Here is a 72,089-nt window from a genome sequence, read left to right as displayed (position 1 = left end):
GAATGTTTGATAGTTCCTCAAAGAATCCTGCTAAGTTAGCATCGCTCGAGAGGGTTCGGGTGTTAAACGTTGCAAGGGTCAGTTTCCACTGGCAGCCTGTCCGGACCCAGAGAATATTACCACCCTCTGCAGCGTTACAAGTCTGACCGCCGCCTTGATCAGATGCTCCGCAGCCGCTGGGGATTGAGGGCCATTGATTAATTGAAGATATCATTAGGGTGGTTGCTGCCGAATGCTGCACCAGGGAGGCCAATTGCTGTTCTGGTGAGCGAGTGTCTTTGTTCAGCTTAGTGGTTGTCTTCCTAATTTGGTTGTACCTGGATTAGTATAGCCCCACTCGATCTCGGCATCTTTCGCCGGTGTCCGGTGTCACTCCAAGCCGGCAAATGTAAAAAAAAAAAAGACGGGGGATTTGTACTCCCGACTACCGCAGCCGAGCATTCGGCATAGCTCAGTAAGATGATCTCGCAGGCTGCTAGGCTACGTTGCCACCGAAAAGTACGGCCCAGAGGGCCCTACATGCCTAAGAGATCCGCTGATTTGTCCGCGCTTGGCTGGTTTTGCTGATCGTCATAGGTTGCACGATATTAGCCCCGAGAACGAACGCGAGCGGAACTGCGAGCGCCGCTCGCGTGACGTCAGGGCACGGTCTCGCGCCTGTCGTCTGCTACAGTTCGGGCGTTGTCCGGGCGCTTTCTGCGGTGTTTTCGTTTGTTCGCCCTCGTTCTCTCTGCTTGTGTACTTATGGCGGTCGTCTCAAATACATTTTTACGACGTCTTCCTTTGCGAACATTTATTCAAAGAGCTAATTTCTTAGACAACAATGCAGCTCTCGAAGGCAACGCTACAGTGCCAGCCGAAGCGACGCAGACCAGCCCAATGCGGGTTTTTCATACGCGGATAAACAATCGCAAAAGCATAGCCTATAGGAATCCAGTTATGGTACCATACCTGCCGCGGTGCAACAAGTATGTCACAAAGCTGGCTATATGTGACTTCTACAGTAGTTACGTTGATTTTATTCCGCTAAAATAGGTTTGCTCATCACGAGTAGTAGTTCATGGTATCATATCGAATTTTTGCATTTCCTCACAGAAACGCTCGGCAGTAGCACGGGGACTTCAATAATATTGGAGCTTAGATTCTACACGCCTCACTTGCTTCTTTAACTGCTTGTCAACACTAGGCGGTTCTTCACGTGTTTATTTTCTTTTAAGCGGCGGAAATTTGAAGTAAAGTTAATGAAGGCTGACAGATATTTACAGAGTACAAATAGGAATGTACCAATATATATTCCCTTTTCCGTGCTACATGTTCAACTCACCTCTTTAGAGCGCGTTTGTTAATGATTAATAATGTATGTTATGTCCCTCTTTTTTTTTGTCTATGTTACCAAGTGTATATCATTTATTTATTTCAATGCCGCAGTGTGTTTTGCATTGTTATTGTGGAAATATTTCACTGTTCTTTCATATATTGTATAGCTGCAATGTTTTATGGCCACTATATAAATGTAATTTATATGGCGCTTGATGTGTTACCCCATGCAGCCATATTGTACCTAAGGGGGTGAGGTTACCTCAAGCCGCGTCTGTGCGGCTTTTTTCCCTCATCCACCTCCACTTACCACTCTTCTGTACATGTGTGTGTGCAAATGGAAATTAATAAATCAAATCAAATCAAACTCACTTGAGAAATTTACTGGTGCTTGCTGCTTGAGGAATATACATGACGAATCTGTTTGGCGAACTGACACAGGCTGCTCGGCCCAATTTTTTTAGTGAAGTATGCCTGCTGGACCGCATAGCTGCAGCCAGAAAGAAGTCGAAGCGTCAATGATTAGTAGTATGGGACATATTGAAGATATCGAAATTCCCCCGGTGGAGGGTCAGAAATCAAGTGAAAGTATATGCAAGGCTTGTGGTGCTTTGTTTATGAATGTTTGCGATTGGATTGGAGCAAACTTAATTTAGCCTGCAAGGTTCTATTTTATGTACCGACGAAGCGAATAGTTAACAGTTTGTATAATTAAATAACGCTGGATCAAGACATGGTGAGACAGAAGGTGCTTGAATTTTCCTTTTGTATACAGGCAATCTAAGCTGCGGTGTAGTAGCTTGAGAATACTTTAGCCATTCCAGTTGGCGCTGTAAAAAAATGCTTTATGGTTTTAATTCGAAGTTGTAGTGAACTGATGTGTTCCGCGAACATAGCGTGCCTCGCCATACGGACAGTCGATTGCTACCGTTACGTGATCAGGGGTGTGCCATATTGTCGATAATGGCTACTGAGGGCCACTATGAAACATTTCATCACTTTCAATTGAGTGGCTTTCGATCTTAACAACGAAACTTTTCTCTCAGGTGATTGCTACTATGGTGTTTGTGAATTAACTATGTAAATACTCTACATGACGCGCCGTCGTGTTAGCAGCCATGAGCAATTCGTTTTTTGGAGGCCTGTTTCAGAGGGGGATGAAAGTAGCAGCAAGCTTTTTCATAAGAAATGCGCGCCTAACTATTTTTTTACGCATTAATGAATGGCCATATTTGAATAGAACAACACACCAGAGTAATAGGAATCATGATGACAGCTTCGCTGGGCAGTGTCTTTCTAACATCGGATAACATGCTGACGCCAATTACCAAATTTTTCTTCCACGTAAAATGCAATGCCTCTCATAGCTAAATACTAAAGGAATGTTCAGTGTTTAGCGAAGCATCATACACAACTTCGCGCGTTGAATTTGCAGATATTCTTTTTTTCGTCAAAATTTACCGATAGACACGCCGCATATATGCATTGCAAAACCTAGTAGACCCCTTTAACGCTACTTAGCTTGCGATGTCCAAGCCGCAAAGTTTCTCGACTCGCACGCTTTTGAAGAAGAAACTGTGGTTAAGGTATGGAAGCTGAAAGAAGCCGACGTATCCTTCAATACGTACGGCTCGAGCCACCAATACCCCAAGCATACACGAAGGGAACGAGCGCGCGCGGCAGCCGAGCGAGCCGGAGCGAGCGGCGTCCTGGCCGTGACGTCACTCGCGAGAGGGCGCCACTCCTAATTCTCGCCGCTAATAGTGTCGATTCTCGGTGGCCATAGCCTCTTGTTTCCCGAATCTCACGACGAATAACTAGATGAAGCAAAAATGAAAAATTGCGCCCTTTGTTCATTATGCTTGCGGCCTTTGAACTCCCATACTACATTTGTCACTAGTTGTAAAGCAATATAAGTGTAGCGAAGGCAACGGTTACCACTTTCGTGCACCCAGCCGGCCATCTCTATTGAATTTCAAACCATGAAAGGCCACACGTTCTCAACTTTTCTTACACATAACCAAAAAATTTTTCCTAATGTTAGCTGAATATTTGAGAGATGCCTAGTTTAGTTTACAGAAGACACGGTACTACGAACAACGTATAACGCATAAACACAAATGACAACATGGGTTCAGCAGATATCTTCAACTCTGATCATTAAGGCACCAAAGTTATAATTTGGCCACACATTACACCTAACATGCCCCCTATTTCCGCCAAATATATATTAGATGTAGCGTAGAATGGTCTCACGTGTTTAGGAAACATAGCTGACTCCGGCGCTGAGACACTTTCTGGCACACCTTTAGGAATTTTTTTCAAAGACAGTTTTTCGTCCACAAGCATTTAGAAGCGTATACAGTTTCTCCATAGCGTTCTCCACTATTTTCTCTTGATAACACTCGGTGTAATTTGTTATTGCAGTAGAGCGGGGTGGGTATTGCGCTGCTCATTAAACACAATCATAACACTGCGGAGCACTTGAATAACTGATTTATTGCAAAAGCTGCTATTACCCTCCAGTCATTAATGTTTGCCTGCAAGTACACATACCGTGTCCCCTTGTAACCAAGTACGAAGAACGGGATTTGTCCGTTCACAGAGAACAACGGTGAAACTAACGACATAACTTGTACATCGCTAAAGATAGGCGGAGAAAGAAGGGTTGAGTTACTTGCAACATGTCCAATTAGCCTGTGGTCGTTTAAGTTTGGACCATACATCGAACTTACTATACTCTTAAACAAATATACCTCCTTTGAATCGTATGTTGCCACACAATAATAATCGTCATCGGTCTTGCTTGCGTTTCCTCTCATGAAAACGTTGCGCTGGCTGCTTTCCTGTCGAGAATGCTCTGTCATGCTCATGACGCGTATGCCGTTCGTGACTTCGAAGTACCATGCTCGAAGCGTTAAAAGAAATGCGGACAAGACAGGTGACGGTTATTTTTGTGTGGCAAGATACGACGCAAAGGGTGTAATGTTGTCTAGGAGTGTATACCCTACAATTATATAAATATTCAACCCAGTGTCAGTATGTTTACGATTGCAAGAAACACATCTTGGATAGAAGCTGTGCGACATTGCGTATAACTTGAATGGTCATTTCTGTACAAAGGCTGTAAATAATCTACGTAGATGAAACATTGCTCGTACATCCTACACAATACGCATATGTACATGAATGAAACTAAACCTGCTTGCTTTGCATAGGTCTCCGAGGCGACAGGGAAAGCCAAGTACGCGCTCTGTAGAACGTATCGAATTAGGGAGTGAACAAGTGCAAGAAGTATTTAGTAAATATTGTTAAAACACATAGCTAACCTACACAGTAAAAATGTTTAATGTGCCTAAGTGATAGCATGGCGTTATTGTCTTGTTCAAAATAAGAAATAGCAGCTCTTCCTCGCCCCGCCACCACCCCCTCCCTCCAATGCATGGAGGACACATAGTAGGAGTTTCATAGAAAGCCGCCAAACATGCTAGTCAGAGATGTCAAGCTATATTCAATAATTTTCTAACAGCCAATGCAACTATTCGATTACCGAGCGCGAATGTCTTGCTCTTGTCTGGGCTGTTTCAAAGTTCCGTCCATATTTATATGGCAAGCCCTTCTCAGTAATCCCAGGCCATCATGCTCTCTGTTGGATTTCGTCGCTCAAGTATCCTACTGGCCGGCTCGATCGTTGGGCCCTCCGACTACAAGAGTATGCCCACACGGTGACTTACAAGTCGGGACGCCAACACCAGGACGCCGATTGCCTCTCTCGCTACCCAATTGAAGACGCGCCTTCTACGTCTGACACTGACGCCGAGGCCTGTGTTCTCTGTGTTTTTCCACTACTCCATGTCGCCGACGAGCAGCGCCGCGACCCGTCCTTGCGTTTCATCATTGACCGCCTGGAATTGACACTTGCCGGCACCTTGGCTTATTAACACTTCAAGATGACGTACTCTACCGCCACATTCTTCACCCCGACGGCCCTGCATTACTCCTTGTGATCCCTAAACACCTTCGATCGGCTGTTCTGTACGAACTTCACGACCTCCCCACTGCCGGTCACCTGGGTGTGTCACGTACCTACGACCGGATCCGTCGACGCTTGTTTTAGCCAGGGCTAGCTAGCTCTGTTCGAAGATACGTAGCTGTGTGTGAGAAATGCCAGCGACGCAAAACACCATCGACGCTCCCTGCTGCGTACCTTCAACCACTCGACATTCTATGAAGAACCATTCTTTCGGGTTGGTTTGGATTTACTTGGCCCTTTTCCTCTTTCTACTTCTTGGCACAGCTGGATCGCTGTGGCCACGAATTAGGCCACGCTCTATAAGTCATCACCCGAGCGCTTCCGACAAGCTGCACCACAGATGTCGCCGAATTTCTTCTACGCGACGTAATTTTATTACACGGAGCTCCACGACAACTTCTCACAAACCGTGGCCGGACATTCTTATCATCCAGACAATCCAGGTACTTGCTGGAGAATAAAATATGATTTGATTTGATTTGAATTGATTTGAAAAGTTAGCGTGGACATCCTGCAGTCATGTGCCACGGGGCACAAGCTATCCACGTCATACCATCCGCAAACAAATGGCCTCACGGAGCGTCTCAATCGCATTCTCACAGACGTTCGCGAAATATGTCTCCTCAGACCACCCTGACTGGGACCTCGCTCTACCCTTTGTCACATTTGCTTACAATTCCTCGCGCCAGGACGCTGCCGGTTATTCCCCATTTTCCCTACTGTTCGGCCGACAACCAGCACTGCCCCTCGACACCACCCTCCCTGTTCATGCGGCACGGACCAGTGAATATGCACTTGATGTTATCGCCCGCTGTGCCCACGCAAGGCAAATTGCCCGGAAGCGCCTTCTGAAATCCCAAGAGAGTCAAAGGCGTTTGAACGACCGGCGACGCCGAGACGTATACTTCCCGCCTGGTTCTTTGGTGCTTCTATGGTCTCCGTCGCGTCAGGTCGGCTTGTCAGAAAAACTGTTGTCTCGTTACACAGGCCCATACCGAGTGCGTCGTGCCGTGACTCCTGACACATACAAGATCGCCCCCTTACGCGCCATCTGCTTCTCAGTCCAGTGACATCGTGCACGTCACACGACTGAAGCAGTATAAGTCTCCCAGTGATGACATTTAGACGCTCCGGGACATCGCTTCTGTCGCGGGGGGATTATGCTACACGCGAGTGGCATTTGATTGTTTGAACGAGGAGCGTGGGTGCCATCACTCGCGAAACGAGAAGAAAGAACGAGCTGGGCTCGCGCGGCGAATCTAACCGCTCAGCGCTGCAACCGCTTTTGTAATTGTAACGTGTAAATAGTTGCTCGTCTTACTGACTCGTCCTTCGTGTAACAATATATCCTCTTGTCTCCAAATCTAACCTTCAGGAGTTATCTATATTTCTGAGAAAATTGTGGAGCAGGCGTTGAAGGTGTTCGAGAACTTCGCTTTAAAACTAGTTCGACTCTTGGTACAACCTGAAAGATGATGAATGTCATTTCTTTTATCTTCCTGTAGTATCCTACGCTGCGTCCATCGGAGAACATGTGGCTACATATCAACGGTGGCGGACATGGCGGCACACCTTATCAGCGCACACGGTTGCCCGTATTTTTATCTCGCAGGTAAGTCAGTATACCAAGAAAGGAAGTGCGAAGTGTATTCCAATGTAATAATCATAGGTCATTACTTGCACTGAATGTCGCCGTAACATCGACATGAAAACTTGCCTTTGTAGTGTGCAGATAGCCGTAACAGCCGTATGGAACTACCGTGCACAGGGGCCAGTCAGAATACGGAAGCATGATACATTCATTTTATCCTTTACTCAGAAAGTAAAATATAAATTATGGGGTTTTACGTGCCAAAACCACTTTCTGATTATGAGGCACGCCGTAGCGGGGGACTCCGGAAATTTCGACCCCCTGGGGTTCTTTAAGGTGCACCTAAATCTAAGCACACAGGTGTTTTCGCGTTTCGCCCCCATCGAAATGCGGCCGCCGTGGCCGGCATTCGATCCCGCGACCTCGTGCTCAGCAGCCCATCACCATAGCCAGTGAGCAACCACGGCGTGTACTCGGAAAGTATTTAGTGACATTGTCACGGTTGTCGTGATGGTGAATAATACAGCTGCAATACTCTGTATGACAAAACTAAATTCTTATTGGGCGCACTTGTGCCCACAAAAGCAAGTTACACTCAAAGCACAGTAATAGCAGCGAACACAGTCGGCAGTCATCGAATACTGATCTGCCGGTCAAGTACGTCTGCTTCTATACACGAGTCATCGAAAGTTGCAGAGTCATCGGCGGTGCCCGCGTGTCTTCCAGAAAGTCCTGCACAAGTCGCGTCGCACATGTAATCACATTACACAAGCTTTGGTGACCACAGAACCATCGATAACATTCTAGAAACTTCCCATACATGCGGGCGTGTCCCGCGCTGAGAGATAACATTTGTATGGCAGTGAAAAGCGCCCACTCGTAAGAAATAAACAAGTCCACGTGTCAATATACTGCAGCAGTGACGTCGAAAGAAAAATTTACAGTGATATGTCCGTTTACAGTGATATGTCCGAGCTTGTAGCACTTATAGCAGCGGATTACTCTAAAAGATACGAATTTGATTCGAATTTGTTTCGAATTCGAAAGATTTGTTTGATTTCTCCATGCTCTTTTCTGAGGGCTTTTCCTCCACGTCTACAGGCTCCGGTCTTCTAGTCTGTGAACCCTTTTTGAATGGAAATTGTTCCCCTGGTCCATTTCGGCCGCCCCAATTTTCGTCCTCGGCGTTCAGCTTTCTACGCGGTGCGTACTCTTCGGCTAATTCAGCCGCCCTTTCCACAGTGTTTGCATTTCCTCTGTCTTGCTCCCACAGCTTCACAGATTGTGGGATGCCTCTGTAAAACTACTCTAGACACATGCATTCCATTATCATGTCTCTGCTCTCGTACGCTTCCGCGCTTTTAATTCACTCCACTAGGTTGCCTTTTAAGCTCTATGCAAACTCCGGATATCCCTCGCTATCCTTCTTGCCTGTGTTTCTAAACCTCTGCCGAAAGGCTTCGGCAGAAAGGCGGTACTTTTTCAAAAGACTAGCCTTAACTTCCGCACAATCATATTCATCATGCGCACTGAGTCTGGCGATTACCTCCGCAGCCTCACACGGCAACATAGACAGTAACCGCGGTGGCCATGAACTCGGGCCGAAGTTCATCTTTTTGCAAGTCCTTTCAAAATTTCCTAGGAACAAGTTTATGTCATTCCCGACCTCAAATGGCTTTAACAGCCTGTCCATGCGGTATAATTCTGGCTCACTTGCTCGTCCTAGAGCCCCTTCACTTCCTTGAGACAATTCCAAACCTTTGCTTTCAAGTTCAAGTTGCATTTTTCTTAACTCGCGATCTTTCTCGCATTCCTCTTTCTCTCTCTGTCCCGTTCTTATCTCTCTTTGTCCCGTTTCTCTCTTTCCTTAAGAAGTTACAACCGCATTTACATGTCCTCCTCACTGGTCTTTTCGGAAATCAGCAGCAATAATTCCGGTTTTAGCGTTTCCTTGCGTACCTCTAGGCACAGTTCCTCACCAACAATCAGCAATTCGTCTCTCAGCAGTGTCCTTAACTCCATGATTGCTGCTTTACTGCCTTGGCCCTGCTCGCTAAACCTACCTTGGAAAACACAACCTAGCTAACAATCAACAATCTAGCTTCCCTTCTGTTTTAAACAGAACAACCACAAAATGAAGCCTAGAGATTCAAAGCAAGAACCAAGCACTCACCGCAGACACAGCACCGCGTCGCAAAGTCCGTCTCACCGCTGTCAGCCAGTTGTGATGGTTGGAGCCGGGCATGAAATAGATGGTAGCTGGCCCACGCCATCGTCCAACTAATCTACGCTGAGGACGTTGTTGAAGGGAAGGACTGCTCCACCGCGAGAACGAGGAGTAGGGGATTTCTTTGCAGTATCTACATGAGAACGTTACAGTTCATCAGTCTAACATGACTGAAAGAGGAATGCACCCTGAGGAGCCGCCAACGGCTCCTTAAATACACGCTGTCATCCCTAGATCCCTAAGTGAGGGAAAATGGCAGTTCACTGCCAATTCGGAGTGTCCAACGACATCGTAGCCGAGCCGCCTTTGAGGGAAAGGGCCGACGCACTCACTTCCGCACAGGTTGCACTGACCACATCGAGAAGAGTGGGTTCTCGCAGACACGGTGCTGGACCCCCTAGCAGGCGCCTCTTTATCCCACAGTCGACCCCACAGACAATGGCCGCCGTGTCTGTCCATTGACCGACGACTTCTAAGCTGCGTGAGACGGCACCGCCAAGCATCTCCTTCCAGGAATTCCCCCTCTCCAACCAAACCTTGACGGTGACGGCATACACACTAACAATACTTCCTCCGCCGACTGCGGCTACAAATAGCCATCTGGGTGCCGTCCCCATGTTGACGTGGCGCATTTTTGTCGTCACAAAGCAGGTTGTCGCCGCAGACCTGCCAGCGTCGAAGTGCTGTTTATTCGAGCATTGTAGTCCTAACAAAGTGAGTCATAGCAGCGGGCCAGGCAGATTTCGTCCTTTCAAGGCGAGTCGTTGGAGCAGCCATGGTGGCGCCTTTCCGTCGTGGTTACCCGAAGATCGGCAGCCTCCGCCGGCCATCCGTAACAAGCTACGACAAAGTTTGAAGGTGAAGCCTTCGAGGTCTACGCGACGTGGCGGCTCAATGAAGTCGTTCTAAGGAGCAGATCAGCCGCCCAAACGTCATTACTTAGGGTCACAAATAGAGCAAAGAGGCTCGGTTTTGCGCAAGAACATAACGGGTGGACTCTGTCACAATAGGAAAACCTTGTAATCAGGGATGAATCCACGTTTACGACCACTGGCGACCAGCGTGACACGGTAATATATTTTCCAGAACGAATTATTACTATCCATACAATTAAGAGACTATCTTATATTCCCTCATCTTCTAAAATTTTTCAATACTTACAAGCATTTCTCTCGCAAACCACACTTAATTCAAGGGAATTTTCCATGTTTCAATAATTTCTCTTCTCGTATTCGAATGCTGATTACCATGTTATCGGCTGTTAACGAAACTTATTCTCAAGTCTCTAAACTTATTGAGGCAGTTTTTCGCGTGCGTACCATGGCCACGCACGTTTATATCTCCTTCCGTTTCTCTACCGCTGCTGCGCTTTAGAACCACGGCGCTGCACTGATGATTCAGTAATTTCCCTTTCCTTCTTTTTAAACCCGTTCTCTTAACTACTACACGCAGAAACAAAGCAACAGCGGTCGCATTCGATCCTATAAATGAGATTATATATATATATATATATATATATATATATATATATATATATATATATAGAGAGAGAGAGAGAGAGAGAGAGAGAGAATTATCAGTCATAGCACTCGTAGTACAGCCCTCTGGGCCATTCGAAAGTACTCTTATTAGGGTTATTATAATTACACAAAGGTATTTCGCTCTCGTGAGCAGCAGTACTTGGGATAGTTACTCGGGCTAGCTTCCCACGCTAAGCGTGCCGCGCGCGCACCTGCTTAAGCTTTTCCTAGTCTCTAGAGCCGCTCGAGTTACCTTTCATCGACGTGCGGCTATTTTTTCCAAGAAAGTATGCCTTCCAACCACTTGTTTAACAGATTAAAGAAGAAAATGAAAGAGATTCCCCTTCAGTTATCATCAATTGTTTCCTCCCTGCTGTCACTTGTTTTCCTTCTAAGTAGTTACTCATAGCAGGTTTCTTTCCCGTTGCCGCCGCCTATGAGATTATGTCAGCCTCTCTGAGTTCCCGCTGGACGTATTTTGTTTTCACGTTGCTCACCATACTGGTCGCATACTTGCTACTAAGCTTCCTGGTCCTTCTCTTCCTCTGTGAATCAGTGTTTTTCCGGTACAAATATGTGAACGATCTCACGGCCCACTCAGGTTTTTCTACCTTCCAACCAAACCAAAATCGACCTTCGCGGACAATATCAGTCTCTTTCCACGTAAGTATGAAGCTTTGGACAGGAGCTATGGCGCTTTAATGTAACCTCGGGCCTGACGTACCAACCAAGTGAGCTATCTCTCCGGGCAAAATCTAAGGATCACGAGTTCAAATCCCCTGTTCTCTTCCTTTCTTTATTTTCCTTCTTTTCCTCCCTTTTTTATATTTCTTTTCTTTTATATTATCACTATACGAGGGAATTGCATATCTTCGCCAAGACCGTCCGCATGGGGACCCTCTTAACAAAAAAAAAAACATTCTCCTCTATTATGTATGGCCACTCATGTGCAGGTCATAAACTACCAGGTTTCTCCAGTTAAGCGCACCTGTGCGGTTTTACCGAGCTCAGATTGGTCCACCTTGACTGATCGAAGAAGGCACCACTATGGGTTGAATGGGGCGTACAACTCCTGCGGTGGCGAAGGGGTAGAGTATCCACCTCGCGTGCAAGAGGACCATGGTTCGAATCCCGGTGCCGCGGAATTTTCCACCGGAAAAAAAAAAAACGCGCGATGAGAAAATTCCATAAACAGGACTGGAGTGCGGCCTGATCCCGGTGACCAAAACCGGTAACGCACTCTCTTACCGGCGCAGGATTGGCCACCCTGGTGCAGTATTTGGCCACAACCTCCTATATGAATACAAGAATCAAACCCCTGCCCTGAGTCCCCAGCAACCACGAAGCGTCACCATGATCTGTGACGCAGCAGAGGGTGCTAAGAATCCCTGGCTCCGCACAGGCCGCCATTTTGAACCTGAACCTGGCAACGTTTAACGTTAGAACGTTTTCTAGTGAGGCGAGTCTAGCAGCGTTATTGGAGGAATTAGAGGGTAGTAAATGGGATATAATTGGGCTCAGTGAGGTTAGGGGGACAAAAGAAGCGTATACAGTGCTAAAAAGCGGGCCCGTCCTGTGCTACCGGGGCTTAGCGGAGACACGAGAACTAGGAGTCGGATTCCTGTTTAATAAGGATATAGCTGGTAACATACAGAAACTCTATAGCATTAACGAGAGGGTGGCAGGTCTTGTTGTAAAACTTAATAACAGGTACAAATTGAAGGTCGTACAGGTCTATGCCCCTACATCCAATCATGATGACCAGGAAGTCGAAAGCTTTTATGAAGACGTGAAATCGGCGATGGGTAAAGTCAATACAAAATACACCATACTGATGGGTGACCTCAATGCCAGGGTAGGCAAGAAGCAGGCTGGAGACAGGTCAGTGGGGGAATATGGCATACGCTCTAGGAATAGCAGGGGAGAGTTATTAGTAGAATTTGTAGAACAGAAGAATATGCATATAATGAATACTTTCTTCCGCAAGCGGGTTAGGCGAAAGTGGACGTGGAGGAGCCCTAAAGGCGAGACTAGAAATGAAATAGAGCTCATACTCTGCGCTAACCCTAGCATCATAACAATATATATATGTGGACGTGCTCGGCAAGGTGCGCTGCAGTGACCATAAGATGGTAAGAACTCGAATTAGCCTAGACTTGAGGAGGGAACGGAAGAAACTGGTACATAAGAGGCCAATCAATGAGTTAGCGGTAAGAGGGAAACTAGAGGAATTCCGGATCAAATTACAGAACAGGTATTCGGCTTTAACTCAGGAAGAGGACCTTAGTGTTGAAGCAATAAACGACAATCTTATGGGCATCATTAAGGAGTGTGCAATAGAAGTTGGTGGTGGCTCCGTTAGACAGGATACCAGTAAGCTATCGCAGGAGACGAAAGATCTGATCAAGAAACGCCAATGTTTGAAAGCTTCTAACCCTACAGCTAGAATAGAACTGGCAAAATTTTCTGAGTTAATCAACAAGCGTAAGACAGCTGACATAAGGAACTATAATATTGCTACGGCATGAGCCGGGCGAGCAGAAGAGGAACTTCACCATCAATTTCGTCCCTTAAATAAAGCCGGATTAACATTAACCGTAAAAGTTTTGTAGTGGAGGTGCTGGGTACTTCGACCAAGACGACGGAGCTGCTGCAGCAAGTACCACGCCGGAGCCGACGCCTCGCACGACTGCCCCCAACACCACTTGAGATCCCGATGTCCCACAGCGGTGACCAACAGCCTTCTCTGGCAGCTCCAGTGCGAACAACCGGCGCCTGGATGCATCAGATGGAGCCCCGCCCTTTCTCAGGAAAATTCGGCGAGGACGTAGAGGAATGGCTCACCCACTACAAGCGTGTGAGCAAGTACAACGGCTGGAACTCCACGGCCCAGCTCGACAATGTGGTTCTGTTCCTCACAGACACTGCGCTAGTGCGGTTCGAGAACCATGAAGATTTCTGCACAACGTGGGACAGCTTCGTTACTCAGCTCACAGAGTGCTTCGGCGATTCCACCATGAAAAGGAAGCGGGCGGAGCAGACATTGCTTCAGCGTGCTCAAGTCCCAAGTGAGGCCTGTACTACGTACTTAGAGGCAATCCTGAAGCTTTGCAGAACGGTCAATCCTCGAATGTCCGAAGAGGACAAGGTTGGACACCTTCTCAAAGGCATAGCCGAGGATGTCTACAATTATTTAATCGGAAAGGAGAGTCTCGCCTCGGTCGCCGCCCTCATCAAGCATTGCCGCACATTTGAGGCCTTGAAGCTGCGCCGTATCACGCCAAAATTCGGCAGGTTAGCAAATGCCACAACGGTGGCAAGCGTTGAAGACAATGACAACTACAGTTTTCAATTTGACCTTGCGGCAACTATAAGGCAAATTGTCCGCGAAGAACTTGAAAGACACACCAATGGGGCGGATGTCGAACAGCTTGGCTGCGCTCCCAGCCAGCCTCAAAACATGCATCTGCTGTTTCCGCAATGTTTGCCATGCCAGGCGTTGTAGTGTGTCGAGTCGATCAGCTGCGACAGCACCGACGTACCTTTCCCGACAACATGACGCACGATCAACGAACTCGTCGAGCTACCACCACGAATCGGTGTTCGGAAGATCGCGTTTATTATTCGCAGCGTCCCAGGTTTGACCCCGAGGTTTACAACGTCGGTCCCGCATCGCCTGTGTGTTACAGCTGTGGCGCCTCAGGACACATTGCTCGTTTTTGTCGCCGGCCCCGACAGACAACAAGATATGGCCCACCGCCAACTTGGCCTAATTTTTAACGTGACGGTTATGACGACCGTTGGCCGACAGACCCTGATACTGCAAACACCACAGGCGCGCCACCCCGGAATACCTTCCGTCAATATAGTAGGAGTGGCTCGCCAGCTTCAGACCGCAGCCTGACGCCCCCAACCAGTCGCCAACGTCGTTCACCGTCCCCATCGCGACGTGCTGCGTCACCACCGCAGTCAGGAAACTAGCCGGCGCGGCCGATGGAGGTAAGGTCGCCGGACAGTCTGTGTCACTGCGAAATACTCCTCTGCCTATTGTGATGGTAAAGAACAAAGTGCATGTGTTGATTGATAGTATACCTGCAACAACATTAGTGGATACTGGCGATACCGTTTCCGTTATGAGTGTGACTTTCAAAGAGAGGCTGGGTCGGAAAGTTATGTTCCCGTGGAATGGTGATGTGACGTTTCGTGGTGTCAGTGGAGAGTGCCTAGTTCCCCTTGGTATTTGTGTTGCAAGTGTTTTGTTCGGAGAAGATCTTAAAACAGAATTTCTCGTACTACCGCGGTGCACTCATGATGTGATTCTCGGTATTGACTTTCTTCAGGATTGTGGTGCATCCGTTAACTGTGGCACAGGCGAAATTACTTTGAATAGCGCGCTTCTCGCCACCCTTGCCGACACATCCTTACCAGTGAAAAACTATTGTCTTGTTTCCAACGATTTGCTGCTACCGCCTTGGTCTCTGTCACGTATCCCTGTCAACTTCGCTGCTGCCGACCTTTCATCGTTTGACGCGCAAGTCCAGCCACTTACGTCGAGCTGCGCAAAGAAAGATGTACTTGTACCACGCTCTGTCGTGAGAGTAGTGAATGGTGCCTCAAATTTGTGGGCTTTCAATTGTTCTTGCGTCCCTGCTGTTCTTCCGCGTGATATGAAGCTCGCTGAATTTGACGAGATTACTTACAGCTCCATTACAGTTCTAAGCGAGGAGGAGCAGTCTCATACTAGCCATCCTCAACAAAGCACTTCTGAAGAGCAGATCTGAAGAGCAGATCCTATGGATGATCAACAAGGCGTTGCCCTCACACGAGCGCCACGCTCTCGCACAAGTTTTGTGGGCACATCTTTCTGTATTCGATTTCACACAAGGCGACAAGCAGGCTTCACTCCCGCGTTCTCGTGCTCGCCACAGAATTGACACCGGATCTGCGCAACCCATTCGGCAAAAGCCTTACCGCGTTTCTTCAACAGAGAGGACAGTTATTGCTGAAGAGGTGAAAGACATGCTGCGGAAAAAATGTTGCTCGAGAGTCCTCTAGTCCGTGGGCAGCACCAGTAATCTTAGTAAAGAAGAAGGATGGATCGTGGCGGTTTTGCGTTGATTACAGGAAACTTAATGCAGTCACCAAAAAGGATGTGTATCGACTTCCTAGAATTGATGATGTCATTGATTGTTTACATTCCGCTGTCTACTTTTCATCACTGGATTTGCGATCAGGGTATTGGCAGATACCCATGCACACACACGATAAGGATAAAACGGCCTTCGTGACACCAGATGGTCTTTATGAATTTAACGTTATGCCGTTCGGCCTTTGTAACGCGCCAGGAACTATCGAACGATTTATGGATACTATCCTCCGAGGGCGTAAATGGATAATTTGTTTGTGCTACCTAGATGATGTGGTGACTTTTGGCAGCACATTGAGTGAGCATAACAGCCGTCTCAGTCTTGTTCTGGATTATGTCAAACAAGCCGGCTTGATCCTAAATTCCAGGGAATGTTTCGGGCAAACCGAGACGTTAGTACTTGGGCATCTGGTCGACAAAAACGGTGTGAGGCCAGATCCACGGAAGATTGAGGCAGTCAGCGCCTTCGAAGCACCGAAGTCAGTGCGGGAGTTGAGGACTTTCTTGGGCCTGTGCTCGTAATTTCGTCGCTTCGTCCCAAGATTCGCCGACGTGGTGTACTCCCTAACATGTCTTCTCCAAAAAGCCGTCCCTTTCAACTGGACATCGGCTTGCGGCGACGCGTTCCGCCAGCTAAAATTTCTACTAACGTCAGGGCCCATATTGCGTCACTTCGATGCATCCGCACCTACAGAAGTGCACGCTGATGCCAGTGGCATCGGCATCGGTGCCGTACTAGTGCAACTTCATCACGGAGCTGAACGCGTTGTGGCTTATGCTAGTCGCTCTTTGACTAAGGCGGAACGCAATTACACTGTGACCGAGCAAGAATGCTTGGCAGCTGTTTTCGCTGTCCACAAATTTCGGCGTATATCTACGGACGCCCGTTCACTATCGTTACTGACCACCACGCGTTGTGCTGGTTGGTGAATCTCCGTGACCCGAGTGGACGACTGGCACGTTGGGCTCTTCGACTGCAGGAGTACGACTTCGTTATTTCCTACAAGTCCGGGCGTCGCCACGCAGATGCGGTCTGTCTCTCCCGCCTTCCTCTGACGACGACGGAGTGTGGCGAAGACAATTTTGATTACTGTTTTGCTCCCATTTCTTCTACATTCCCAGACTCGACGACTTTCAAAGCCGAGCAGGAAAATTATATTAGTTTGGAACCTCTATTTGTAGCCGCATCGCGTCCTGGAGCCACCGGTCGACTTTGTGTCCGCGACGGTCTGCTTTACAAGGCCAATTATTCAGCTAAAGGTGCACGCTTCCTTCTGGCGGTGCCGCAGAGTCTGCGAACGGACATACTGAGAGCCATGCACGACAATGTGACCTCTGACCATCTAGGTTTCATCGGAACTTTGAACCGGACACAGGAGCGTTGTTACTGGCCCAAAATGCGGGACACAGTCAAGCACTACGTCGCCAGTTGCGAACAATGGCAACGCTACAAGCGCCCTACGACCAGTCCGCCAGGTCTTCTCCAACCTCTGCCGCCGCCTCGCCTGCCATTTGAACAAGCGGGTATCGATCGTCTAGGCCCATTTCCCCGACCATCGAACGACAACCGATGGGTTGACCATCTGACCCGTTACGCGGAAACGGCGGCCGCACCATCGGTCAGATGGTCGACCCATCTGACCAGTTACGTGGAAACGGCAGCCGTACCATCTTCAACAGCTGCGTCCATTGCGACGTTTTTGCTTCGATTCATTATTCTTCGACATGCCCCCCCCCCCCCCCCCCCCCCCGTGTCATCATTAGCGATCGCGGTCGTCAGTTCGTTGCGGATGCCGTAGAAGAGCTGCTTTGTCTCTGCAGTTCGCAGTTCCGTCATTCAACGCCTTATCACCCTCAGACAAATGGGTTTGTAGAACGCACGAAGAGAACTCTAACTAACATGCTAGCCATGTACGTATCTTCCGATCACAAGGACTGGGATGACGTACTCCCCTTCATCACCTATGCTTATAATACTGCAAAGCATCAGACGACCGATTACAGTCCTTTGTATCTCCTTTACGCACGTTCACCGTTAAGCTGCATTGACACTATACTACCGTTTGACTTTCACAGCGAGTACTCTGTTGCCAAGACGCTTTGTCTTGCCGAAGTAGTCCGGCGTATCGCTCGTCTTCGTACTGTGGCATCGCAACACCGATCGAAATAGCGCTATGACAGCCGACACCAGTCTGTCTCGTACGTTAAAGGAGACTTTGTGTGGTTGTGGACTCCGGAACGTAAACGTGGCCTATGCGAAAAGTTTTTACCCCAGTACACGGGCCCATTCGTCATTGTAGATCGCTTGAGTGACTTGACGTACGTGGTGGTACGCTTGACGTCCGCTGGTCGTCGGTCTAGCCGGACCCAGTTAGTACATGTTGCCCGTCTTAAGCAGTTTTACCCTACGCTTTCTGAGTGATTTGGACTTGCCCAGCGGGCTTCGTCTGGCAACCGGGGATTGCTACGGCATGAGCCGGGCGAGCAGAAGAGGAAGAAGACGTTAGCTGGTGCAGCCTCGGGACGCCATCTTGACTTCACCATCAATCTCGTCCCTAAATAAAGCCGGATTAACATTAACTGTAACAATATGGATAGAATTGAACATGCTCTCAGGAACGGAGGAAGCCTAAAAGCAGTGAAGAAGAAACTAGGAATAAGCAAGAATCAGATGTATGCGTTAGGAGACAAAGCCGGCAATATCATTACTAATACAGATGAGATAGTTCAAGTGGCTGAGGAGTTCTATAAAGATTTATACAGTGCCAGTGGCACCCACGACGATAATGGAAGAGAGAATAGTCTAGAGGAATTTGAAATCCCACAAGTAACGCCGGAAGAAGTGAAGAACGCCTTGGGAGCTATGCAAAGAGGGAAAGCAGCTGGGGAGGATCAGGTAGCAGCAGATTTGTTGAAGGATGGTGGCAACATTGTTCTAGAAAGACTGGCCATCCTATATACACAATGCCTCATGACCTCGAGCGTACCGGAATTTTGGAAGAACGCTAACATAATTCTAATCCATAAGAAAGGGGACGCCAAAGACTTGAAAAATTATAGACCGATCAGCTTACTGTCCGTTGCCTACAAAGTATTTACTAAGGTAATCGCAAATAGAATCAGGAACACCTTAGACTTCTGTCAACCAAAGGACCAGGCAGGATTCCGTAAAGGCTACTCAACAATAGACCATATTCACACTGTAAATCAGGTGATAGAGAAATGTGCGGAATATAACCAACCCTTATATATAGCTTTCATTGATTACGAAAAAGCCTTTGACTCAGTCGAAACCTCAGCAGTCATGGAGGCATTACGGAATCAGGGTGTAGATGAGCCATATGTAAAAATACTGAAAGACATCTATAGCGGCTCCACAGCCACCGTAGTCCTCCTTAAAGAAAGCAACAAAATTCCAATAAAGAAAGGCCCCAGACAGGGAGATACGATCTCTCCAATGCTATTCACAGCGTGTTTACAGGAGGTATTCAGAGACCTGGAGTGGGAAGAATTGGGGATAAAAGTTGATGGAGAATACCTTAGCAACGTGCGATTCGCTGATGATATTGCCTTGCTTAGTAACTCAGGAGACCAATTGCAATGCATGCTCACTGACCTGGAGAGGCAAAGCAGAAGGGTGGGTCTGAAAATTAATCTGCAGAAAACTAAAGTACTGTTTAACAGTCTCGGAAGAGAACAGCAGTTTACGATAGGTAGCGAAACACTGGAAGTGGTAAGGGAATACATCTACTTAGGGCAGGTAGTGACCACGGATCCGGATCATGAGACTGAAATAATCAGAAGAATAAGAATGGGCTGCGGTGTGTTTGGTAGGCATTCTCAAATCATGAACAGCAGGTTGCCATTATCCCTCAAGAGAAAAGTGTATAACAGCTGTGTCTTACCAGTACTCACGTACGGGGCAGAAACCTGGAGGCTTACGAAAAGTGTTCTGCTTAAATTGAGGACGACGCAACGAGCTATGGAAAGAAGAATGATGGGTGTAACGTTAAGGGGTAAGAAAAGCGCAGATTGGGTGAGGAAACAAACGCGGGTAATGACATCTTAGATGAAATCAAGAAAAAGAAATGGGCATGGGCAGGGCACGTAATGAGGAGGGAAGATAACCGATGGTCATTAAGGGTTACGGACTGAATTCGAAGGGCAGGGAAGCGTATCAGGGGCGGCAGAAAGTTAGGTGGGCGGATGACATTAAGAAGTTTGCAGGGACAACATGGCCACAATTGGTACATGACCGGGGTAGTTGAAGTATGGGAGAGGCCTTTGCCCCGCAGTGGGCGTAACCAGGCTGATGATGATGATGATGATGATGATACAATTAATATGGTAGTTTTAATATTTATGTTTGTTTACCTCGCATTAACATCCTGCCTAATTTTACTTCGGCGAGACGAATAATTCATGGCTAAGATATTTCTCCACTTAAGAAGTAAAAAGTGCAACTATATGAGACTTGCATATTAGCTTAACAAAGTGGGCCAATGCACCGCGAATAAATGACTTATTGCGGTCAGTATTTCAAGTTTACCGTCGACCCTGAGGCAGTGCATGCACCTGTGATTCGAGCCAGTGCTCGCAATCCATTCTGTTAACATGAACTTAAGTGAGGTTGGCGCACATTCTTAGACAAGTTAATTACCTATCATAAAATATCGGTAATCAATATAGGCTTTCTTTTCTTGTCCCAGCCGCGGTATATATGCCGCGGTACCTGCAACGGGTCGCAGCTAGTGGGCGCACTAGTGTGAGCGTGTGGGCTTGCATGAGCAAAGATGGGCTCGGCCCCCTGATACGCTTACAAGGCAAGTTCACCGTTGAAAGGTACGGGACAATCATAGACGATGTACTGTTTGCCTACGTTCTGGACGGCCCTTTCCCGGAAGGTGACTATATATTTCAACATGATAGCTCGCCGATCCATACTGCACGTCCTGGGCAAGAACTGCTCGATGAGGGCGGCGTCACTGTCCATGGAGTGGCCACCCCGATCCCCGCACCGCAACATCATTGAAAATGTCTGGGGCTCATTGAAAGTATTGGTGGCGCGCCATCCTCTGCATGGTTTGTCCGAGGATATGCTCTAGTCCGCCATTACCAGCGAGTGGGACGTGCTCTGAATGGTGACATCGCTTACCGAGTCAATGTGCACCTCACTACACTCCAGAATGAGCGCTGTCATCGCTGCCGCTGGGACGTGACGAGATACTAAGGGATGTTCGGAGCATGACGCGTGCATTTCCCCACCGGCTGGCAGGGCCTGTCTTGAGCAATGAACTATGGTCGATAAGAAACACTTTCAGCTAACTGTCTTAAAGCATTCTTTTATCCTTATCCGTTTGTGTCATCATGTTTGACCCGCGTAGTTATTATTGTTGAGTGGATTATTTTCCTTTTTCGTCAAAGAAATATTGAGCACGTTGCGCGCACAGTTTGGTGTCCCTTTGTTGTCACTGCGTATCACGGCAGCACACACATACGTGCACGCACTCAGTACCCCGGCCTTTCGAAATAAGAAAAGGAGCGTGCTGTCAGAAGAAATTAGTAGAACCCCAATGTGGCCAATGAAAGCTATGAGTCTGGCGTCGCGCAACGCTTAGTAAGGAATGTCGGCTCATTTCCCGCAGTAACAAAGAAATCCGCGCATTGCCCTTGACAGTAGCACGCTTCCCGACAATGCGGCTGGCGCGCGCCGCCGTAGCAGACGACGCGGCCCAAGAATGCGGACGTTGGGCTTCTGCGCCTGCGCGAGCTGCTGCCGACGCCCTACTCCAGCGCTCGCCGCACCGCGGTGCAATGCGCACCGAGTTTAGCCCTAAATGCGCAGCAGCCTGTACTTACGTTTGGGCATGCTAGTAGGATAGTAAGATATGGTAGAATGATAGTGAATCTTGTCGCTGAATGCAAATTAACCCTAAATGCCGCATGCTCGAATCCACAGTACTCACGGCACGTGGAAAAGAAAACACTCAAGATAATGTTAGCCTCTCTAAGGAAAATTTGCTATTGTAGAGTGTTTTTGAGGTAAACATTGAAGACAAGAGAGTTTGAACAAGAAAATCAAAGCTGATCGAGCGCTTCTGCCATAGCTTTGAATGAGTTGCTGCCCTTTCTTGAAATCGATGGGCCTATTGGATGAGCGAGGTGGGCACCTTACACTGTGCAATGCGACTAACAAAGCTCGTCCCATACATGAATATTTATTTAGATCTCCAAAACCTGCAAGAAGCAGGGTCGTTATGTTGAAGAAAAAGTACAAATTCCGACGAACACCATACAAAGAAGGTTGAGCATGGTGCATTCAAGGTGTACACGAGCACAAGGGATAAAAGAAAAGGAGCACAGTCCGGAGCAATAATTGCAGACAGCCCATGTTCCGGATTGTTTACCAAGCTGGAAACTACGCTCGTACAATCGCGGACAGATTAAAATGGACCACGGCGAAGGCGGCCGGAGCGGCTGCGGGGCCGGTGCAGCCATGTGCAGCACAGCTATCGCGCTTCGCGCGCTCACGACGACAGTACCCCGAGTGACGTCAAACTTCTCCTCCGCACCCTCACTCTCACGTTGTTGCTTGTCAAGCTTGGTAAATTTCTAGTGCCGCGTTCTGCTGCTCTGCTGATGACGGTCGGTACTAAGGGGCGCGTGAATTGCCAATAGTTCAGCACTTTGCGCTGTCGCGCAGTGGCGGATGGCTGCGGGCCACCAAACCGCCGCACTGTGAAGGAACCAAAACTCGACGTTTTCTTTTTCTTTTGTAGGCGGTTTGCAGTCACGGACACAATAAAATGAACCACGGCTTCGGGTAAAAAACGCGGACCAGTGCCAACTCACACAGGTTGCTCGGGCCAAATATTTGAGTGAAATATGCCTTTTGTACCATTTCGCTGCAGCCAGCAACAAACCGAAGCCTCATTCATTAGTAGTGTGGCAGATATTGAAGATATCATTGTTCGCCACTGGAGGCCAAAGTCAAGTGAATTCGTGTAAGGCTTGTGGTGTCTTCTTTCTGAGGCGGGTATGCGAAGTTTTATTGTACGTACGTACGTACGTACGTACGAAGGGAATAGTTTTCAGTTTGTATAATTAAACAACGCAGGATCGAAACATGGCGAGGCAGAATAATGTGTTTGAATTTTCCATTTCAAGGGAGCCTAAGCTGCGCTGTAGTTCCTCGAGTATGCTATAGGCATTGTAATTGGCGCTGTAAAGAGCTACTTCATGGTTTCAATTGGAAGTTTAAGTAAACGGCTCGGTTTTGCGAACAATGCGTGCCTCGCCACAATGACAGTCGGTTGCTTCCGTTGCGGGTGGGGTGTGCCAGGTCGTCAATAAAAGCTAGCGAAGGCCACTATTATACATTTCATCGCTTACGGTTGATTGGTTCGCGATCATGACCACGAATTTTTCTTTCATGTGATTGCTGTTACGATATTCGTAAACTCTCTCTCTCTCTCTCTCTCTCTCTATATATATATATATATATATATATATATATATATATATACAATACATGATGCGCCGTTAACAGCCAATGCGTTTCTAGGTGCCTGTTTCAGAGAACGGTGAAAGTAGGACCAAACCTTTTTGACAAAAAAATGCGCGCCTAACTCTTCCTTTTAGGCCTTAATACAGTAGCCACATTTGACTAAAACTCTCCAGAGTAATAAGAATCATGATGAACGCTTCCTTCTAACACGATTTTATAATATTGACACCAAATATCCAGGTTTCCTTTCATGTAAAATGCGATGTCTCTCACAGCTAAGTACTGAGAGAATATTAAGTGTTTAGAGGAGCATAATACATAACTCCGAGTGTTGAGCTTGCAGACATTCTTTTTAATCAACATTTATGGACAGACACGGCGCATATATGCATCGTAGGGACAATCGACCCCCTTCAGCGCTACATAGCTTGCGATATCCAAGTCGCAAATTGTCTTGATTGACGCGGTTTTCAAGAAGAAACTGTGGTTCAGGATGGCAGCTGAAATAATCCGAAATATCCCTCTGTAAGCACGGCTCGAGCCGCAAAAACCCCCAAGCATGCACGAAGGGAACGAGTGCGCGCGGCAGCCGAGCGAGCCGGAGCGAGCGGCGTCCTGGCCGTGACGTCACTCGCGGGAGGACGCCACTCCAAATTCTCACCGCTAATAGCGGTGTCATCTCGCGTTGCTCCCTACGATTAAATAGCGCTAAGCCGTTGCTAGAGGCTTGGAGAGGCTGCTAGCTAAAAGGGATGCGCATGCAAGAACAGACGTCTCGACACCAGGCGCCGTTTTCACCAGTCGGCACTGGTCCGCGTTTTTTACCCGAAGCCATACTTCGTTTCATTGTCCGCGACTGCAAATCACCGACAAAATTGTCAGTCGCTTAGCTCGGCTATGCCAGGATATACGTAGCGAAAGCTAAGGCATATCATGGTTAGCCGTGGTTAATCTTGATTGCAAGTCTAGGTTAGTCTGGTGTCTAGCTATGTTGCGGCGTTTAGCCAGTCATTCGGCGCGCTGTTCGTCTGTTTCATGGGCGACTAGTTTCCTCTTCATCTCGTTCCGACGTCGATTCCAGGCCTCCCCCTGCCTATCAGAATTGTCGCCGTCCATACTGCCGCCTCAAATATGGTTGCGGCGCACGCGAACTCTCCTTTGCAATACTCCTACATGTTATCAGGCATGCGACGCAGCTGGCGAAGCGAGCGGAGGCGAGGGCAACGACGAGGAACGCGTGTGACGTCATACCAAACGGCGGCTACGGTAAGGCGCGGCGCTGCGCAGTGGCAGAGCATCTGTGGCTCGGTGCTACTAGTGGCGCATGCGCAGTAGTGACTAGGGAGTGAGAGAGAGAGTAATATCCGCGGCGTGGCGCGCGTTGTGACCTTATGTGCCTCCTCGGAGCACCGCCACGGCGAAATCGCAAGTTCGCGGCCAGGAAACCCTTCGCTTTAAAAAAAAATATGGGTTCTGGTTCCTTCACAGAGCGGCGGTTTGATGGCCGGCGGCCATCCGCTACTGCGCAACAGCTCAAAGTGCTGAACTATTGGCGATTCACGCGCCCCTTCGTTCCGACCGTCAGCAGCAGAGCAGCTGAACGCGGCACTACAAATTTATCAAGCATGACAAGCTCCAGCGCGAGAGCGAGGGTGCGGAGGAGAAGTTTGGCGCAACTCGGGGTACTCTCGTCGTGAACGCGCGAAGCGGGATAGCAACGCCGGCCTCGCAGCAGCTCCGGCTGCCTTTGCAGTGGTCCATATTAATCTGTCCGCTACTGTACATCGGGGAAATGCTGGATGTTAGGATAACTCCCGTGCCAAGGCTTAAAATAATCACGTATGTGTTAAGAAAACGGTTAAGTATGGTTCATGCTTTCTTGAACAACTCAGAGTATGCTTGCTATCAGCCTAGGTAATTAACCATTATTAATAGAGGAACCTTGGCGCGCTCGTTTAAACACATATTCTTATATTGAGAAGTTGTAGAGGCTCTTGACGAATACCCGTGTAGTTTGTTTTCCTGTGGATAGCTGCAAGACTGTCTTGTCTCGATGTTAAAAAGCGCGCAAGATATATAAAAGGTTTATAAAAAGCATAAATAAGTGACTAAGCAATTGCGCGGAGCGACACTCGTGCTCCCAGACGAGCTATAAAGCAGCGATAGGTGTAGCAACTAGGCCATGACGTGTTCTGTGATTCCAGTTCTCCCCAAATGCTCTCTCTTAGAAATTCTTTTTATATTTCTCTGATCAACCTTTGCAGGTGAACCACAGACAATATTTTTTGACGACGTTTGCAGCCGTGGTTGCTCAACCTGTACGGCCTTGCTGGTCAGAAAAAATCAGGTGTTCCTGCTCGAGATAACAAAAGAGGGCAACTACAATAGTGAAGTCAGTCTGAAGTTGACCACACTAAGCTCCATTTCCACCCCTTTGACATACACAATACAAATGTCCAACGGGAGCTCCAGTAACGTGTGGAAGTCAACAGTACTGATGGCTGGCCAAAACAATGTAGAGGATCTCAAAATCACCGAAGATTTCTTAAGAAGGATGTGCGATAATGGCGTTTTGAGGGTGGATGTGCAGATATCAGAGGACTGACCTAGACGGCACACATTCACCCAGATGCCCCTTAACGCAAAATGTGTAAGAAAAAAGCATGCTAAATCATCGCCAATCTGTCCTTCATTGGAAATTTATTCTGATCACGCCTTAGTGTTGTTCTAGTAATATTTACTTCAAACGGAGACATCGACGAGTGTCTCGAAGAGCCGGGCCGTTGTGAACATCGCTGCCAAAACTTGGACGGCTCCTTCCGATGCACCTGGTCCAGCTGGCCTGCAGCTAGCCGAAGACAGCAGGACGTGCAAGCTCGCCCGTAAGTCTTCGGGAACTTCTTTGTGGGGATGCGTGACTCTCACGCCTCCCCTGAGATCTACTTTTCCCGCATAGCTCGTCTCCTGCAGGGCGGCTTCGCCCGCCGCGTGGCCTGGCGCCACGCGGCTGTCGGAGTGGTTGAAGCGCAGTGCGAGAGATGGCGCTAGTGTTGCGCTGCGGCGGGGTTACTTAGGCGCGGGAAAGAAAGGCTCTTGGTCTTGAGCGGCGGACTGGCGAACGCGCCGGACGTACCGTGCGCGCGCCAATCCATGCTTCTGCGAGACCGTCTCGCGTGACCGCCTTGGAACGCGCCACCGTTCACGTGACCGTACACGCGAACGACCAGGCGTTGGGATCCAGCATGGGGCGAACATATTCGCTCGCTATGCGGTCGCGGTGAGTCGCGGACTTCTAGATTTGTCGCGCGCCCATCGGCATGTTTTGGGTATAGCAACTCGGCTAGCAGGCATTGATCTTTGAAAGGTGCAATAAATGCCCGTGTCAATAAATGCCCTTGTCGTTCCTTTGTCCCAAGAGTACGGAGGAGAACCCCATTTCTCCCACAACGTATAACTTCTCGCATTTAAGTGATAGAGCATTATTACTTAAAATGACTATTCGATTACGTTTTTAGAGATTAATTTATTGCTTCGTCCCGCGTTCTCGTTTCCAGAATGTGCGGAGGGACTATTCGGCGAGAAATGTGAGCACTCATGTCGTGTCTGCAAACACGGCACGTGCGATTCTGTGGCCAAGATGTGTCGCTGTCAGCCGGGATACGTCGGAGAATTTTGCGACGCAAAGTGTCCCCAGGTAAAGTGTCGTTAAGCTCGTTTTTGGCGCCAGTTGTCGCCGACGCTAAAAACGCACTACTGATAGTTGGAGATTGTTATGTGGATTACCATGCACGTTTGCTCCGATGTACATTCGCTACCTCATCAAGAACCGCAGCAACGCCCGCGAGTCCTTATGCGGCCTTCATTTCTTTCTTTTTTTTTATCATCCATGCCCCTTCTCCCTGTGTGGGGTAGCAAACCGGGCGTGTCTCTTGTTCACCTCCTTGCCATTCCATTCCTTCATTTCTCTCTCATTGCTGCCTGTGCCCCTCCTTTTTTTTTTTCAAACCAGGAAAAGTAATTGATAATCTCGAAGGCAAATCCGGGCGTCTCTGAATGTCGGTAGCGAAAATACCTACGCAAATTGGATAACCGTATAACTGCACCTCCGTATACTTGCATACCTAAACATAATTACTTGAAAAGATAAGCGTACTTCGTTACGCTTCGTTTATTGTAAAAAAACTGCGAAACGCATCGCGTAATAAACATGGATCAGCCTTTTTGCTGTAAATAAGATATGCGGACCAAAATAAGAACTGGCTTTAGCGTAGTTATATTGAGAGGCCTGATATTATATATATATATATATATATATTGAGAGCGGCATGAAAATTTTTGCGCATAAAGGCTGATCCGGTTCGTCCCTCCGCAGTTTGAATTCTCTAAGCTTTGACTGATGGAAGCGGAGAGAGAGAGAGAGAGAAACAACTTTATTGAGCCGAGCTCGACATCTTCTTAGACGCCGTCGATGGAAGTGGTTCTCTCTTCACGGGACCCATATGTTTCCCTAGCCGCCTGGCCACTGGTGATCAGGACGAGCTGGTCTTCCAGGGCGGTGCTGGTTAGCAACGTCTCCCATCGCTCGGTAAGGGAGGATGAGGGATGGGGTAAGGTAGCGGGGCAGTTAAGAGGGGGGGGGGGGATCGCCTTGATGAAATCGCATACTCCAATGACGTGTTGGAGCGTGCCTAACTGAGTTTTGCACAAGTTACAATCCTTCTCGTACCTTTCCGGGTACATCTTGTTTTAAAGGTAAGGGTGCGGGAAGGATCCTGCCTGTATTTGCCTGTAGATCGCTTGCTGTTCTCTGCTAAGCGATTTGTGAGGATCGGGGTAACGGCGCCTCTCCGTCTTATAATGGTTCGTAATGTCTCTGTAACTAAATATGGACTGTGGCTCACCTTCCTCAACCCGGTGTTCCATCTCTCGGGCGAACTGCTGGGCAAGTTCGTTGCCCTCCAGCCCAGAGTGAGCCGGTGTCCATATTAACTCAACTTTCCTTTCAGGTACGTCGCGTTTACTTTGGAGAATATCTAGTGCTGCAAGAGACACCCACCCCTTCTTGTAGTTGTTATACGCCTTTTGCGAGTCGGTGACAATTCTTCCCACCTTAGGCTGCGCGAGTGCTAGCGCTATCGCGGCCTCTTCTGCCACCTCTGGAAAAGACGTCTTGATGGAGGCGCAGGTTACGAGCACATCCCGCGTCGTAACTGCCAGCGTTGCTTTTGATGAAAACTTGGGTAACGAAGCGTCTGTGAAGAGAGTGACCCCCTCTTCCTCTTCTACTATTTGACCCAAAGTCTCCGTCAAGGCCGCTATACGAGCCGCTCTGCGGCCGTCGTTACGACCCGACCTCATGTTTCTAGGCAGCGGCTTACTGTGGATTTTATGCGCCCACAACCTGGGTAATGGCCCCGTTTCCTTCCGCTCTGCCTCTTGCCAGCCCAACTTGGCAAGAACTGACGTCCCGCCGACGTCTGACTGAGCCGAACTCTTTGATTAGACAGATGAGCTTCTATTAACTCTTCGACGACGTTGTGCTTGGCCATGCAAAGAAGCTTGTCGGTCGAAGAATGCTTCGGAATGCCCAGTGCCATCTTGGTTGCCTTTCGTACAATGACGTTCAACTGGTCCCTGTCTTTTTTCAGTAACTTGAGGTACGGCGCCCCGTAAACGATGCGCGACGTCAAGAAGGCCTGGACAAGCGTTAGTACATCGTCCTCCTTCAATCCCCTTTGTCTGTTTGTGACTCTTCTGATCATGTTCGAAATTTGTTCCGTTGAAACTTTGATTTTGTCGATCGACGCCCCCGCCTTGCCATTGTTCTGAAAGATGACACCCAGGATACGTGCTTGCGTGGTTGGTGTTATGGTCGTCCCGTCGATGGTGATGCGTACGTTCTCTTGGTCTCCTTCTTGGCTTGATGACGAGTAACTCGGACTTCTGTGGCGAGCAACTGAGGCCGCACGATTTAGCGAACTCGTGCACGGTCTTTGCCACTCTCTGAAGGGTCTCCTCCACCCAACTCTCCGACCCTGCCCTCGACGTCCACACAGTGATATCTTCTGCATAGAGAGCGTGATCTATGCCCTCTATGTCTTGAAGCAAAGCCGGGAGAGGGAGGAGTGCCAGGTTGAAGAGAAGCGGCGAAAGAACCGATCCTTGCGGGGTGCCTCTGTCTCCCAGGACTATCGGTAGCATACGGCGCTGGTGTACAAAAGTCCCAATCGAGACACCGACAGGCATTTCCCACTGAACTTCGTTTAGGGATGCGAGCGATTCATTCAAAAGAAAAGCAGCGAGGCCGGCCTGAATTACAGTGTACTATCCCGCTACTAAGCGTTGGGGTCGAGGGAGAGAAAGGAAAAGTGAACAAGATGATGATAATGCAGAGGGAAAGAAATGTATAACCGGAAAGGCTTATTACAATGGCATGTACAGTTCTATATTCTTCAAAAAAGCCACAATAGCCTTCATGGCCTGGTACGCGGATTCGCTCCATTTATGTGATCGCATGACTTCTCTTCTTTGGTCTTGAGTCGCAAACCAGGCCGTCCGGTATTGCAGGGTATGTTCGGTGATGACCGCACTCCTCTGCAACGCCTCCGCCGTGTGTAATCACAAGACAGGCCGATGCAGCTGCACACCGAACGCAAGCGGCAAGCATTTTTAATTTTAATTATGGGGTTTGACGTGCCAAAACCACTTTCTGATTATGAGGCACGCCGTAGTGGAGGACTCCGGAAATTTCGACCACCTGGGGTTCTTTAACGTGCACCTAAATCTAAGTACACGGGTGTTTTCGCATTTCGCCCCCATCGAAATGCGGCCGCCGTGGCCGGGATTCGATCCCGCGACCTCGTGCTCAGCAGCCTAACACCATAGCCACTGAGCAACCACGGCGGGTAGCGGCAAGCATCGTTGTAACGACGTGTGCCCTTTCGGTGAGCCCATGACCTGCTTTCTCTTAACTCCTCGTTTTCTCTCTTTCACTCGTGTTAGTCTTTTTTCCACGTTGGTGAAATGTTCGTGCCTATACTACACCGAACGATCTTGAGTCTCGCTTACCAGTGTCGGCGTAAGAGGTCAGAGAAATCTCAAACGGTAATGTCGCGCAAAATGACTTGCAAGCAAGTGCGTCACGAGTAAAACTTGATAACATGTTCTTAAAACGGGTGAAAATAGAGGACCGGCAGCTGTCTTACTTCAGCAACCATAAATGTACGCGATCGCAAACCAGTTGGACCGAATTGCCAGAACGCTGGGTGAATTTTAATTTTAGCGCGCGTAATAACAAACAAACAAAAATTATGTTTGGTGATATACACATCCTATAAAATTAAAACCTTCACTTACAACTTGACCCTACACTAAATTACAATTGAACCCCGTACAGGGTTTCATGCTCAAACACTTATGTATGTATGTATGTATGTATGTATGTATGTATGCACGTCATTAACGTACAAGTGCGTGTATGTATGTATATATATATATATATATATATATATATATATATATGTGTGTGTGTGTGTGTGTGTGTGTGTGTGTGTGTGTGTGTGTGTGTGTGTGTGTGTGTTTGTCTCGGCGCCAGCCATAAATTCTTGGAGCCCCTATGAGAGATCGCACCAGGCTACAGGCCGTACTGTAATATCCAAGCTAAAATAAGAGACAGATGGAAAAATTAAATGCGAGTTTGGCGCCTCTTTCTGTCTCCTCTTATTTCTTACGACAATTTGACCCTTACGCCACAAGCCTTTCTTAAGCTTTGCGCCAGCTGGTCCAACACAGTACTCTGATGGTCAGAGTATTCGAGCCTCCGGGCAGCGGTGTAGCATGCCATGCACAACTTCTGATTCTAGCTCATTTCGCGCAGCTTGCGTGAGCTGCCGGTGAATCCAAAAACAGGGATGCACTTTGAAAACAGGTGTTTGAATTGGGATAAACTGAGGAGAACTGAAGCAGTAGGGAGAAAATCACGTGTAATTGTCAAAAATAGTAGCCGAATTTTTTCATGAAAACAAGACAGAGTTCTTATCACAACACTCTGCAGCAACGCCGACGAGAAATTAAACGCGGGCACTTGTTGATGGGGATGAACGCTTTATTAGGCACACTTTACTACACAGCATCATGTGACTTTCTTCGGAACAACGCGAATTCGAATGAGTACGAAGGGACGACGTTAGGACAGACCGAAAAATTAGCAAATTAAAAATATTCCTTTTTTTTTTTCGTTTCAGTTGTCCATAGCTATTGCAAAAGCAAAGGTCCCGCGAGAGTTACAGCGCAGACATCTTTCTTCATTGCTCAAAAGCGACCATTGGCTCAAATGTTGCTGTTCATGCGAGAGAATTAAAAGTGTTTCCCAACCAAAATATTTTTGACCAATGATCAGTAAACCGGAGTATATTGTTCCCAATCCGAAGCTTCGCCTTTACCATCACCGAACCCAGCAGACAAGCTTAATTCTGCAAGGGGACTGGGCTCGTAGGGGCTATACCGAGGGGTGACCACACATTCCATCTTGTTGGCCGGGTTTGGCGGAACTACCACAACAGGAAATTGCTGGCTTCGGCTGCATCACGCGTCTCCATCGTTTGCAGTTTACCAGAACAGCGCCGATATGCCGCAGACAACTTTAGTGACATAGGGGACAACCGCACTGAAATGACCTCGGTCCAAGTATAGATTATCAAAGATCCTGGAGGTTGCAGGCTTGGAAAGGTCTACTGTGAGGCAAGGTCTACAGGAAGTAAAACATTACGCGCTAATTAAATATGCTGCGTACATTTACTTCATCATCATCATCATCAGCCTAGTTACGCCCACTGCAGGGCAAAGGCCTCTCCCATACTTCTCCAACTACCCCGGTCATGTACTAATTGTGGCCATGTTGTCCCTGCAAACGTCTTAATGTCATCTGCCCACCTAACTTTCTGCCGCCCCCTGCTACGCTTCCCTTCTCTTGGAATCCAGTCCGTAGCTCTTAGTGACCATCGGTTATCTTCCCTCCTCATTACATGTCCGGCCCATGCCCATTTCTTTTTCTTGATTTCAACTAAGATGTCGTTTACCCGCGTTTGTTGCCTCACCCAATCTGCTCTTTTCTTATCCCTTAACGTTACACCCATCATTCTTCTTTCCATAGCTCGTTGCGTCGTTCTCAATTTCAGCAGAACCCTTTTCGTAAGCCTCCAGGTTTCTGCCCCATATGTGAGTACTGGTAACACACAGCTGTTGTACACTTTCCTTTTGAGGGATAGTGGCAACCTACTGTTCATGATTTGAGAATGCCTGCCAAACGCACCCCAACCCATTCTTATTCTTCTGGTTATTTCAGTCTCATGATCCGGATCCGTGGTCACTACCTGCCCTAAGTAGATGTATTCCCTTACCACTTCCAGTGTTTCGCTACCTATCGTAAACTGCTGTTCTCTTCCGAGACTGTTAAACAGTACTTTAGTTTTCTGCAGATTAATTTTCAGACCCACCCTTCTGCTTTGCCTCTCCAGGTCAGTGAGCATGCATTGCAATTGGTCTCCTGAGTTACTAAGCAAGGCAATATCATCAGCGAATCGCAAGTTGCTAAGGTATTCTCCATCAACTTTTATCCCCAATTCTTCCCACTCCAGGCCTCTGAATACCTCCTGTAAACATGCTGTGAATAGCATTGGAGATATCGTATCTCCCTGTCTGACGCCTTTCTTTATAGGGATTTTGTTGCTTTCTTTGTGGAGGACTATGGTGGCTGTGGAGCCGCTATAGATATCTTCCAGTATTTTTACATATGGCTCATCTACACCCTGATTCCGTAATGCCTCCATGACTGCTGAGGTTTCGACTGAATCAAACGCTTTCTCGTAATCAATGAAAGCTATATATAAGGGTTGGTTATATTCTGCATATTTCTCTATCACTTGATTGATAGTGTGAATATGGTCTATTGTTGAGTAGCCTTTACGGAATCCTGCCTGGTCCTTTGGTTGACAGAAGTCTAAGGTGTTCCTGATTCTATTTGCGATTACCTTAGTAAATACTTTGTAGGCAACGGACAGTAAGCTGATCGGTCTATAATTTTTCAAGTCTTTGGCGTCCCCTTTCTTATGGATTAGGATTATGTTAGCGTTCTTCCAAGATTCCGGTACGCTCGAGGTTATGAGGCATTGCGTATACAGGGTGGCCAGTTTCTCTAGAACAATCTGACCACCATCCTTCAACAAATCTGCTGTTACCTGATCCTCCCCAGCTGCCTTCCCCCTTTGCATAGCTCCTAAGGCTTTCTTTACTTCTTCTGGCGTTACCTGTGGGATTTCGAATTCCTCTAGGCTATTCTCTCTTCCACTATCGTCGTGGGTGCTACTGGTACTGTATAAATCTCTATAGAACTCCTCAGCCACTTGAACTATCTCGTCCATATTAGTAACGATATTGCCGGCTTTGTCTCTTAACGCACACATCTGATTCTTGCCTATTCCTAGTTTCTTCTTCACTGTTTTTAGGCTTCCTCCGTTCCTGAGAGCCTGTTCAATTCTATCCATATTATAGTTCCTGATGTCCGCTGTCTTACGCTTGTTGATTAACTTAGAAAGTTCTGCCAGTTCTATTCTAGCTGTAGGATTAGAGGCTTTCATACATTGGCGTTTCTTGATCAGATCTTTCGTCTCCTGCGATAGCTTACTGGTTTCCTGTCTAACGGCGTTACCACCGACTTCTATTGCGCACTCCTTGATGATGCCCATGAGATTGTCGTTCATTGCTTCAACACTAAGGTCCTCTTCCTGAGTTAAAGCCGAATACCTGTTCTGTAGTTTGATCCGGAATTCCTCTAGTTTCCCTCTTACCGCTAACTCATTGATTGGCTTCTTGTGTACCAGTTTCTTTCGTTCCCTCCTCAAGTCTAGGCTAATTCGAGTTCTTACCATCCTGTGGTCACTGCAGCGTACCTTGCCGAGCACGTCTACATCTTGAATGATGCCAGGGTTCGCGCAGAGTATGAAGTCGATTTCATTTCTAGTCTCACCATTCGGGCTCCTCCACGTCCACTTTCGGCTAACCCGCTTGCGGAAAAAGGTATTCATTATACGCATATTTTCTGTTCTGCAAACTCTACTAATAATTCTCCTCTGCTATTCCTAGAGCCTATGCCATATTCCCCCACTGACTTGTCTCCAGCCTGCTTCTTGCCTACCCTGGCATTGAAGTCGCCCATCAGTATAGTGTATTTTGTTTTGACTTTACCCATCGCCGATTCTACGTCTTCATAAAAGCTTTCGACTTCCTGGTCATCATGACTAGATGTAGGAGCGTAGACCTGCACAACCTTCATTTTGTACCTCTTATTAAGTTTCACAACAAGACATGCCACCATCTCGTTAATGCTATAGAATTCCTGTATGTTACCAGCTATTTCCTTATTAATCAGGAATCCGACTCCTAGTTCTCGTCTCTCCGCTAAGCCCCGGTAACACAGTACATGCCCGCTTTTTAGCACTGTATATGCTTCTTTTGTCCTCCTAACCTCACTGAGCCCTATTATATCCCATTTACTACCCTCTAATTCCTCCAATAACACTGCTAGACTCGCCTCACTAGATAGCGTTCTAACGTTAAACGTTGCCAGGTTCAGATTCCAATGGCGGCCTGTCCGGAGCCAGGTATTCTTAGCACCCTCTGCAGCGTCACAGATCTGACCGCCGCCGTGGTCAGTTGCTTCGCGGCTGCTGGGAACTGAGGGCCGGCGTTCGATTGTTGTATTCATATAGGAGGTTGTGGCCAAGTACTGCACCAGGGTGGCCAATCCTGCTCTGGTGAGAGAGTGCGTTACCGGTTCTGGTCACCGGGATCAGGCCGCACTCCAGGCCTGTTTGTGCAATTTTCTCAACACACGGTTTTTTTTTTTTGTATTTTCCGGTGGAGAATAGCGCGGCACCGGGATTTGAATCACGGTCCTCTTGCACTGGAGACGGATACTCTACCGTCCCCGTAGGAGTTAAATTAAAAATTAATTTATGGGGTTTTACGTGACAAAACCACTTTCTGATTATGCTACGTGACAAAACCACTTTCTGATTATGCACGCCGTAGTGGAGGACTCCGAAAATTTCGACCACCTGGGGTTCTTTAACGTGCACCTAATTCTAAGTACACGGGTGTTTTCGCATTTCGCCCCCATCGAAATGCGGCCGCCGTGGTCGGGGTCCGATCCCGCGACCTCGTGCTCAGCAGTCTAACACCATAACCACTGAGCAACCACGGCGGGTCCCGCAGGAGTTGTACGCCTCATTTAACCTACAGTGGTGCCCTACTTGGTCAGTCAAGGTGGACCAATCTGAGCTCCGTTATACCGCATGGATGGCACTCGGCTAGAGAACCTGGTATTTATGATTTGCACATGTGAGTGTGAGGCCATACATATTTGAGGATATATATCTTTTTTTTTTAGGAGGGTTCCCGTACAGTGATAAAATAAAGGAAAAGACATTAAAAGAAAGAAAAAAAAAGAAAGAAAAAGGGGCGGAAAAAAAAAAAGGAACATAACAGGTGATTTGAACTCGTGACCCTTCGATGTTGCCCGGAACGATAGCTCAGCCGGTTGGTTCGTCAGGCCCCAGGCTACTTTCAAGCGCCACAGCTCCTCCTCCGAGCCTCACACTTACGTGGAAAGAGACTCATGTTGTCCGCGATAGTCGGTTTTATATATATATATATTGTAACCAACAGTTACAACAGCCGTTTCTCCGAAAACTGATTTATGCTGGGCGAACCTGTGCCCGTCAACAAAAATCGACTGAGCACTCAACAACAACAAAAGCGTCCCTCGAGCTTCGCTCCTTCGAACGTCGTCCTCCTCTTTGTCGCCTCCTGTCGCGTGCCAATCGTCCGATTCTCGCGCACGAGCCACCGGCCTGTCAGCACCGGCCGAGCGTTGCCTTGCGGTGCTTTGCTTGACGCTCGCGGTGTGGCGGCTACGCAGTTGGGATATGTCGGTCGTCTTTTTTCTTCTTGCAATGCTGGCGGCATTAGCCCCCTCCGAAGAAGCATCGTCCCGATGCGAAGGAAAGGCCTAGAGAGGCCAACTGCTTTAGAAGGACAGTGGTCAGAGGATGGCCGGTGCTAGGCTTGATCGTATGTGCAACTTCTGTTAATCAATGTCTTTCATAGTATGGCTTCATTCGTACTACGTGTACGACCTCTGGGCGAGTCCTGCGTCGTGTGGAGCAGACTTGGCCTTCAGGAGTTACCTCGTAGTTTAAGGGACTTAACCGGCGAAGTACTTTGTAGGGGCCAAAGTAACGGCGCAGTAACTTCTCCGAAAGACCGGGCGTACGTATAGGCGTCCATACCCACACCTTGTCTCCGGGGTTGTACTGTACCTCTCTTCGCCCTAGGTTGTACCGGTTTGCGTCCACGTATTGCTGTCGTATGATACGGTGCCTTGCCAACTGCCGGGCTTCTTCTGCCCTTTCTATGTACTCGCTAACGTCAGGGTCGTCTTCGGTGCTGTTGTCTACAGGTAACATCGCGTCTAGTGTCGTTGTTACTGTCCGACCGTAAACAAGTTCAAATGGCGTGAAATGTGTCGTTTCTTGTACTGCAGTATTATACGCAAAGGTGGCATATGGTAGAATACTGTCCCATGTCCGATGCTCGACGTCCACATACATTGAGATCATGTCAGCGAGCGTTCTATTGAGCCGTTCAGTCAGGCCGTTTGTTTGTGGACGGTACGCTGTGGTTTTTCTGTGAGCAGTATGTGCTAGTTTCATAACAGACTGCATCAAACGGGCCACAAAAGCTGTTCCTTTGTCAGTTATGAGTACCTTAGGTGCGCCATGTCGTAATACTATGTGTGTGACAAAAAACTGAGCCACTTCAATGGCGGTTCCTTTTGTAAGAGAAGAGGTCTCAGCATACCGGGTTAGATAATCGGTTGCTACCACAATCCACCGCTTTCCTGAGGTTGAAACGGGAAATGGTCCAAGTAAATCCACTCCTATTTGTTCAAATGGCGCTGTTGGTGGCTGTATCGGTTGCAGAAAACCTGCTGGTTTGAGTGGCGGTGTTTTGCGTCTTTGACAATCTCGGCACGATTTGACATAGTGCTGCACTGAATTCATTAACTTCGGCCAGTAATATTTCTGGCGGATTCTCGCCAGAGTCCTACTAACGCCTAAGTGGCCAGCTGCAGGGTCATCATGGCAAGCTTCTAAGATTTCAGCTCGCAGAGATGATGGTACGAGAAGTAGAAACGTCTCACCACTGTGCTCGAAGTTTCGTTTGTAGAGGACGTTGTTCCGGAGGACATACGAACACAATCCGCGAACGAAAACTCGAGGCACTTTCACTTGTCGACCCTCCAGGTACTCGATGAGCAGGAGTAATTCCGGATCAGTACGCTGATGATGAGCCATTTCCGTCGTGTTCACAGCCCCAAGGAATGGGAAATCTTGCTCGTATTCAGGTGACGTAGCTTCGATTGGTGCGCGTGATAAGCAGTCAGCATCATTGTGCTTGAGACCGGACTTGTAAACGACCGTGATGTCATACTCCTGTAGACGCAAACTCCATCTAGTGAGTCTTCCAGAAGGGTCCTTGAGGTTCGCCAGCCAGCACAATGAGTGATGGTCGCTTATGGCTCGAAACGGTCTGCCATATAAGTATGGCCGGAACTTACTGATGGCCCATATAACCGCCAGGCATTCCTTTTCTGTAGCTGAGTAATTTGTCTCGGCTTTCGATAAGGTACGGCTTGCGTATGCAATGACTTTTTCTTCTCCATTCTGCCACTGAATAAGTATGGCACCGAGACCGACGTTACTCGCGTCGGTGTGGATGTCCGTTTCGGCATTTTCATCAAAATGGGCGAGTATAGGAGGACTCTGCAAACGCCGTCGTAGTTCAGAGAAGGCGTCCTCTTGTTCTTTCTCCCACACAAAAGGGACATCTTCTTTTGTCAGTCGCGTGAGTGGTTCGGCAATCTTAGAAAAATTTTCTACGAAACGCCTGTAGTAGGCACACAGTCCCAGGAAACGTCTAATAGCTTTTTTGTCTCTTGGCTTCGGAAACATTTCTACTGCAGTGATCTTCTCAGGATCGGGGCGGACGCCTTCAGCACTGACAATGTGTCCGAGAAAGCGGAGCTCGCGAAAGCCGAAGTGGCATTTTTCGGGTTTTATGGTCAATCCCGCCGTGCGAATAGCATCCAGAACTGCTCTCAGTCGCTGCACGTGCTGCTCGAATGTAGTGGAGAAGACCACCACATCATCAAGGTAGACGAGGCACGACTGCCATTTCAGTCCGGAGAGAACAGTGTCCATCATCCGCTGGAATGTGGCTGGCGCAGAACACAGACCAAATGGAAGCACCTTAAACTCGTATAAACCATCCGGTGTCACAAATGCCGTTTTTTCGCGATCTCGCTCGTCCACTTCTATCTGCCAGTATCCGCTTTTGAGATCCAGAGAAGAGAAGAAGTAAGCATTGCGTAGTTTGTCCAAGGTGTCGTCGATGCGGGGGAGTGGATAAACATCCCGCTTCGTGACGAGGTTGAGTTTCCTGTAGTCAACACAAAATCGTAGGGTGTTATCCTTCTTTTTGACTAGGACTACCGGAGATGCCCACGGACTATTGGATGGCTGTATTACATCGTCCTTGAGCATTTCCTGTACTTGACTTCTTATCGCTTCTCTTTCCTTTGGAGCTACTCGGTACGGGTGTTGGCGAACTGGTCTTGCAGGTTCTTCGACCACAATGCGGTGTTTTGCGACGGGAGTACGACGGACTTTCGATGAAGTCGAAAAGCATTCTGCAAACTCTGTGACCAAGTTCACAATCTCATCTCTTTGTAGTGATGACAGCTCTCGGTCAATGTCGATAGAGGTAAGGACACTGTCTAAGGTGGCAGAAGCTGGTGATGCTGCATCGAGGGTTGACACATCCGCAAATTGTGTATAGTCATGAAGAGACGCTATGGCTGTCCCCTTCGCCACTTGTTGTGCCTCATTGCCAAAGTTAGTCAAAAGGACGTCCGCATACCCGTTACGCAGGTGAACTAGGCCTCTTGCCACGCATATTTGCTTTTCTAGTAGCAGCCCGATATTTCCGTCTGCAAGTCCCTCGTAGTCACGAAACATGTCGCTCCTTACAACGACAGTCATACTGCACCGTGCCGACACCGTCACGTCTTCATCCACAATACGCAGAGAGGAGATATGTGGCTGTTCTGTATCAGAAATGGTAACAGCATTTTCTGTGGAAAACAACACGCGTGATTCTTGCAAGTCGATAATTGCGCCATTCGTTCGCAAAAAGTCCATGCCCAGTATCAGATCACGGGAACACTCAGGGATAACAATAAAGCTGCAGACGTATGTGAAGCCTCTAATTCCGATTCTTGCTGTGCACATTCCTACGGGGTCGACTAAGTGTCCCCCCGCTGTACGTATTGGAGATCCGGTCCAATGGGTCAATACCTTTTTCAATTTTCTGGCGAGTACACTGCTAATAACTGAATAGTCCGCACCAGTGTCTACCAACGCAGTCACTTCGAAGTCGTCGATGATGACGCGCAACTCGGAAGTAACGGTGTCATCACTGCACTTGTCCGTCGTTTCGTCATTGCCGTCGTCTTGTCGGATTGGCGATGGAGGGCCTTCGGTGTTCCGGGCGTCAGCGGCCTTGCCTCCACAGGTCGCTGGCTCTAGTTTTCCCGTCGCGGACTTTGGGAGCGACGCCTCGGTGAAATGGAAGCGGGACGCGGACTTGGCGACCTATAACGCATAGGCGCTGCTGATCGAGGTTCATGTTGCTGGGGGTTCCGAACAGTTTGGCGCGTAGATAAATATGCCTCAATCTCATAAGGACGCTCACCGTTTCGAGGGCAAGGCGCATTCACAGAGAAGCCACGCAGTCCTACTCGGCGATACTGGCATTCCCGGTATAGGTGACCAGCCTCTCCACAGTGGTAGCAGAGGGGACGCCGGTCTGCAGTGCGCCATACATCGCTTTTACGTGGGCTTCCTTCTGGCATGGGCTGCACATTGCGAGGAAGTACCTGGGGTATTGTGGCCGTTCGTCCAAAGTCGGCGCGTCCTAGGTCCTGACGTAAAGCTTGGGCGTACGATATCCGCGGCTGACGCTCTGGCTGTGCGTGGGGCCGTACCTGAGGCTCTGGCTCAGAAATTACTTGCCGGACTTCTTCGCGTATGACATCAGCAAGTGAGGACACCGTAGGAGGGCTGTGGGCCAGCTGCAGTTTCTGCAGCTCTTCCCTTACGACGGACCTCACCATTTCGCGTAGGATATCCACGTTGTTGGGGAGGGCTCCTGACCCAACGTCAAATGATGCGACGCATACATCTCTGTTGTACTGCCGCGCACGCTGCTGCAGCGTCTTCTCCATCGTCGTCGCCTCTGATCGAAATTCGGCTACAGAGCGGGGCGGATTACGAACCAGGCCGGCAAAGAGTTCCTGTTTCACACCGCGCATTAGGTGCCGCAATTTCTTGTCCTCAGCCATGTTTGGGTCGGCTCGGCGGAAGAGGTGGGTCATGTCTTCAATGTACATGGTCACACTTTCATTATTCCGCTGGTTCCTCGCCTGAAGAGCGGCTTCTGCCCTCTCTCTGCGGTCCGTGCTCGGGTACGTAGCTAGCAGCTCTCGTCGGAAGTCGTTCCACGATGATAACGACGCTTCGTGGTTTTGAAACCACGTGCGTGCAGATTCCTCCAGCGCGAAGTACACATACCGGAGTTTCTTTGTCTCGTCCCAACCGTTACACCTGGCGACACGCTCGAAGTTTTCGAGCCAGTCCTCGGCATCCTCGAATGTGTCTCCGTGGAAGGATTCTGGCGTCCGGGGTGAGTCAACGACGACGTGAGAAGGGGTTAGTTGAGTAGCCATCGCACTGGTACCTCGGCTGGCTGCCGCCGCTGCCCTTGGTGAATCGGCGAGAGGACCAAACTCGGGGGCCTCACCTCGTATGCGGCGACTCGTGCGTTGGTGGACAGGCGTTAATTCTGTTGGCTCCAAACTTCGGGGATCCGGGCTACCTTCCCTGGCGTGTGTGGGGCTTGGAATCATACCCAGCACCTCCACCAGATATGTAACCAACAGTTACAACAGCCGTTTCTCCGAAAACTGATTTATGCTGGGCGAACCTGTGCCCGTCAACAAAAATCGACTGAGCACTCAACAACAACAAAAGCGTCCCTCGAGCTTCGCTCCTTCGAACGTCGTCCTCCTCTTTGTCGCCTCCTGTCGCGTGCCAATCGTCCGATTCTCGCGCACGAGCCACCGGCCTGTCAGCACCGGCCGAGCGTTGCCTTGCGGTGCTTTGCTTGACGCTCGCGGTGTGGCGGCTACGCAGTTGGGATATGTCGGTCGTCTTTTTTCTTCTTGCAATGCTGGCGGCAATATATATATATATATATATATATATATTCATCTCATCTATGGGATCGCATTCGCGCGCTGTTTCTTTGTCTCTGCGTGTAGTACAGTTAAGAGAGCCAGTTTAAGGGCGGAGAAGAAGAAAGAAGAGAAAAGCAAAAACTGCAGCGCCGTGGTTTTAAAGCGCACCCGTGGTAGAGAAACGGAATGCGATATAAGCGTGCGTAGCCATGATACGCACACGACAAACTGCCTTAAAATATTTAGACTTGAGGGAAAGCTTCGGTAACAAACGATAGCACAGCAATCAGCACTCGAATATAATTATAACCCTAATACTAATTGTAAATATTCATCTCATCTATGGGATCTAATGCGCGCGCTGTTGCTTTGTCTCTGCGTGTAGTAGTTGAGAGAGCCAGTTTAAGGGCGGAGTAGTTGGAAGGCATACTTTCTAGGAAAAATGGCCGCTCAAGGAGAAGAGCGAACTCGAGCGGCTTTAGAGGCTAGGAAAACTGCCTTAAAATATTTAGACTTGAGGGAAAGCTTCGTTAACAAACTATAACACGGCAATCAGCACTCGAATACGACGAGAAAAATTACTGAGACGTGGAAAATTCCCTTGAAAAAAAATCTGGTTTGCTAGACAAATGCTTGTATGTATTGAATCTCTTAAAAGATGAGGGGTGAAATATGCGCTCACCGAGAGGGCATCTTCAGCACGAGACATCCACAAGGCACCTTACAGAGATGTGGAGAGCTTCGCGGCCGGAACGAAGCCTCCCTTCTCCGCCGGCCAAGAGGGGGAAACGCGCTTTCCGATCGCTCAAGGTTGCGCGGACAAAGCATAACTCTAGCGTCTAGGAAAAGCTTAACCAGGTGCGATGGCGGCACGCATAGCGTGGGAAGCTAGCCGCCAGAATAACTATATTTACTTATTTGTGCGCAACTCCGGCCACGCCGGAGTTGCACACACCCACCGTGGTTGCTCAGTGCCTATGGTGTTGGGCTGCTGAGCACGAGGTCGCGGGATCGAATCCCGGCCACGGCGGCCGCATTTCGATGGGGGCGAAATGCGAGAACACCCGTGTACTTAGATTTAGGTGCACGTTAAAGAACCCCAGGTGGTCAAAATTTCCGAAGTCCCACACTACGGCGTGCCTCATAATCAGAAAGTGGTTTTCGCACGTAAAACCCCATAATAATAATAATAAAAAAAGAGTAGCGCACGAGCTGAAGCTTGCTCTTGAGGTGGCAGCCGTCAGCTGCAGCGCGAGCTGGGCCCAGACAATAGTCGCACCCCCGACAACCCAATCCGGCAGCGCATCAGACGTTGGGGCTATTAGTCCGCAGAACGGGCTAGAGGGGCGCTGCGAGCGGCGCTCGCGTGACGTCAGGGCACGGACTCGCGCTCCATGGACTCGCGCCTGTCGTCTGCTGCAGTTCGGGTGGTGGGCGGGCGCCTTCTGCAGTGTTTCCGTTTGTTCGCTCCCGTTCTCTATGCTTATATACTTATGGCGGGCCTCTCCAATATATCTTTTACGAAGTCTTCTTTCGCGAAAATTTAATCAAGGAGCTTATTTCCTAGACGACAACATATTTCTCAAATGCAACGCTATAGTGCCACTCACGCGCCGTGATTGCCCTGTGGCTATGGTGTTGGGCTGCTGAGCATCAGATCGAGGGATCGAATACCGGCCACGGTGGCCGTATTGCGATGGAGGTGAAATGCGAAAACCCCCGTGTACTTAGATATAGGTGCACGCTAAAGGACCCCAGGTGGTCGAAATTTCCGGAGTCCTCCACTACGGCATGCCTCATAATCAGAAAGTGGTTTTGGCACATAAAATGCCATAATTTTTTACAGTGCCACTCGAGAGAGCTCAGATCAGCCCATTACGGGTTTCTCATGCGCGGATCTACACTTCACAGCGGTAGCTCACGTGAATAATAAATGCATAGACGCAAAAGCGCATCACATAAGAATCCAGTTATGATTCCATATTCACCATGGTGCAACATGCTTGTCACAATCAAACGCTCGCTATATATGACTTGTACAACATTTATCTTTATTTTAAACCACTAAAACATGTTTGCTGACGACGAGTAGTTCATGGTACAATATCTAATTGTTCTATTTCTTCGCAGAAACGCTCGGCAGTATACTACGATGACTTAAAACTGCAGTTTAGATTCTGCCAGCACCACTTGCGTTTTTAACTGCTTCTCAAAAGGCCGTACTGCACTGGTTAAACTTAAGTGCGGGTAATTTAAAGCAAAGCTGATTGAGGCTTACAGCTCTTTGCAGCGCACGCAAAGGAATGTGCCAATATTTATTGCCTTTCCATGCTACACGTTCAGCTCACTTGAGCAATTTACTGGTGCTTGTTGCTTGAGAAACAGACATGATGAACCTCTTTGGCGAACTCACACAGGTTGCTCGGGCCAAATATTTGAGTGAAATATGCCTTTTGTACCATTTCGCTGCAGCCAGCAACAAACCGAAGCCTCATTCATTAGTAGTGTGGCAGATATTGAAGATATCATTGTTCGCCACTGGAGGCCAAAGTCAAGTGAATTCGGGTAAGGCTTGTGGTGTCTTCTTTCTGAGGCGGGTATGCGAAGTTTTATTGTACGTACGTACGTACGTACGTACGAAGGGAATAGTTTTCAGTTTGTATAATTAAACAACGCAGGATCGAAACATGGCGAGGCAGAATAATGTGTTTGAATTTTCCATTTCAAGGGAGCCTAAGCTGCGCTGTAGTTCCTCGAGTATGCTATAGGCATTGTAATTGGCGCTGTAAAGAGCTACTTCATGGTTTCAATAGGAAGTTGAAGTAAACGGCTCGGTTTCACGAACAATGCGTGCCTCGCCACAATGACAGTCGGTTGCTTCCGTTGCGGGTGGGGTGTGCCAGGTCGTCAATAAAAGCTAGCGAAGGCCACTATTATACATTTCATCGCTTACGGTTGATTGGTTCTCGATCATAACCACGAATTTTTCTTTCATGTGATTGCTGTTACGATATTCGTTAACTCTCTCTCTCTCTCTATATATATATATATATATATATATATATATATATATATATATATACAATACATGATGCGCCGTTAACAGCCAATGCGTTTCTAGGTGCCTGTTTCAGAGAACGGTGAAAGTAGGACCAAACCTTTTTGACAAAAAAATGCGCGCCTAACTCTTCCTTTTAGGCCTTAATACAGTAGCCACATTTGACTAAAACTCTCCAGAGTAATAAGAATCATGATGAACGCTTCCTTCTAACACGATTTTATAATATTGACACCAAATATCCAGGTTTCCTTTCATGTAAAATGCGATGTCTCTCACAGCTAAGTACTGAGAGAATATTAAGTGTTTAGAGGAGCATAATACATAACTCCGAGTGTTGAGCTTGCAGACATTCTTTTTAATCAACATTTATGGACAGACACGGCGCATATATGCATCGTAGGGACAATCGACCCCCTTCAGCGCTACATAGCTTGCGATATCCAAGTCGCAAATTGTCTTGATTGACGCGGTTTTCAAGAAGAAACTGCGGTTCAGGATGGCAGCTGAAATAATCCGAAATATCCCTCTGTAAGCACGGCTCGAGCCGCAAAAAACCCCAAGAATGCACGAAGGGAACGAGTGCGCGCGGCAGCCGAGCGAGCCGGAGCGAGCGGCGTCCTGGCCGTGACGTCACTCGCGGGAGGACGCCACTCCAAATTCTCACCGCTAATAGCGGTGTCATCTCGCGTTGCTCCCTACGATTAAATAGCGCTAAGCCGTTGCTAGAGGCTTGGAGAGGCTGCTAGCTAAAAGGGATGCGCATGCAAGAACAGACGTCTCGACACCAGGCGCCGTTTTCACCAGTCGGCACTGGTCCGCGTTTTTTACCCGAAGCCATGCTTCGTTTCATTGTCCGCGACTGCAAATCACCGACAAAATTGTCAGTCGCTTAGCTCGGCTATGCCAGGATATACGTAGCGAAAGCTAAGGCATATCATGGTTAGCCGTGGTTAATCTTGATTGCAAGTCTAGGTTAGTCTGGTGTCTAGCTATGTTGCGGCGTTTAGCCAGTCATTCGGCGCGCTGTTCGTCTGTTTCCTGGGCGACTAGTTTCCTCTTCATCTCGTTCCGACGTCGATTCCAGGCATCCTCCTGCCTATCAGAATTGTCGCCGTCCATACTGCCGCCTCAAATATGGTTGCGGCGCACGCGAACTCTCCTTTGCAATACTCCTACATGTTATCAGGCATGCGACGCAGCTGGCGAAGCGAGCGGAGGCGAGGGCAACGACGAGGAACGCGTGTGACGTCATACCAAACGGCGGCTACGGTAAGGCGCGGCGCTGCGCAGCGGCAGAGCATCTGTGGCTCGGTGCTACTAGTGGCGCATGCGCAGTAGTGACCAGGGAGTGAGAGAGAAAGTAATATCCGCGGCGAGGCGCGCGTTGTGACCTTATGTGTCTCCTCGGAGCACCGCCACGGCGAAATCGCAAGTTCGCGGCCAGGAAACCTTTCTCTTAAAAAAAAAAAAATAGGTTCTGGTTCCTTAACAGCGCGGCGGTTTGATGGCCTGCGACCATCCGCTACTGCGCAGCAGCTCAAAGTGCTGAACTATTGGCGATTCACGCGCCCCTTCGTCCCGACCGTCAGCAGCAGAGCAGCTGGACGCGGCACTACAAATTTATCAAGCATGACAAGCTCCAGCGCGAGAGCGAGGGTGCGGAGGAGAAGTTTGGCGCAACTCGGGGTACTCTCGTCGTGAACGCGCGAAGCGGGATAGCAACGCCGGCCTCGCAGCAGCTCCGGCTGCCTTTGCAGTGGTCCATATTAATCTGTCCGCTACCGTACATCGGGGAAATGCTGGATGTTTAGGGTAACTCCCGTGCCAAGGCTTAAAATAATCACGTATGCGTTAAGAAAACGGTTAAGTATGGTTCATGCTTTCTTGAACAACTCAGAGTATGCTTGCTATCAGCCTAGGTAATTAACCATTATTAATAGAGGAACCTTGGCGCGCTCCTTTAAACACATATTCTTATATTGAGAAGTTGTAGAGGCTCTTGACGAATACCCGTGTAGTTTGTTTTCCTGTGGATAGCTGCAAGACTGTCTTTTCTCGATGTTAAAAAGCGCGCAAGATATATAAAAGGTTTATAAAAAGCATAATTAAGTGACTAAGCAATTGCGCGGAGCGACACTCGTGCTCCCAAACAAGCTATAAAGCAGCGATAGGTGTAGCAACTAGGCCATGACGTGTTCCGTGATTCGAGTTCTCCCCAAATGCTCTCTCTTAGAAATTCTTTTTATATTTCTCTGATCAACCTTTGCAGGTGAACCACAGGCGATATTTTTTGATGACGTTTGCAGCCGTGGTTGCTCAACCTGTACGGCCTTGCTCGTCAGAAAAAATCAGGTGTTCCTGCTCGAGATCACAAAAGAGGGCAACTACAATAGTGAAGTGAGTCTGAAGTTGACCACACTCAGCTCCCTTTCCACCCCTTTGACATACACCATACAAATGTCCAATGGGAGCTCCAGTAACGTGTGGAAATCAACAGTGCTGATGGCTGGCCAAAATAATGTAGAGGATCTCAAGATCACCGAAGATCTCTTAAGAAGGATGTGCGATAATGGAATTTTGAGGGTGGATGTGCAGATATCAGAAGACTGACCTAGACGGCGCACATTCACCCAGATGCCCCTTAAGAGCAAAATGTGTAAGAAAAAAGCATCCTAAATCATCGCCAAGCTGTCCGTCATTGGAAATTTATTCTGTGCCATCAAGTGTTCACGTCAAGTGTTCAAGTGGGCACGTCGGCTGGCCTCCTGTCAACATGCAGTTCCTTCTTGGCTGGACAGCGACGGTCGGCGCATTACAAGATGGAGCACAACCGTTTATCATCGCTACCACCCCTGCCCAAGATTACGCAAATGACTGGCAGCACTACGACACCTGGGCGTCATCGCGCCGTGGGCTATCGACGTCACATATTTATTTCTCATTTATTAAGTATTTATTTGCAAATTATTTTATTAAGTAAAATAGATTGTGAACGATCTTCACAAGCCTCTATTGAATATGTGCCACGTGCAATTTCATAAAGACGCAAGACACCTTGTGAAATGTAGAAAAATTAACGTTTATTTTATTCTTTGTAAATGCTCGTCGCGGGCTTTTGTGAATTCATCCAGCGTTGTGGCACCAGGTAAGCAGCAGTAGTTTCCGCAGGAAGCTCCACCAGACGACGTGAGCTGAAAAAATTACAAGCGTTATTTTGGTATTAACATCTAAGAATAATGCCTGTAGAGGCGAAGCGTGCGAAAGTGGTGAGTGGGCGGCATTACAAACAAAAGCAGTTCGTATTTACACACACGGCGTAGGAAATAACCGACTCGTCCCAAGCAATACCGTACATACCACAAACACATTCTAATTCCAAGCATTCCCCTCTTCCCAATACTTATTTCCTGCACTTTAATAGCACGAATGCGTGGGCAACGGCGCGTTTAGCGAACTTGGCTACAGCCTACGCGGTAGTACGCTACGAATACACAGAGGTGGCCACACCACAGGCTCTCAACCAGAGCATGCTGGACGCTCGCAGAATTCCTTCTACTCGCACTCAAGAGAACATGCGTGGGTGCCGTTCAGAAGACATTTATTCGAGTTACTAGTTCCTGGCGTTTGATCTCCTTGGCTTATCACTTGTACGTTCTGCAGGCGCAAGCAACGCACTCCCGTGTTATCACTCTTGACGATTGCTCGTCGCGTTTTCGACAAGCGTGGGTACCGAAAGAAGGCTTAAATTGTTGCGGGGACATAAAAATTGCGACAAATTTGTCGCAGTAAAGCCTGTTTCACATGATGCGATTTTCGTCGCACCGGAAGTGCGATTTCCGTCGTTTGCGATGAAAATCGCAGTCGCAGTGCCGACCCCCCGATTTTCGGCTGCGACCAACCGGTTGGTCGCACAGTCGCACCGATCGCTACGATTTTCCGTCAACGGAGCTATTTCGCCGGTTTGTTTTGGAAAATGGCGTCTCGCACGACAAGTGCAATGCGCGGAGACGTGGATTGTCAAATTCGGTACGTACGCGAAGGGAGAATAAAAAACTTGTACCGCATATTCGATTCTCCCATTTATGTACATCTTTCGACACGGTACGCAGCAAATACGCAGCATTTTCACGTTTGCTTCGTACGCCTTTGTGAGTTGTCAGTGCTAGGAGGTGTTCGATCCCCAGCAGACGACGAGGTCGTCATAATTTTCTTTCGTTGAGTAGCATGCAAAAATCGCGCTTACGGAGCAGCTTGAATTATTTCAACCTCGGCAAGGGCAAATGACAAGACAGCAAAGTACCCGAAGTTTCAACGTTGCGCTGAACGCGGTACCTTTCAGTTGCATTTTCTTGTCGGTTTTCAAGCATGAATTTCCCGATGCATCTTGAAAGCTTATCTTGCCTCTTAATAAATTTGACAGAGCAAAAGTGTAAGCTGTCGTAATGAATTTGCCACGATAGCATTAAATCCGTGGCTTGAATAAAATATTACATGCGCGTTAAGTTGCACCTCTTCTCTGGAGAATTTTTTTTCCTTGCACAGAAACCAATAAACATTGACTATGTTGCGGACTTTGTATCCTTACTGCATCTGTATAAACACTTGCTCTGCAACGTAATTAACTGTACAGCTAGTAGATTAAGTAAATTGTTTGCTATAGTGGCACAGTGACAACGTACCCTCCGGCACAATCATGTAGAACTCGTGCAACAATGCGAAAACCAGGCAAACGGCCTGTTCTTGTGGGGATAAAACAGTATAAAACGACACGCTGAAGAAAAGTAAATCAAAACTGTGCAGTGAAGTCAGCCAGTAGAAGCAGTTCTTGCACGTTCACAGCTGATTAAGTGTGCAGAAACATTCATGCCTTACGTGTTTCTAGTAAGTTTCTAATAAGTTTGTGATCACATATATTAGTGTGTAAACCCATGTAACGATATCCGCTGCGATTACTATATAAGTAATGAAATACCATGCTACTTGCAAGAACATATATCACCCGAGGATTTTAGAACAAATTTCTGCATTTCAACTATACACAACATGTGGTTTATTCAATAAAAGACCACAAACTGGGCTTGTTTGCAGTGACAAACTTATTCCAAACTTTACTTACATACAGGCAAGAAAAAAAATTATAGACAGACATATCGTTCTTCAATTTGTTCACCTGCCACTGTGGCTATAGCATTCTGCTGCTAACATATGGCGAGGGGTTGATTTGCCAGCCATGGAAGTCGCATTTTGATGGGAGTCATAGGTGAAAAAAAAAAGCTCTTGCACTTAAGATTTAGTTCATCACCTTTCACTGAACCCTTACACTTCAAAATACTATTGCATAGGGGGGCATGCTTATGCAGCAATAGAAAGCAAAGGGCAGAATTGTAAAACAACCATCTTTCGTGATAATTCGAGTGTGTAAATATTCATTGGATCAATATGTATTGTTCAACAGCACTGCACAAATAAGCATGATCAGGTATAGCAAGTAGGAAGCTGGTTCTACAGATGTATAAATGTCAAGGCATGAATGGTCATGCTACGTCGCACACATAGCACAAAGAAAACCTTTTTCAAGAGTTGTCCCTTCTGGCAGATATGAGTGGGCCATAAGCAGCAGAAACTTTATTGCAGGACATTGTGTAATACCGCTTATGAAGGAATGAAGAGAGTGAAGAGGCTTTTAATAGCAGTACCTCATGCTACTCTAATAAGAAGAACGATGAGCAAAAACATTTCTGGTAGAGCACTTAAACAGTAAATTTCTGAAAGACAGAAAATTCCAGGTGAGAGTTGGAGGTACATTTGGCCCACACACAACAACAACGCAGGCATACTACAAGAAACACTATAGCCTATGGTGTATTAGTCTGTGGGAAAGCTATCTTATACAGAAATCAAGAATGATGCAACAAGCCCTCAACAACACTGCAGACTTTCTTGGCCAGTCTGGCGTCTCGCTTTCTGATAAGTCAGCTCATATCGACGGCGGAAAAAAAGACTAGAATCAAGAACTGCCCCAGATTACACATTGGGATCCACATAGCTGGGCAAATATGCCTGCAAGTCAACATCTACAAATCCTCAGCTAGTGTAAGCCCATGACGGCAGAGCCAGCACGTGGGTGAAACAATTATGCAATGCCTGGACGCAACTTCCACACCTGGTGAAAAGAATAATCTCGAAATAATGGGGTGTACGAGTGGATACTACGGAAAATCACAGATGCTGTGCTTGTGTCCAAGGTATAGTACGGTATGAATTACCAGCAGCACACAAAAAAGACAACTGATCGAATACAGGCATCAGGTAGTAATAATAGGTCTTTCCAACTTTACCATGCTTGAAGACCTCTATGAGAAAGAGCTAACGAACAAGCACCTAGACAGAGTAGAGTTGCAGCCTGCAGCAAAATTCTTTGTCTCAAGAGCTCAGAACCTCGTCCCAACATACTATGCCAACTAGCATATGAGATGCAAAGATGACTACCCCTCCCTTCAGAAACACAACCTCGTGAGTACCTGAACTTGAAACACAACAGGCCCATATAGTGAAATATGGGGGCAAAAAAATAGGCCAGGAGACTATATGCAACTGCCAAACACACAGAGGAGGTTGCTAATCATGAAGATGCAAGCAAACATAAGGCACATATAGTACACTGATCTGGCAATAGCAGTGTAACAGTAGTATGATACTACATAAAACTAAACCCCATATAAGTGAGTACCACTCCAGGTCATCCTACACCTATAAAAACTGAAATGAAAGCATTCAAAGCAGCACTTGTAGTGCAGATTACACCCTGTACAACACCCTACATGGATTCACCAGAAACTGTCTGGGCCTGCACATCATACAAGATTGTCAGGAAAATCAGGAGATTGACACGCGACTTGCAAACACATGGCCAGAAATTAAATTACAGGATACATAGCCATGCAGATATTCCAGGACACAAGCGGGCTTATAAGCCCGACATAATAACTGAAAACTAGATGAGTTTGTGTGTATTCATTATTAACTAAAGCGCAACAGATTTCCCCAGAAAAAGAAATACATCTTTGAAGGATAGATAAAAATTGGTGCTTGATGCAGCCAAACATAAATAAAAATGCTGCAGAAAGAAAATAGAGAAAAATTCCAAGTGCAGGAAAAAATCATTACAATTGCCAATCCTGCATGCCAGCACCTTTCAAGAGACACTGTTGTTATTCCAATAGACAGACTCACAGCTTGCTGATGCAAGCACATTCTTCCAGTTCCATGCCATTGGGAAAAAAATGAGTTTCCTGGAAGGTAGCCACATGCACACTTGGTGATCACAATGTTTTTTTTTCCCTGGACTTGTATATCTATATGTATTTTCTCCCTTTCCTGCTTTTATGTTTGGTTTCATCAAGCGCTAGTCTTTATCAGGTTTTATTGCTGTACTACTTTGTGGTAACCTTTATAGATCACTCCATTTTCACAATAAACCTTTTAATTAGAAGTTAACGTACCCTGTTCTTACTGCTCCACACTGTACAGTCTTGCTACATTGGCCAAATAAAAGGTATTATAAGGTATCATGACGGCCATTAAAGTGACTTGTTGCAGTCTAAAAAAATATGAATAGCCTGGCTGCAAATGGCACCAGAGAACACATAGGACGAACAAGAAAACCAAGATGATCTAACAACCAAAAGTTTAATGTACACGCCGAGTAAATGCTCGCTGACAAGCAATAGACTGAACATACACGAAAAGGAGAAGCAAAAATTCATGTGCGTTTCCTGACAGGAAATGCATCCATTTCTAACGGAGGCCGTGCTGACAAGATTAACCCAGCATTTTTAGATCTACAGCTTCCGTAATTTCTCTAGGCAGCCGATCTGCACAGAATGCTAGCTTCTTCGTCTACAATGCACGCTCAGATGTGGAGAGTGCATTGTAAAGGAAGAAGCTAGCATTCTGTGGAGATCGGCTGCCCAGAGAAATCATGGAAGCTGTAGATGCAAAGACACTGGGAGAATCTTGTGTCAGCATGGCCGCTGTTACACTTTCAGAGATGGATGAGTTTCCTGTTGGGATCAGTATGGACACACATCAGATCTTGCTTCTGCTTTTTGTGTAAATTCGATTTATTGCTTGTCAACCAGCATTTACTCGGCATGTTCAATAAACTTTCATTTGTTTATACACCTCATGATTGTCTTGGTCTCTAGCAGAAAGGTGTTCATTCTTTTTACTGTGAAGCTGTATATGCCTAGGTGAAACACTCGTGGTCCGATCCCAAAAACCCTACTGTAGGGGTATGAGCCGTTGTTTAAGGGGGTGTGAGCCATTGCATTCGCCTTGCATGATGGACAGAGAAATTTCATGTTGGGTAGACATAGAAATGCTTATGCATTTCAAACATACATTTATCTGCGTATTATTGCAGGGAAGGGACACAGAGGGGGATGGGGTTAAGACAAGATCATGATGTCATTATTATCTCGCAGCAAAGGTGTGGTGGGTCATTGGCTAGACCGATAGTGACGTCATTTCTCTCTAGCAGCAGAGCGCGCGTGCAGCAGTCTCTCTCCGACTTCCCAATAGGTTCGAAAATGTGTCCCTGTATTTAATTAAATGAAATGTGCAGCCCCGGTGTGTCACTTGGTAACTACAGTGCATAACTGAGTCATAAACATTATGATTAACGCATTACAAAACGCAAGTGCGTAACATAATTCAGAAAGACTTTGATGGGCCCGCTGGATTACCCAATGAACCACTCATTGCACTTTCCATGATGGTGATCTTGCGAAGTGCAATGTGTGGCATTCCAGATAAACAATGTGATAAACCCAAGCCAAACATGTGCATAACCTCATTAAGAAACACAGACATAACCAATAATATAGAAAGACCTGAATAAACCATTGGAATTAACCCAGTGATAAACACCGGGGCCGCACATTTCAGCTTCGCTGGTTTACCGTCTGTACAGGGTGCATGAGCAGTAACTTTTTCTGTTATTGATTGTTAAGTATTGTATAATGTTGTGCCAGTAAAACACGTTGGGCTAGTTGGTGCAATGTATTGGTACTGCTCTTATTGCTGTTTTTTGTCTTAATGTTGTGCCCTTCTTCCTTTTGTAACAACTTTTTTATTCCCCCTTGCATAATACTCCAACCTTGCAGCCTGCGAGGTATATAAATAAATAAGTACATAAGCACGTCATTCATTCATCTGCATACACCTCACACCATTCCTTGCTCAACAAACGTCACTGTGTTGATGTCTCGCAGCGTGCATGTACATTAACTGCCGTTTGCATTTCGGTATGATTTGTGAACAGTGTAATGCATAAAGATTACATGACATTAAGGTTGTGACCTATGCGGTGCATAAGCAAACCTTGCAAAAGATGACATGTTGGATGTTGAAAATAAGACATTGTATATATTGCAGTTACTTTAACAGCATTTAATTGACCGCTTGACAAAAACTTCACTTCGCATAGATTCCAACACGTACACTGCATCTGCAGTTTTTTTTTTCTTTTTGCTTATTAATGTCGTTACTGCATGGCCACATTGCAGATTTGAAAACAAAGTTAAATAAATTTGTTTGTTGCAATATAACAATATGTGTAGATCACTACGATTGTAACACCAGAACTTGATACAAACATGCACACTATAGGATGCCGACAAATGCTCAGGGCAAACTCTAGAATGTTTGCATCCTGATACTTATGAAAGTGAACGGTTTCATTCCATGGCTGTCAATGAGAGGAAGAGAGAAAACTTAATTGTGTTTGTGGAACAAAAACGCATTGATAAGCTTAGAGATATAGTAATTGCTTAAAACACTCTCGAAATGAATAATTATAGCTTGCTATCGACATTGAATCAGCCTTTCGACAGCAAGAAAAGGAATCAGTTTTTCCAGCTCTGAACATTGAATTGCAAGAAGTGCAAGCAGGCATAAAATTCTGCCACTGTAATCTGTTTAGGAATATTAAATTGGAATAAACATTGAGACTTGCATTTGTACTTTCTCTGGCTGAGCAACCTAGTTTGAAATGACTCCCATAAGCATGTCGTAACAATGTTTATCTAATACATGTTAAATGCATGACTAGCTTAAGAAATCTGGATGATTGCTATAAATTACAGCGAAGGAACTATAATGTTTTATAACATTAATAATATAATAATAATATTTATTTCCACAAGACAGGCTAACCGTGAGCGGCGTGCGAGGCTGAGCAGAAAGCCGAAAAATTCTACGGCAAGTGCGCCTACCGTCGGCCTAGGATCCTGCATTATGAATAGCGCGTATTGATATGGTCTTCTTGTTAGAAGTTCCGAGTATACTACCAGCGCGAGACACAAAGTGGATGAGAAGCGTGTCTTTTATAATGCTGTGTTACAACGTACAGGTTTCTACAAAAGTGACGGTAACTGCTCGAAACATTTGATGCGTCGGCTTTTGCGCCTTTAGAAATGTTTAGAGAGGGCTCCCATATATATATTCGCAGCGCAAGCACGGCGATGGATGAACCAGGCTAGCGCTAAGGTTGAATTTCACAACACAATTTTCATTCCACGTCCAGTTATCACACAGATCATTTGAGGCTTCGTTCAGGGGCACACGCGGGCTTTCGGGTTGGTGCTTCTTGTTGCTTTTGGCGCAAGAATATGGCTAGGAGCAGGCACCACATAAGCGCAATTACGGGCAATATACACGCATGATTTCTCCAGGAGCTGACGCTGAGCACGGGTAGCGCGAGGATCTTGTTGGGCTGACACGAGAACTTCGTGGCAGCCGAATTCTGAATACTGCATAAGCGGTGAGGGTAGCTATATGAACTTGTCGATAGGTCATCTTGTAGATTGTTGTAGCGCAGGCAGAACGAAACGGTCATAGAAGGTAGATAAGACAACACACAGCGCTGAACCACATGCGAACAGCTGTTTACGTGCGTGATGTCGCACTGAACTACAGAAGCCGCCGTCGCGCATTCCAAGACAAATCTTAACTAACGTTTTTAAATTAGTAAACGTACATATTATTTGCCTCTTATCAAGAGAAGTCAATAATATTATAGTGTCAACGTTTTATTCACTACAATAAAAGAATTATGCAGCGTGTGCCACGAAACGTGGCAGTCAGCAACCCTGGGCGTCGCACCAGTCGCATTGTTGAAATCGCAATCATGTGAAATGAGCCCTCTAAAAATCGCATTGCGACGCGTGCGACAGCACCGATTTTCGTCGTTGCAGTCGCAGCATGTGAAACAGCCTTTAGGGGCGATGACTTACGGAGTCGCCATCTGTCGGAAGCGCCTCCCTTACTTAGTATGAGGGATCGCGCGGCGCTCTCCTCATAGGTTTCGCTTACAGCGCTCAGTAAAAACACCACAGGCTGCCCTCCTAGACATTTACGTAAGTACTCTCACAACGAGGGATGTTTTTGACTGTCGATATAATAATCTTGGGCAAACTGAACGCACAGAATCGTTTACAGACGCTATCTCATTACCAAATGCGTACAGTGAATGCCAGTGCGCGCGGTCGCCGCGATGGAGTCTCCCGAACCGGCTTCTTCCGTGAAAGGCACCGTCGAGCTCGCCCCCAATAGGGAGCTGAGAAACTAAAGTATGTCTAAGAACGTTGGCCGGCACCTTGTCGAGAGGCCGAGAAATGGCGACCGTACTCTCCCTCAGATAAAATCAGGAGGGGAGCCGCAGCAGACGACACTGTTTCGGTGGCAGGAGCGTCATCTTGTGCCTCAGGCAAGCAGGAGGTAGCGACCGTCTCTCTTGCATCACGAGGGATGTTGCCGCCGTTGTCCGTCCTTTCCGCTTGATCTTCGGGAGATGCTTGCTTCTCTGAGTGGGGAGGAACGCACGGTGCCTGCTTGCGAGGACCGGTCACCCCTTCGTCCTCGCTCTCGATTTCGCGGGCGCGTTTTCGCGAGCTTGATTGGTCCATCTCTTCTTCGTGGTCTGTAAGCTGGGCAGCGGTACTGCGACCTTTTCAGCAAGGGATTCGTCCTGCGTCAGAGACAGGGTGTTCGCCGGCGTGGGCTCCGCAGCAACTGCAGCGGCGGGCCGCCGGGATCGTGGTATAGTCTCGTGGGGCCCCAAGCTTGGCGACGGAGACGCTACCTGGGCAACGGAGGATGCACATCGCGTCGCAGCGGGCTCCGCTATCCACCCTCAACCACCCGGCATCTTTCACCATCGGCACAAAATCGTACAACCATCGTCACTGGCAAGTCACCAGCTCTTACTTGACACCAATATTTCCGGGCTCGACTCTTTTCTTAGCCCGAGACGGCCGTTTGAAATCCCTAAGCCGCGGTCACCACGTTAAGCCTAAACGCGCCACCGCGACAGCGGCACGGTGGACGCGGACGCCGCGTCGGCATCCGACGCACCCTGCAACGCGGCTCCCAGGGTAGGGGCCCGAGCCGCGGAGATGGCCACCAGCAATTCCGACCCGGCAGGCCAACTGGACTGCATGGATGCAGACGACTTGGAGCCCGAACGCGACATCCTCAGCCACCCGTGCCTCACACTCCATGGTACCGGGTGGTCGACGCTCGCCGACGGAGGGTTGTCGCCGAGGAGTCCTTCAAGACTCCGCCCGCCCCATTCGACTCACGCGAACGTCGACACGGACCCGGCTGGCCTCGACTGCCGCGCCTCCCCGCAGGGGACCACAAGGTGGTTCTCCGAATAAGAGGAGGTATATCACTACAACAAGAAGCGGTCTTACCGCTGCGAGACGCGATACAAACCGCACTCCGAGCCCCGCTGCCTCCGACGGCGCGCATACGAGTACGCACGGAACAGAACATCGCACTGGTCAGCACCCCGGACCCTGACCTGGCGGAACAGCTTTGCCACATTCAGACGCTCCTGCTCGCAAACAAATCGTATCAAGTCTCTGCGTATGTGGCTTCCCCGGACAACTCCTGCAAGGGGATAATCACAGGCGCCCTACCTATACCTACCGAGGAAGCCCTCATGAACGATACGGTCACCTACCCCCATGATATCAACATAATCCAAGCCAGACCCTTCGGAACGAACGGAGCATGCCTCTACACCTTCGAGGGCAGGCGAGTTCCCAGCTACATGTACTTTCAAGGCGTAGAATTTCGATGCAGACCTTTCCGCCCAGTCACCCAAGTATGCCACTGCTGCCTCCGAACCGGACATCGGCATGACATATGCCCATACCCACAAGAACGGCGGTGCGGGAACTGTGGCTTGCTTAACCCAGATGAACACCACGAAGGTTGCCTTCCACGCTGTCTTACTTGCGGATCCGATGACCATCCCACCATTGACCTGAGTTGCCCCGCTCGTCAGAGGAGACTCGGGCCCCGAGCGGTGAAAGAGCGGCGCCAGCGCCCAAAGGGACCCGATACGACTCCACCGAGGCGGAGTACCGAGATATCAACGACAAACCAACAACCTGACGACATTCCTAAGAATGCTTGCAGCCAAGCACCTCACAGCACCGCTCGACCGAAGGAACCGAAAATATCATACCACGAAAAGAAAACCAAACAAGCACGTGTTCAACCCCGAGTACCTCCGGGGACACCTGCGACACCACTCAACCATCCGCCACGCCCTCCTGTGCAGTGCGGCACGAGAAGCGACGCCACGTGGCCGGCGCTCCCACAACGAGAGCCCGCCCATGCGCCTGGCTCGGCGGCAAGAGGGGGTCTGAAGATCTCATCTGGTTTGGCAACCGGGGGGCGCCTGGATCCAGACCCACAGCTGCGGCAACGGCAGGACCCCCTGGCCGACACTGGTAAGTCACCCGTTGAGCAGGCCTCCCCAATACCTCCCCATTCAGCGCCGTCCCATGCACCAGTCCTCTCACAACAGACCTGTGCACAATATTTCCAAACTCCAGAATTCACACAAGGCCTCACGCAACTAGTTCTAAAATTTGTAAGCGACAGCCTCGAGGCTGTCAAAACACAAATGGTTAAGGAACAAGAGCAGGCCCTACAAAGAGTGGAGACCGCGTTTAATCAACGCATCGACAAAATAGAATCTGCAATCAATCACCTCTTCGATTTGCATGCCCAATCATCACCCACCCGTAAGCATAAACAGCCCAAACCTACCGCCGCCGCTCACTCCCCTCAGCCCACGGCGGAGGTGACCAGCCCACAGTTGGGGGTTTCGACCCCCGTAACGACTCAACATGGCCAACTCCAATAAGCGACAGAATTCGGGTAGAGTGGGTTTAACTCCTCCACCCGGAAACCAAACTTTATCTGACCTAATCATATGGCAATGGAATTGTAGAAGCATCAAAAAGAAACTCGCCCAATTGGCCGCATACATTCAACTTTTTCCGAAGCCGCCAGATATACTGGCCCTGCAGGAAACAGGGTCCGCGTCTCTATCCTTGCAGGGATATCACGTGGCATCCGTAACATCGCGTACCGCTATTCTTATTAATAAAACCCTCCCCTTCATAGACCGAACCCTATACCGGGGGTCCTTCAGAAGGAGGAACCGAGTACACCGCTCTCGAGATTATCCCGTCCAACCCCACATCGGGAAAAGGGCTGCTGGTTGTAAACATATACAGTCCCCCTAAAGACAAGGGCACAAGGATATCGGAAATTTTTGCTCAAACACGCTATACACATCGAATCATAGTGGGCGACTTTAACGCCCGCCATATGGCATGGGGTTATATAAATAACACGCCGAAGGGTAACCTTATACATAACACTATGATGCACCACACACTTACTTTAATCACAGATCCCACTATACCAACGAGAGTGGGCACCAGTACGGCAAGAGACACCACGCCAGACCTCACGATGACAAGCACACATGTGATAGTGAAAGCACACGAGGTCCTGCCGGAGACATTAGGCAGCGATCACCACGTGATACAAACAATCCTAACGCAAAATTCCAAAATTTTTCGGCCCAAAATTTAGACCCTCGTTGACTGGGATAAACTCCGCTCGTACATCGCCGTGGAGGATACCACACCGCAGACCTTGGAGTCTTGGACTCAAAAGATACAACATGCCCTCAACAGAGCTGGAAGAAAGATTAAGAACACCAAGAATGCCCCACAAGTAGACCCCTACCTCCTCCATCTGTGGGAGGCTCGTCGAAGCCTCTCCAAACGATGGAAGCGCCAGAGATTAAACCGCAAACTTCGCCTTCGTATCGCTGCAGTCACGGAGGAGGCTGCACAATATGCCACCCAGCTTGCTCAAACAAACTGGGCCAACTTTTGCGGCACACTGAAAGGAACACTGGGCACAAAACGCACTTGGAACCTCTTGAGGGCTCTTCTCGATCCCACTTCCACCAAAACCCACGCGGACACTACTACTCAAAAGCTGATTTACTTAGAGGAGCAAAAGGGCACGGATATTATGGCACACATCAAAAATCTGTATATTCCACAGCCCATACCTACACATCCGAACGCAGCCCCTTTAACACCCCCTGATACAGACGAAAACCTGGATGCAGATGTCACACTGCCGGAGGTGAAACAGGCCCTTGGCTATATTACCAGGGACACTGCACCAGGGCCCGACCGGATAACGTACAAAGTCCTCCGAAATTTAGATGACATATCTTTGCAGGAGCTCACGGATCTCTTTAACGAACACTGGCGAAAGGGCACACTGCCTGGCGATTGGAAACACGCCAAGATTAATCTTATTCCGAAACAGAATAAATCCTTACTGCTTCAGAATTTACGACCTATCTCGCTCACGAGTTGTGTAGGCAAACTTTTTGAGCACGTGATTGTCCGGCGACTACAACCGCACTTAGAAGCTAAGCATTTCTTCCCCAACACTCAGTTTGGCTTCCGCCCCAACCTATCGGCGCAGGATGTCCTCTTGCATATTAAAGAGACCTTATTAAATCCCAAACGACGGACAGCCCGCACCAGAGCCATCCTAGCATTAGACATACAAAAGGCCTTTGACAATGTAGGACACGACCATATCCTCAGGACCCTTGCCACCACAGGTTGCGGCCGTAGGATCTGGCATTATGTCAAAGCTTTTTTTGGAAAATCGTACCGCTGAGATTAGATTAGGTCCACTCACATCGGCCGCCTTTGCCCTCCCAAACAGGGGCACACCCCAGGGAGCAGTCCTATCACCACTATTATTTAACGTAGCCATGGCCCCACTCGCCAGAGAGCTCGCAGGTATCGCTAAATTGCACCACGCTTTCTATGCTGATGATATGACTCTATGGGTGTCACAAGCCTCCATTGGGGAGGCCCAAGATGTCCTACAAACAGCTATCAACGTTATCGAACGGCATGTTCGCATAATGGGGCTCTTCTGCTCGCCAGAAAAGTCCGAATTGCTCACTATTAAACCCCACAAAGGCGACCCAGGCATACACCTGTTCATACACGGTCAACAAGTGCCTCAGGTACATAGAATCAGGATCCTTGGTCTGCACATACAATCTAACCTAGATGCAGGTTTTACACTGAACCTCCTCGATAAACAAATAAAACAAATCTCAGGACTGGTTCGCCGGATTGCGTCACGCAATCACGACCTGTCTGAAAAGGACACCATGCAAATGATTGAAGCTTTAGTGGTCAGTCGCCTTGCCTACCACCTCCCGTATCACCACCTCACTCAAAAACAAATGGATCAGGCTAATCGTCTAATCAGGCGGGCGGTTAAGACCGCACTGAGGCTGCCGATGCGCGCTAGCACTACCCGCCTCCTACAGACTGGTCTCTATAATACCGTCCAGGAAATCATAGAGGCACAGAGAAGTAATCAGCTTCTACGCCTCACCCGAACACCCACTGGGCGAAACCTACTCCGAACTCTGGGATGTGAGCCAAGCGGCACGATCCCGATGGAAGAGCCGTGGTTCCCCATTCCTGTAAGACTCGCAGCTAACATGCAACTCAAACCGTTGCCACGAAACATGAATTCGCACCGCTATCCGGGTCGACGTAAGGCGCGGGCTGATTACTACACCCGACGTTACCAAGATCGCGAAGACGTCCTTTATGTCGACGCCGCGGTCGGTCCGCTCTAAGGAACGGTCACGGCCGCTGCCATGACGGAGGACGGACGCATTAACATCTCTGCTTCGATTAAAACAGCGCGCACCGATGTGGCTGAGGGAGTCGCATTAGCCCTAGCAGTGGCGCATGCGGCTGCGGATTCTACCATTACAGAAATCTGCACCGATTCCCAATGTGCATACCGTTACTTCCTTCAAGGCGTAGCACCTAAGACGGTCACACACATTTTGCAAAACATTCCTTCGCTTCCTCACCAGGTGACAATCACGTGGGTACCTGGGCATGAGTATGTCCCCGGGAACGAGCGCGTTAATGCGCATGTCCGAGGTCTTTCCCTCCGGACCCTGGAAGACCACTCACCAAACCCCATGGAAAAGCCAGGAGATGGGATCTGTACCTACCACCAGATTACCACGTATTACAGGGATGGCAGACGAGATTTACCTCCCCCTCACCATTCCCTTACCGCCCATCAGAGTTCAATCTGGCGCCAGATCCAAACCAAAGCATTTATTTCTCCATATCTGGCACATTTATTTCACCCCGGTCTCCATAATCCACAATGTACCACCTGCCGAGCGCCCCGGGCAGATCTTTTCCACTGTCTGTGGAGCTGCCCCACGCCCATGGCGGTAGAGCCTATTCCCAACCCTTCCTTTTCCTCGTGGGAGGCCGCTCTTCGGGCCACTTGCTCGGATGACCAGCTCTGGCTGGTGGACCGTGCTTGCCTAGAGATGTCGGCCAGGGGGCTCCCGGACGTCTAGGAGCCCAACCACATTCAAATAGAACCAATAAAGTTTTATCCATCCATCCATCCTTGGCGACAACCGCAGGATGAAAGGTGGTGGCCTGCTTTTTAAGCCACTTGTCAACAACGCCCTCTGCACGGTGCTCAAGCTCTTCTCTCGCTTTGACCTCTTGCAGGGTTGCATGCACGAGAGTCACGAACGATGTGCTCGCGTGGCGTCGGTGGCCCATGTGTGGCGGGCGACCCCCCGGCATGCGGAAAACCATGTCGAAAAAGAAAGAGAGAGAGAGAGAAGAATGCGAGAACAGTGCGCACAACACAGTCCAACACGTGGCGCACAAGGTCACCGCACACTCCAACACGTGGCGCTCGAGGTCACCAATACACACAACACGTGGCTCGCGGGCCCGCCAACACGCACAACACACGGCGCGCGAGCTCACCAGCCGAGCACATATCCCTAACTGATTCGTCTAGGATAGTCGCGATACAGTCGGGAGTGGCGAGACGAGATCGTCGAAGCGAGGAGCGGTGCGACCTGCTCGTATCGCAGTTCGGATGAGACTCGCAAGAAATCCTGCTCGGAATCGACCAGTGGCAAACGCCATCACAGACGGCGCCCGAGGGGGATGGAAGGATGGTACCTTGTCGGTTTTGGACTGCGTCGCTTTCTTTGATAAGTTTGTCAAGCCGAAAGTGCACATGTTCAGCTTGTTCAAGTCACACATTTTTTCCCGAGTTGTTCTCCCCCAAAAATTTTGTCCATGATAAGAAAAGCACAGGAGATACAACTATTTTTTTTTATTGTAATGTGAAATAACAATGAAAGGTTACTTATTTCAGGTTGTGAGGCGGAGCTTGCATGGTTACACAATTTCAGAACTGTTTATAATGCTTTCAGTATAGCAAGGTTAGGAAGTTTTATTAAAACCTTGCATTTTGAAAAAGAGCCTTTTCTCAACATATTAATAACTTTGTTGAAAACAAAAATTAAAACAATATCTTTTTCTCAAGCTGAGAAAATACCAATAATAATTCAGCAAGATTAAATATGTGCCGATCTTTCGTTCATTAGGATGAATATGGCGCTCGAAAGGTTATCCCACTGCTTCACAGGCAAATTTAATGGCATCATGTACTCGCACGTTAACCGCAAATGTCATTTGCATGCTGCCTGCATACACAGGTAGATTTATTAGCTATAAATATCAATGATGGTAACAATGTAATGATTTCTAATAACTTATTAACCCTATAAGCCCGTAAATAATTCCAGAAAAAACATAAATTTCCTGAAATTTTTTTGTATAGTCAGAATTCTTTTTTTATGTCATTGTGATGCAGAAAATATATTGATTGTTTTTTGGTTAGAAATAACACAAAAATTAAAAATACAGCAAAGCTGCCCTTGAGGGCAGCTTTCCCTCATTGCCGACAGTAAGCTGCCTTTGACAATGGGAGCAGCGCAGAATCGGTCTCAAGAAGCGTGACTCTTCATTCGCAATATTCGTACAACCTGTATGGGGAGTAGGGCATGGGATTGAGGGTTAAGAGGCTGAGTGACCAAACGCCTGCCTGCATAGCTTGCTCCTGATGCTTTACTTTCAGTGACATGCTTCGACGACAAAAAAGAAAAAAAATGACATTTATGGTTGAAAGTAGCACTCTAAAAGTGATTTGCACTAGCTCCATTTTGACACCTTGAGAACTATAGGAACCATTCTGCTTCAACTTGGGGCTCTATACATTTTGTAGGTATGCTTCCAGGCCCAATAAAGAACACTTCGAAGAAAGGAAACTCTCTTTGAAGTGTACTTACTAATGCTGTTTTGTGACATTGCTTGCAGCTTTAGCTAACAAAACGGGATTTCTTTTTAGGTATATTGTATTTTCTTCTATACGTTTGTTCAGGCCGTCATTAAACTGTTGGTAGTTTGGCGCTTCACTGTCTTCTTTTCTTCTGTCCCTTTTCAAGAAATGTATTTTCGCCACAAAATCGGTCCGTTATCCGTTAAAAATGCCACGAAATGCATTCGTATTCATAGAGCAATTGCGTTGCATTGCTGGTATCGGGCGGGGCATGTTAGTTTTTACGTAACCGTGCGTCTCAGTGGCTCGGCATTGCAAGCCTAGCGTTGGCTCTACCAAACAGCGCTAGCTGCTCTGTTGTAGCAGAGTTGAAACGTGCGTTCCCAGCGCTTAGTCTGACAGAGCCTACACCGGCGGAAAATCTCACCTTTATTTCGCCGTTGGATAAATACTGCTAATCACGCGAGTGTTTTAAGCGTTTTCGATTGGATAAAGTTCTCGATTTAACAAAATAATCGGTTGAGATGTACTTCGTTAAGTCGAAGTTCAGCCGATTTCTATTTCCCACTTGGTTTTCTCATTTGTTTTGCCTTCTTTATTTCGTAATTTTTGCGTAAATCCCTACCACACGATTCGTGTCCCATATACCGTAGTCAGTGGCTGATTTATTTGAAGCGCAACGACTACAACATTGTACTGCTGTGTACAACCATTTCTAATGTTGCTAAATTTGTTCTTACAAATAATATCATCATCGTTACGAGTAATGAAGCCAGAGTTATTTTTTAGATGCATAGTTACATAAAAATGCAGGAATAGCCAATGCAGTGTGGTAGAAATAAATTTTAAAAAGCGACAAGAGAAACAATGCAGTAGTATTTAAACATGAATTAAGTGAAAAACAAAATTCAGATGGGAATCGCAAAAAATAAAAAAAGAAAATGGAAAGCCAGTGTCAAACTAGCGAAGCAATCTTTTGGTGTTGCCAAAGTACATCGCGTATGTCGAGATAAACCACGGCCGCTCGATGAAAACGCACAGGTGCGGCCTGCCGTATGCGGCGGAGACGGCGTAGCTCGCCTAGTGTTCCGGGCCACCGCAGCGGCGCCACCAGTAGGGGAGAGCAGCCGGAGATATTTGCGGCGGATCGCAACGTGACAGCGCAGCTCGCCTGCTCTCGCCGCTATTTAAAGGGCGATAATAAATTTTTTATAGTGTTACTCATATTAGTAAGCATGACTATCGAATGTACCAGGTCGGCGATGTTTCCACCAAAATATAGCAACTGTTCGTTTGTAACTAAAGTGGTTGCTTGGGCTATTCGCATTGTGCGCGTCTCTCTGTTTCCTCCTTCCTTGCCGTTGCGCTGTACACTCTCGAAGATGTTGGTTTATGCAACAGTTATTTCCGCAACAGCACAGCCGCTTGTTGACAAGTGCGCTTGTATTTACCAAAGCATTGTGTTTTTCACTCTAGAAAAAAGAATACGAGCTAGAGCAACGGAGAAGTTATAACTCCGTGTAGGAAAAATAATACTCTTTGTTGTTGTAATCACAGGTGCAGTACTTTCCTGGCGAGAGGCTTTTGCGCCAGGCGTACAAGTCGCTCAACTGACAGGTTAATATCTCCCGCCCAGTTTGCATGGGACCGGTCGCAAGAGCTTTCTCAGGAAAACTTTGCACACTTCCATGGTACGGCCCTCCGCTCCGCAAGTCAGCTCACGGCATTGCAAAAGGTGCTGAAGAAAAAATTCTATACACCGCCGCTCCTTTATCATCGAAGTGACGCCAATTCCACCAGTTGAATGGCCAACATATATATCTTTGCAGCGTTGAACGGCAAGGAAGCTTAAAAAGATTTCTGGATCTTACATGGTCATATCATTTGCTTCAGCAAGCCTTCCAAATTACACACTCCCTTAGAATGACGTTACCACATTTAGGCTTCTTCATGGAGATACTGCGGACTTGGTTCCTAATGAACTCGGCAGTCATGTCGCCTTGAGCAATACCATCGAGTACCTTCGTAAAATAGGCAATGTCCTTGTTCTTTTCAAAAAATTGTGCGCGCTCCTCAGCTCCATCGACCTTCTCTTGAAGTGCCTGTAGCGCTCCTTTAAGACGCGCGGCCTTCGCTTGTACGCGGCGCGTTCAAGCTTAGCGAAGGCCGTTTTTTCAAACTCGAGAGAAGTTTGGCATGATGCATCTAGCAAATCATGCAATTTCAGCACAGGTTTCAACCACTGGCTCGGTGTTATTAGACATTAAGGTTTCATTGCTGTCAGGCAGTGAGCCGGCCGTTTTGACTAACAACAGGCTCGTCATGTGAAGCAACAGTGCCCGCGCATTTTGCCCGTGACTGCGGATCACCCTATCTTCTTTCCAAGCGCGGCCACTTCTTCCTTGGAGCTGACGTGGTCCTCGTGCTCATGTAGCTGTGATAACTGGGGAACACTGTCGGCACCGCAGTTGGCAAAAGCACCATCAACTTGGCGGTCGCCTTGTAGCGGCGCTCTGTAAAATGCAGAGCACACACCAATGACCTGTCTCACTTGGCTGCTATATTGTTCCTTTCCCGCCAGGTCCCTCCCGGGAAATGTTTCGCAGCCATGCTGCCCTGCGTTCTGAGTCGCTAGGGGAACTCGTGGTAGCGGATTTGGGTGTTCTTCGAAGCATTCGTCGTACACAGCGGCACGCAACAGTTGCGCGGCATTGTGCCGCAAGCATAAAAGATCAGCCAGGCGTGAACTATCTTGAGTGACACTAAACAGTAATGATGCACGCGAATAAAAAAAAAATTAAAACCACTGAGCTGCGCGCCCTTTTTAATGCTCGCTCCTTCCCGCCAGTGCCTCGCGCGGGCTCTCCCCGACAACTAGCGCCCTCCTCGCGAAACGCGGCGACAACTGTAAACTCCGCTTCCATGCTCTCGCCCATAGACGGTGGCGCGACGCGGCAGGCCGCACCTGTGCGTTTTCATCGAGCGGCCGTGGATAAACACGCAGAGCCGATGACTCGATAGAAAGGAAAATTGTTCAGGTGAGGGAAAATGCAACCAGGCGAAACGGAGCTTCAACGAGTATTTTAAATGCGAAGCATTTCTTTGCCCATTCGGAGCCAAGGTCAAACGCGAATTTGTTCAAGGTCACAGAGTTTGTCGCCGACGCACGCGCACCCCCATGCGCCCTCTCGCTGACCGGTATTGGCCCAGCACGTCCCTGCTCTATGCGCATGCGCGCTGTCTCCCAAGCACCCACCGCTGCCGGCTTGGCACCTCCTCCTCCACTCGCCGGTACAGGAGTGCGCACTACAGATAGACGCGGCTCAGTTGCGCTAGCTACTCTATGTTGCGCGTGGCCTATACTTGCTGATACCTCAATGAGCCCTGGAGGGCACCAAGCGGAAGGGTGCCAAGGCTCTGCAGAGACTACGAAGGCATTGGATGCATGCTGATGCGGCGAGGCAAGATGTGAAGCGACCGAAGAGCAGCGGCACGCCAAGCGAACGGCTGCAGAACAGTCCGCCGATACCAAGCGGCGCCGATGGGAGGACAATCACTTGTGGGACGCAGACGGTGTACTTTCCAAACCACTTTGTCGAATAATAATTTGGCGCGGCGTGTAGCATCTGCGATTGCCTCTGGTTCTGATCGTACGCCGTGATGACGTGTCGCGGCCCGCGCATGTGACAGCTCCTCGAGCGAGCGTTCCCTCGAAATGACGTGGGTTCGCTTGCGTTTCGTGCCTCGTGCAGGTGAGAAATGATTCGCATTGACTTACATATTAATCGAGAATGCCTTCTGCCGATCTTTTTCGTGCTGCAAATCGACGGCACATTAAAAAAAAGGAAATCATGAATCGTTTCACGTTTATTAAGATAATTTACAAAAGGCGACGACAGCGTCGGACGAGCCGTAAACAAATAAATTATTATTCCTCAACCATCAGATGATATGCTGATAACAGTGGTTTACCGCAAAATAACCAACCCCAATGCGCAATGTCTTCCTTCAAACCGATCTTAACAATGTCTCGCATTGGTGTTCTGATGTCTGATGACGCTCAAAATCCGCGAGTGCAAGTCTACGAGAATATCGCGCTCAGGTGGCCTCTCGGAACTTTGCCCGTATGTGCTTAACACTGTACCCCTAGATTCAGTTAACTCGTATGCATACCTTGGTATCCATATTACGAATAGCCTTTCATGGAAAATACACACTGACAACGTAATTAATAATGCTAATCGTAGGTTCGGTTTCATCCGCCGTAATTTCTCCTCTCTTCTAGCTCTCTAAACTAATGTTGAATTCCAATGGCGGAGTCGGAGCAAGTTTTTCTGCTCGTTTCGGAGCAAGGTTGTTCCAATGGCAGAGTGAGGGCGGGAGTAAGCTGTTCCAATGAGAGAGTCGGAGGGGATTCAGAGCGGGAGTCACTCCGTGGAGCAGAAAAAGATGCTCCGCCTAAATCGGCGGAGTGGACCGGAACTCTGCGTGACGTATTTCCTTTACCACGTTTGTCTGCTGGGAGGCGCCACCGGTCACGACTCGCGAGGAAGCAAAAGCTGCTGCACGCTTGGCGAGATATCCATTCCGCACTTTAAAAAAACAGGTGAACGGCGCTGAAGAGACAAGTGACCGGAGCGGCGGTGCTGGGAGCAAACAGCGCAAGGAAATGACAACAAGCAAGGTGTCCTGGGTGTTATATCGTGCATATTACTCAGTACGACAGGAATGGAGACATTACTCATCCTCTGCGTTTATTCCATCCTCTTTTTCCTCCCCCTTGGGCGGCTCCAAGCGCGCGCCTTCTCATGGTGCTGCGGTAGGCAGCGACGCCTTATATAACATATCCCCTCGTGAAAAAAAATGGTCCGTTACTTCCTGATGTAGTCATGCAGCTTCTTTGGTGTCTTCTTGTTGCGGGCGCTTCTCCTCACGCGCTCTTCGCATCTTGGCAAATTACCTGAAGCTTGTTGCGTGCGCCCTGCAGCAGGTGGTTCAGGATTGAGGGGCGCATTATCTGCGCTTGATGTGCCAGGTTGTGACGGATGGCTTACAGCCGCACTGGTTGAGTGATCGGATGCCGGTGACCAGTTCATGACAGCAGCGGTACCTAATTTCATTCTGCTGATAGCTTCAGGGTGAACGGCTGCTAATTTGGAAGCATTCCACACCCGCCCATCTTCCAAGAGGTAAGAGGCGGGTCCGCGCTTTCCAATAATTTTCTTGGGCGCAGAAAACTGTGAAGATAACTTCCCATGAAGTGCAGGTAATTTAACCCGCACGTAGTCACCCACGGCGAAGTTGGGTTCCTTGGCACCGCGTTTTTGATCGATGTAGCGCTTCGTTGGTGAAACATTTGTCAGGGAATCCCACAAAGTCAAGTCTGGTGCGAGGTTGGCGTCCATGAAGAAGAATAGCGGGTGCAACACCAGTAGTCGCATGAGGCGTACAGCGATATGTTTGTAGGTAATCAAACATCGCTGTTCTTATCTCACGACGTTCTAACAGGGCTAATTGAATATAGGATTTTAATATCCGGTTAGATCTTTCCACTAAACCATTAGCTTGAGGGTAATACACAGAAGAGTTGTAATGGGTGATTCCGCGCTCTGTGAAAAAATCTTCAAAATTCGCTGAAGAAAATTGTGGTCCATGATCGGATACGATACCACGTGGATATCCTTCTCTTGCGAAAAGTTCAAGTAGGAATTTGGTCACTGTAGACGTGGTCGCATCGCTTGCGAAAGTCACCTCTGGCCATTTGCTGTAATAATCAATAAGCGTAATGGCAAATTGACAGTCAGCTGGAGCTTGCGTGAAAGGTCCCACAATGTCGATAGCAACTTTGTCCCAGGCTTTCTCGGCAAGAGTGACGGGTTGCATTGGGGCTGCAGATGTACGCGCTGATTTGTCACATGACTGGCAGGCTACACATGTGCGTACAAGTTCTTCAATGTGATTATCCATGCACGGCCACCAATATGACTCCCTAAGACGAGCTTTGGTACGACTAATTCCTGGGTGTGACTCATGAGCCAGATCCATAAGACGGCGGGTCAAAGCTGAAGGCACGACAATCCTGTCACCCCGGCAAAGAATGTCGCTAACAACAGAAAGTTCGGATCGCACGTGAAAGTAAGGTAGCAGAGCTCTTTTGACAAGGATTTCTTGTCAGGCCAAGAAGTAGTGTTAAACTGCTTAACTTGCGAGATAGCCTGATCGGCGGCACTTGCTTCTTGAAGCTCTTGCATGGTAACTACTGGTGACAAGAGACATATAAATTCTTCTTCGGATGCATCATGGATGAAACTCTGTACGGGCAGCCGGGAGAGTGCGTCAGCCACGACGTTTTCGCTACCCTTCCTGTATTCCACGATGTAGTTGTAGCACAGCAACCGTGATGTCCAGCGCGCCATCCTTAACGGACGGTGACCTGCGCCTTTCGTTGAGAGGAGCGTAACCAAAGCAGCGTGGTCTGTCCGCAAGATGAAAGGTCGGCCCCACAGGTAAACGTGCCAGTGCTCGCAGGCCCAGACGCAGGCAAGGGCCTCACGTTCACCGACGGAGTACTTCCGTTCATGCGGTTGAAGAGTGCGTGAGGCGAACGCGACAGTTTGCAGTGATGTTCCGTTATCCTGCTGCAGTACAGCACCTAATCCATATCCCGAGGCATCAGTTGTAACGTACACGGGTAATTGAGGATCAAAAAGGTGAAGAACTTCGCAAGATGTTATCAACGTTTTCAGCTGCTCCAAGCCCGTTTGGGATGCCGCAGTCCAAGCGAAAGGCGCGTTTCCACGAAGCAAAGCACGCATTGGCTCCACAACATCGGAAAAATGCGGGATGAACTTGGAGTAGAAGCCTGCGAGTCCCAGCAGCGAGCGAAGTTCATTAATATTTGTAGGTGATGGTGCCTTGGTTATCGCCTCGATAGATGACATCAGTGGGAATAACCCTTTGGCGCTGACAACATGGCCTAGGAAAGTCAACTCTGTGACGTCGAAAACACAATTATAGTTGAGCCTGAGGCCAGCGTCAGAGAGCCGTTTCAAAACAGTGCGCAAATTGACGAAGTGATCCTCTCTGGAGCGTCCGTACACGATTATGTCGTCAATGTAAAACAAGACGCATTTGCATCCTTGGAGGATCATATGCATCATCTTCTGAAACGCTGACGGTGCCGATGCCAGTCCGAAGCACACCCTCTTAAAGCGAAATAGTCCGTCGTGGATTATAAACGTCGTAAGATCACGACTCTCTGAACTTAGTGGTAACTGATGGTATGCAGAAGCTAAATCTAGCTTGGAGAATCGCTGTGCACCAGCCAAGCTGTTCAAAAGTTCCTCAGTTTGTGGCAGGGGAAAACTGTCCACTACTATAGCTTTGTTTGGCTCTCGTAGGTCTACGCACATGCGAATCGAGCCATCCTTTTTTCTGGCTACGACAATTGGCGAGACCCACTCTGAAGAATCGACGCGCTCAATGATGTCCTGGGCTTCTAATTTTTGTACTTCTGCCGAGACTTGCTCACGAATGACGAGTGGTAGTCGTCTCAGTTTGCTGGCCACTGGTTGAACAGATGCTCGAACTCTGACCTTGTGAGTGAAACCTTTGACAGTTCCTAGCTGCTTTTCAAACAAGTGCTCGAACTC

At 48.1% G+C, this 72,089-nt stretch overlaps 2 long non-coding RNA genes across 2 annotated transcripts in view; both read left to right on the top strand.

Annotated features, from left to right (window-relative positions):
• Window positions 1–7,105, top strand: part of LOC129387756 (uncharacterized) — a 13,885-nt gene extending 6,780 nt beyond the window's left edge. The window contains exon 3 of the long non-coding RNA XR_008614941.2: window positions 6,856–7,105. This is a non-coding gene — a long non-coding RNA (uncharacterized lncRNA). The remainder of the gene's footprint in view (window positions 1–6,855) is intronic.
• A 17,387-nt stretch (window positions 7,106–24,492) lies between these two features.
• On the top strand, window positions 24,493–47,829 carry LOC140216720 (uncharacterized). The gene is made up of 3 exons (XR_011893382.1): window positions 24,493–26,223; window positions 26,896–27,035; window positions 47,087–47,829. It is a non-coding gene; the product is annotated as an uncharacterized lncRNA (long non-coding RNA).
• Window positions 47,830–72,089: the final 24,260 nt, after the last annotated feature.

This window comes from Dermacentor andersoni, chromosome 3, assembly GCF_023375885.2.
Source record: "Dermacentor andersoni chromosome 3, qqDerAnde1_hic_scaffold, whole genome shotgun sequence".
In the NCBI taxonomy this organism is placed as follows: domain Eukaryota; kingdom Metazoa; phylum Arthropoda; class Arachnida; order Ixodida; family Ixodidae; genus Dermacentor; species Dermacentor andersoni.
The sequence above is the reverse complement of the archived record's forward strand: the minus strand, read 5'-3'. Positions and strand labels throughout refer to the sequence as shown.